Source organism: Diadema antillarum, unplaced genomic scaffold, assembly GCF_040938485.1.
Source record: "Diadema antillarum isolate AM-2024a unplaced genomic scaffold, OU_Dant_1.0 scf00000180, whole genome shotgun sequence".
NCBI lineage: Eukaryota > Metazoa > Echinodermata > Echinoidea > Diadematoida > Diadematidae > Diadema > Diadema antillarum.
Window position 1 is genome coordinate 1,645,428 of NW_027271069.1, and position 72,089 is coordinate 1,717,516.

General features: G+C 36.2%; 2 protein-coding genes and 1 long non-coding RNA gene across 4 annotated transcripts in view; all 3 read right to left on the reverse strand.

Moving 5' to 3' along the window:
• Positions 1–11,101: 11,101 nt before the first annotated feature.
• Positions 11,102–18,055, reverse strand: LOC139723080 (uncharacterized). 2 transcript variants are annotated; one of them, XM_071634350.1, is made up of 7 exons: positions 17,792–18,055; positions 16,501–16,716; positions 15,647–15,709; positions 15,143–15,208; positions 13,472–13,592; positions 12,613–12,778; positions 11,102–12,045 (listed from the first exon to the last, which is right to left on the reverse strand). In XM_071634350.1, the coding sequence occupies exons 2-7, from the start codon at positions 16,634–16,636 to the stop codon at positions 11,326–11,328; spliced, it is 1,272 nt and encodes a 423-aa protein (XP_071490451.1). In that variant the 5' UTR covers positions 16,637–16,716; positions 17,792–18,055; the 3' UTR covers positions 11,102–11,325. The 2 variants fall into 2 exon arrangements, with proteins under 2 accessions (XP_071490451.1, XP_071490452.1); XM_071634351.1 differs by lacking the exon at positions 15,647–15,709.
• A 29,058-nt stretch (positions 18,056–47,113) lies between these two features.
• On the reverse strand, positions 47,114–52,636 carry LOC139723081 (uncharacterized). Its single transcript, XR_011710320.1, has 4 exons — positions 52,416–52,636; positions 48,284–48,490; positions 47,809–47,892; positions 47,114–47,377 (listed from the first exon to the last, which is right to left on the reverse strand). It is a non-coding gene; the product is annotated as an uncharacterized lncRNA (long non-coding RNA).
• Positions 52,637–59,800: 7,164 nt separating this feature from the next.
• Positions 59,801–72,089, reverse strand: part of LOC139723009 (carboxypeptidase B-like) — a 15,803-nt gene continuing 3,514 nt past the window's right edge. Inside the window, exons 2-11 of the mRNA XM_071634288.1 lie at positions 71,762–71,837; positions 70,799–70,912; positions 68,512–68,613; positions 68,015–68,116; positions 66,643–66,768; positions 66,088–66,198; positions 65,359–65,449; positions 62,092–62,291; positions 61,137–61,221; positions 59,801–59,985 (exon numbers count right to left, since the gene is read on the reverse strand). Of these exons, the coding sequence (XP_071490389.1) occupies positions 59,801–59,985; positions 61,137–61,221; positions 62,092–62,291; positions 65,359–65,449; positions 66,088–66,198; positions 66,643–66,768; positions 68,015–68,116; positions 68,512–68,613; positions 70,799–70,912; positions 71,762–71,837 (1,192 nt within the window). The remainder of the gene's footprint in view (positions 59,986–61,136; positions 61,222–62,091; positions 62,292–65,358; positions 65,450–66,087; positions 66,199–66,642; positions 66,769–68,014; positions 68,117–68,511; positions 68,614–70,798; positions 70,913–71,761; positions 71,838–72,089) is intronic.

The window sequence follows — 72,089 nt, forward strand, 5'->3', positions numbered from 1 at the left end:
GTTTCATGATACCAAATTTTAGCATAATGTAAAAGAAGACCCGCTCTTTCAGAAAATTTGAAAAAGTCAAGTTCTGCTGGGTTGACACATTTCACTTATTTTCAGTCCTCACGCAAAATCAGTGTGTGCGACTTTATGTTCGTTTTGAGGTGCACTGTCACATTTGACCTAATTCCACTAAATTTCCGGAGGTGACCTGAAACTCGATCCTCATCTAAAAGAGTTGTAACCTAATGACAGTGTAGTTGTTTCTTGAATTGAAGATAAAAGAATATCAATTTCAATACGCAAGGGAGGGGGGGGGGGGCGAGCCAACCGGACAGATATTACCCACCATCCCTATTGACTTCTTTTTTTATTGGGGGAGGTGGTATTCACGAACGACGATGTTTCGTAAATAAAAAAATGTGACAATGCATTACAAAATCAACAATAAGTCGCACCCGGTGATTCTACGTGAGGACTCAAAATAAGTGAAACGGATCAACCCAGTCAATCTTGATTTTTAGATATTTTCTGACAAAGCATTCTTTTTCAAATTTATTCAACAGTTTTGGATCATATAACGAATGGGAAAATGTGTTTGTATCAGTTTTTACTGGAACACGGTAGAACAGTTACAGATATGTCTCGGGAGAACGTTTTCATTTCTTAGAAAACCTTTTGACTCTTCCCTTTCAAATCTAATGACTTTTGAAAGAATAATGCTACTACTTGAAAGTTGGTAGCAATCACGGATATAATGTATTAATAGAGCATGTTCAATTTCATCTTGATTTCATAATCTCTTCGTTATTGTTGTAGAGTTTTCCATCCCCTTTTCTGTCCCATTGTTTGCAAAGACCACGGCTTGGTAATATTAAGCACTTGAATAGGTCCTACACTTCAGAACCTCTTTTGTCAGTACACACTTTTCCAGAGTGTGTACTCCCTTTCCAATATTTTTTATTTTTTATTTAGGTTAGAAATATCAATTAATTGTATTGAGTAATACATTATTTCTAAAGCTTAGAGTCTGCTCTTTCAAAGCATGCCTTTAATTAAGATTCCATGTCTGGTGACTTCTTGTGGGTTTTTTGATGCAAGGTTGCATGATTATGACATATGTGTCGGTATGTAGTTTGTTTTTCACCGAAACCGTTCCACAAGCCATTCATGACTTTTTCCGTTTCGACAACTTGTCTCATATATGCATCTCACACAGTCGGTATCTTCCTTGACCTCTCCAAGGCATTCGAAATATTAATGATGATAATCACAATGCTGTCCTAAAATTGTCGCAATATGGAATCTCAGCGAAAATTTGGAGTGGGTGAAGAGCTATAAAGCAAGAGCTGTACGAAAGATTGACATTTTGGTCTTATTTTCACATTAACACGCCCTTTGCTAACCATCTCTGTATTCGTACCCGCTGTATGCTATAAGGATTAGAACCAACACTTGCTGTCGGGCGAAAGCTCGGTGGTCTAGTGGAGATGACACCTGTCCGGTGATCAGGAGGTCGTAGGTTCGAATCCTGCTCGAGTATGTACGCCCATGATTTTTTTATCATGGCTACGACTAAAACACTGATCAATTCAGTGCTGATTTACGTCGATGTAGGGCAATTTGTTAATCAGTTGCAAATCTCTGTATTCTCTTTCATAGTTAACACATATACACACCTATTTTCGGAAGGGAAATGTGTTAAAAAACAATCTTGTGCACTTTGTTCAGGGAAAAAAGAAGGAGAAAGTAAATCAACACTGAAATATATCATATTTGAAGGAATCAATACTTACCATCGTAGCATTTTACTTCTATCTTGAAATTCGCTGGATATGTATATATATTCCAATATACGCAGTTTCGTCTGATGTGTCAATGATAAAACGGGGTACGGCAAGTTGCGATTCATAATCACAGGCTGAAATGTTCTGTTAGATATTACATCCTGCAGAAAAAATCCCATCCATACATTGTTGATAAACTGAATTTCAATGGAAAGTCGCCGTCCTAAAGGTGCCTGTATAACCCAACTGCTGTTAGCGATGCATAGTGCATTATTACACCATACGTCGAGGTATAGTGGCTTCTCCGAGCAGTTGAGAGTAAAATCTGCAGGCGCAAAGAACGAGTGGAAACAGAGAATTGTAAGTACATATTCTAGATTTACATCATATTCATCGTCGCTGGGGTGAAAAGACCTAGTATCTACAAAATGTGAAATGTTCAAGAGAGCCAAAAAAAGAAAGAAAAAGAAATGGCGGCCAAAGCACTGTAGCGAATGGGATAGCGTTTCCTTTGGTATGCCGTTGTGGCTTCATTTTTGGAGTAAGACAGTTAGGATTTGGTCAGGACATCACTTAACCCATTGTTTGACCATTAAACAAAAAAGCCATTTTCACCAAAATTGTAGATACAAGGTCTTGTCACCCCAGCAACGTCATACTCTTATATGTTTTCCAATTTTCAATCATTGTAAAAAAAAGAAATGATTGCTACTACTTACACTTTTCTTCGTTTAATTTCTATACCAAATTCAAATGAATGAAAGAGGTACAAGCACACGTCCGAACAAATCATCTTTGTCAGTCAATTGATTAGAACGTTAAAGAGTAAGATAAAAAAGTGTCAAAGCAAAATCACAAACAACTAAGCAAACCGTGACGTGATTGTTATTTCGTTCCTCGCAAATACATTCGTTTCTAAGCAAGTAAAAACACGGTTATCAAGTATGAATGGTCTACGAGAACACCCTTTGACGAAGAGAACTTATAAAAAAGAATCAAAGATACGTACACGTAATGTTGCTTTCCGAGGTTGAGGAAGTGAGCAACGGCTGGTAGAGCAAGAAACAGGCAATCAACAAGACTACAGGAGACATTCTTGATCTTTGTTTGAGGAAAATGAAAAAGTAATATTTCATATATGCGTCCCTCTTCAGTCGTAATATTAAGCTGTGATTCTAACTCCACGAAGAACGATGCCTCCGCAAAAGAATTAGGAAACCTGGCTTAGCCTTCAGATGTAAAAATATGCCTGATATGCCCAGTCTTTTGGTGGTAGTGAAGGTCAATGATGACTTCTCCAATGCACTGTGGGAAAGTTAAGAACTATCAATGCTGATTAGTCTTCCTGTGATGTCAGTGGAGGAAAGGCCTCCAAGCTTGCGTGCAACTCTCTAGGCTGGAACTGTGTGTAGGTGTGTGAAACTGAGAGTCTGTATGTGATTAATATTGTGATGTTGTTTAATTTCAAACGAGTTCAAGTAGGTGCTAAGACCTGAAGACGAGACCGATAGAAAATATGTAAGAATACACTTAATTACTTTAACCCTGTGGCATTCGACAACAACGCTGTCTCTCAATCATTTGTTTGATTAATTGCTTTATACCCTCTTGTCTCCATTCATGCTTGGTTGAAGACTTTTTTATGCCTCCGCCACGAAGTGGTGCCGGAGGCATTATGTTTTCGGGTTGTCCGTCCGTCCGTCCGTCCTTCCGTCCGTCCTTCCGTCCGTCCTTCCGTCCGTAATGAATTTTGTAGACAGGGTAACTATCAAAACCTTTTGAGGTATCCTAATGAAACTTGGCATGTATGTGTATTAGGGAGTGAAGTTGTGCCTATCAGCTTTTGGGTGCACATGCTCAAGGTCAAAGGTAAAAAGGTCAAGGTAAAATACATAAAATTTCACTATTTTCACCATATCTATGCAATGCCTGAAGATATTTTCTTGAAACTTAGTGTATACATGTATTACCCAATTAAGATTCTCTGGTGAAAGTTTGGGTCATGAGGTCAAAGGTCAAAGGTCAAAAGGGCAAGTAAAAATATTAAAACTTCACCTTTTTTCTCTGTACCGTGGAATTGTTCAAGGTATCTTCATGGAACATATACATGTATTGACTGGCAGTGATTATCTAGAGAATTCAGGGTTCGTGGGGTCAAAGGTCAAGGGCAACACTTCAAAAATTGAAGGGGTCGGTGCAATATAGTGCTAACCCACACTTCTGTCAAAATTGAGTTACATGCATTTTCATAATCCTTATCCTTCACTCTAACCTCCGTGCTATTATTTGAATTCCACCAATAAGATGGTAAAAAAATGCATGCATTCGTGTTTTATAATGTACAATGCATAGACTTTCCAAACATTCAACAGCGATTATCTCAAAATGTCTATTATGTGGGTTAGCACTATATTGCCCCGACCCCTTCAATTTTACTATTTCCCTCATTATTTTTTTTTACAATTGGTGTATGCATGTATAACCTAAAAGAGATTCTCTGGAAAGTTTTTTTTTTTCTTTTGTTTTTGCCTCAAAGGTCAAAAGGTCAAAAATCAAGCGAAAGTCCTGACCTAATTTCTTCCTCCATATCTCGGAAGTGGCTCAAGTTATCTTCAAACATTCTACATATTTATGCATCTTCTGCCTGACAGTGATTATCTTATGAATTTTAGGGTCAAAGGCCAGATGAAAATGGTAACAATTTACTATTCAAGACAGAATTTGCACTTTTTCTCCATACCTTGAAAATTACTCATTCAATGCATCAACGTATGAGTGGGTCAAAGTCAAGTTAAAATCCTTAAATCCCAAATATACATGCTCTCCTATTCATCCAATTAAACCTAGGTCAAGGAAGGTGAACATTAACACCTTTGTGACAAACTTGTCATTTTCATATTTTGCCAATTTTGTGAAAATTTAATCACACATTGTCCACATGTACTATCTAGACCTATTGTAATAGGAGAATCATGCATTATGGCGGAGGCATACCGGTCGCCATAGCAACATTTCTAGTTTAAACATAATTTTGTATCACGATATCCAGCATAGGTGATTCACATCGACATCTCCTATATCCCCTAATTAAAGTACGATGTTTTGGTTTTGAATATCAAAATTAAATTGTTGTGATTGCCAATAACCCTACTACATGAATAAAAAGGCAAAATCAATACGTACAAGTCTTTATATGGATCACAGAATGGATTTACTACCGAATTTTCCAAGGTATTTTGGCATTTGCCACTGAAAGCAATGTTGAATCGGCCTGATGTTGTGTGTGTGTATGTATGTCTGTCTTAGTGTGTTTGTATAATTATCGTGGCTATATCTCTCACGGAGGCGTACTCTCCTCTAATCTGATTACGTGCGGACATAATAAAAAATCATCACATTCTAGTGTCTCAAATGATTTCAAGTAACAAGGTTATTAGTCACAGGGGAGATGAGGTGTTGGAGTAATCACCTTACAAATATTTTTAGAGAAATTGTATAGATTACTAAAACAGGGTTTTTACATAATAATCTATAAATGACTAAATACAACCCCACCACAATAAAAGTTACCTGGTGAGTTTTTACATCTTCACAATAGGTTGACCAGAAGCATTAAAGGGATCGTATAGTTTTGGTTGAGACCTAATTTCAGGTTTCTAACATTATTTGGTGAGATAATGAGAAACCTCTTATGAAATATGAAAGAGCATGTGATTCCAGGAGGAATTCAATGTTTATTTGATGAAAATTGGTTTTGAAATGGCTGAGATATCCAAAACAGAGCGATTCTAATAAAGTGAGGGACTCACACTTTATTACGATCGCTTTGTTTTACTTTGTTTTTGGATGTTTCAGTCATCCCAAACCCAATTTTCATGAAATAAACTTTGAATTCCTCTTAAAATGGTATGCTCTGTACTATTTCATAAGTGTTTTCTTGGTATCTTGCAAAAACTTAAAAGCCCAATTCTCATCTCCACCAATACTGAACTATCCCTTTAAGTTAATTCCTTTCCTTTTCATATATATATATATATATATATATATATATATATATAATATGATATATATATATATATATATATATATATATATGTATAACATTGAATAGATTTTAATAATTCATTTTAATGATTACCCTTTCCATTGTATCTTTTGTATGATATCCATTGATTCCATTTTAATATCTAAAACAAGTGTGATTTTTTTTCGTGTATCCATTCGTGGCCATTTCCAGATGGGTAACATTGTCAAGTACAATACCTCTGAAGCACCTCTTCTCTACATATTGCATAGTTTCGATCTATTCAATTTCAATTTAATCCTTGATCATCATTGGATGAGGACATCTTAATCGTTTATTTTCTTCTACTCGATCCTCAGACTGACTGACAGTAAATGGCGCTTCAGTGGTTTCAGTGTTGAAAATGGAGTCTAAACTGCCGTGATCGATTAAACCTGGAGAGGCTTTAGGAAGGATGGGGGGGGGGGGGGGGACTTTGTGGAAGGCTGATTCCGCCCGTGAAAAGACTTTGTATACTCACACAACCGATTTTATAAGACTTTAGATAGGAAGACAGCGATAGATACGCAGGGTTGATGTTGATGTTACATGTTTAACCTACTGACGCTTTCCATACTTGTCAAATTGTCATAGCATAATGGAGAATAAGAAACAATAGCATTCGTTTCTTTATTGCCTTACGTGACTCATGAAAACTATTTCGACTTTAAATGTGGAAATCATTTATCTTTCATACTATGCTAAGTTCTTGGAAAGTTTTGTATAAAAGTCTATTTCAGTATTTGAACAAATTTCCGGATACAAATGAAAACATATATCTACTCATTTACTTCCGCAATCATTTTCCTGTCATAGAGTTTACTAGACTGATTACAATGTATGTAGCAAGTTTTAGATGCCATCTTATCTTATGATTAAGAGGTCTTCCCTTTGTTTTTCGATTTATTTGATATTAGCATACAATATAACAAAGACATTACAATATAATAAGTATCACTCTCTTGTTCGACTTCATGAAACTCTTACATTGAGATGTTTTCATTGCAAGTGATTGACAAATTGCCCTACATCGACGTAAATAAGCACTGAATTGATCGACAGCGCTGTTGGGCAGAAGCTCCGTGGTGTAGTGGAGATGACGCCTGTCCGGAGATCAGGAGGTCGTAGGTACGAATCCTGCACGAGTACGTATGCCCATGATTTCTTTTATCATTTTTCTACTAAAACACTCCTCAGTTTAGTGCTTATTTACGTCGATAGAGAGCAACTTGTCAATCATTTGCAATGTCACTACCTTGTTCCTGTTTACGCTTGAGCAATTGTCATATTGTTGCTATCTGCAGAATGGCACCCAGTATCACTTATTGGAAAGAACCACATAGTGCCTGAAACTGGACAAGTTTTCTGCACTACCATTGCTTGCAACTTCTGTGAACAACCGGCAGAACGCATGCAGAAAATGCGAAAGGATTTTTTTTTACCTTTCTGGCATAACAAAATGTGAAAGAGAAATTGACTTACGTCTTTTCCAATCCGATCAAAAAGTTGTTTCTCGTGTTTGTTAATCTGTTTGTTAATGAGGTTCTTCACTACGCACCGTTTTTTTTTTAAATCATTGCTCTGTGGATGTGGCGAAAGAACAAGGGTGTTGGGAGGGAAATTCTTCTAATGCTTAATATACTTTCTCGTTTGGGTGTATCTGTTCTATTCACTACTATAAGATCGAGGTTCGAATGAACTGAAAATTATACTTATGTTCATGTTCATATACAAAAGGCTTGGCTGCACGGACTGGTAAAGAGAGAATCATTTTCCCGCTACTTGTAAGTACGTAAGTATATCATATGTAAAGCTTCATTATACCGTCCATTGAATTCTTCAAGTTTTCAGCAATCAGCAATCGAATTGCCTGGGTCCTTTATAGCAACTTGAGTATGTCAATCATTTCTTTTATTTGAATAAACGAAACAAATTATAAATGATTGCAAGCATATTGTCTCCACTACTTTTGTATCTCATTAATCACCATATTATCTTTCTTTATCCTATACATGTTTCTTCATGATTAAACAATAGCTCCTTAATCGTCACGATATAGTTCAAAAATGTATTGCATATTGCAGCAAGGTATGTTTAAAAATATATCAAAAGTTTTGGTTTCGAAGTCGGACTCGAACCTACATCACGGTCTCTTTAACACATTGCATTCTGCAGTTGGTTGGTTCTGCTCAATTCCACGTACATCGTAAAATGTCGTAGAAAACCTATAAAAACGAAATCAGCAATATCTTTAGAATAGGACTGTCACGTCCGAAAGGGGGATAAGGACACTTTACTTTTACCAATATGATCTATGATATCCACATACTCAACGATGCACATGTTCATCATATCGTTCATTGCCTATTTTCTTTTTAACTCAGGGACAGATAAACAAGTCGTAACTGCCTGTATAAATTCATTACTAACTTTTCAATCAACCATGTTGCTTTACGCTATATATTGACATAGGATTCTCACTTTTTCCAAAACCTATAATGAATGTAAAGATCATTAGTAAATACAGCACTATAGGGCCCACTTTATAACTTCCATCAAATCAGGTTTGTGGTTTACAGCAGTTCTGTTTGCGGGATTTAGTACTTTCAAAGCAACACCATTCAAAATGAAGGAAATCACACACAGAGTATTGTATCCCTTTTCCGTCCACAGCACGTCGCAGTCTTTTTCATTTTTTCTCTCTCTCTCTCTCTGTTTACATACATATGTTATATAATATGTATATGTATAAAATATATATATATATATATATATATATATATATATGGATTCTATCAATTAGATATATAGATAGATAGATAGATAGATAGATAGATAGATAGATATCCAGGTATAGAGTGCTTATTTTTCATTTATCTATCTATCTATTTTTTTCTGTGGGTATATCATACATTCATATAAAATGCAGTTTAACGCTGACATATTATTTACCGTTGGCTTTTGTCATTTTTGGAAATGAATAATCGTCCACTGTACCATATGTTGTGTTCTGTATTCATATGCCAACCTTCAAAATGTATTTGTCTGCTACATATATTTCATATGTTTTGTATTCGTCAGATGCTTCTAAAAAAAAATAATGTTTTGAAATAACGTCAGTTCAAACATTCTAATTCCAATTTTTCACCTTATGTTCCATAATATTTGGTTTCAGAAAATAAAAATGAAAACTTTAGATTAAACTTTCAGCTTCAGGAACAATTCATTCTTAGGTTATGTTTTTCCAAGAGAAGATGAGGATGGCCATTATCATAACCATCATTATAATGACAAAGAACAGGCATGACAGGTACGAGAAATTTTGTGATCAACATTTACTTTTGTCTGTAGCAACTTTTTTATATCTCCGTAAAATATACCTACCCATATTTCTACTTTTGCAATCTGTTTAGTGCAACATCTATCATGTCTATAACGGTAAATTAGTGCTCTTTCTAATGAAAGTAATAGCATGGCAAGTAGGATACATAACATAATTATCTCATTGTGTAAACTAATCTGCGAGACACCTTCATCACTCTGAGTAAGACTTATGATTGAGATTAGAACAATATGTTGAAATACAGTATACGTAATGCACAGGGTGCAACTATCATTCAATGGTAATTACCAGTATCTAACTTCACATAAACAGATTTTTTTTTTAATCCACCATTGGCAGCTGCAAATGCACAAATCCCAACAAAATTGTTCTTCATTTTGTTTAAGGATCAGAAAGAGATGTTGCATCTCCCCCTTCAAAACTATAATCAGGCAATAATGATTTACCAATTATGACATTACTTTACCTGCAACAATTCAGGGTTAACCATTGCTCTAAAAAATACAAGATAATTTGATGCGCAAATTAGTTGGACAGGTGTGAGACAATCGAATCATATTATCTGCAATACTATTGTGACCATCAACGCTTAATACGACGACTTCCTCTCCTTTACTTTGTTGTTCATGACACACTTCCCTTGTTCCGTTAGTCAGGATACTATTTTGTTCTCCTTGATGAAGTCAACTTAAACATAGGTTTAACTTCTCTTTAGGTAGTCTTCTTGTACTTATTTGCAAAAAAAAAAAGTGTTTTCATGGTATTACATGATTGCTTTTGATGCTGTCAAGGAATTTAGTTTGCTCTAAGCATCGGTGACTAATTTTTGTTGGATGATCTTGGTTGTGCTTGCACTTTTTAAGTTTTCTTTCTTACTCTAAATGTAATTGTTGAAGAGATTCCATTCATTTCTTTAAAGTGCGTTATACTGGATGTAGACAAAATGAAGAAAATTGTCTTTCTGAGATGATACAGATTACGTCAATACAAGTACAAAAATATACTTGAGGTAATTTACATGCTGTCTATGCTGAAGAATGCGCAAATTCTATTCCATAAATCTGAGGTCATCATTATTTCTGCAGCTATTGCAGCTGCTTCCAGTCTTCTTTGCTGCACTCTCAGATATATCTTTAGTCTCTTATAGCAGCGATTCACAGATTATTCTTCTCGAGGAATAAAAACCATAATTATCTCTATTCCGTCAATATTTTTACTTCTCTAAAATATCTTTACTTTTAGGACACATCGATTGCGCTAATCATGAGTTTCCACTGCCCTTTTACAGGGAGATGAGGCTATGCAGAGCTTGACGGCAGGCACCAAATGGCTTAATAGTTGTACATGTTACTTTTTGTGTCTTACTGATCATATCCTGGTGAAAGTTTTAATGCAACAATAGTTCATAGTATATATACCAAAGTAGGCTGTATAATAATGATGGCTCGGTCACAGTAAGTTCATATTAATGTATAGTTTGTTTGTTTTTCTTCTTCTTCTTTTTCTTCTTCTTTTTTATTACATAAAATTTGGCAACCTTACATCATCATTCTGGTCTTATCTTCTATCCGTTCTCCGTTTCTTTTTCACAAACACTGATTACTCGGGGCTTACAGCCAAACAAGCTAGCTTTCATGTAGGTCCCGTCATACTTCTCTTTGATCAACCCCATTTCGATTTCGATTTTGACCAGTTATCATTACATGTAATTACTGTGTTATCACCATGTATATTGTTTGTTTTCTGCACATTGTTCACAAGGTAAAAGAACTTGTCTGGTTTCTGTTGTAATGTTCATAAATGAGAAGTATGAAAATAAATGAATTGAAATTGAAATTGAAATTTGTCAGTGTGTTCCCCATTCGTGACGAGAACAGTAAACATCTTCTAAATGCTATGAAAACTACTTTTCATGGACCACGCTGGAAAAAAAAAGGTGCAGCAACGATAAATAGCTAGCCTTTAAAAATTGTCTTTTTCCCCACGAGTTAGGTGCATCAATTACGTATAAAACTTTCCTACGTTAGTCACCTTATTCCATATTGAGTCATAGTTAGGAATAAAAGCATCTCTAAATTTCTAGGTTACATCAATGCTCTCCTATATATTGCAATTTACATATATGTTGACCTTTAGGGTTATTTTGCCTATGGAGATTTGTTCTGGGGGAACAGAATATCTTCATATAAAGATGCTTTGGTGAGTACTTCTTTGTCCATCTCCACATACTGATCTCCGGCGATTTCACCAGAACGTGCTTCAAGAACAAGATACCCATTTTCGTCCAACTCGCGCTCTTCCCTTTGCTTGCTGGAGTATATTGTAACAGAATAAAGAGAATTGTTTAGGCCTATCGCAAGAGGGTCACGTTTCTCATTTCTCTCGACAGTAGCGTACTCGTGACCATGCTGTGGTTCTCTGATGGGTGCGGATTGGTTGGAAGTTGAAAGAATATCTTCGTAAACTGACCATTCAGAGAACTCACATTTAACAGCGTAATCTGCCGGTCTGAACTGGATGGACATATCTCTGTTGATCTCTTGTCCAAATGATGTGACATTATTAATGTAACTAGTCTTTTCCTGTTTAAATCTCGTAGGCCTGCGTGGACTTACATTGGAAATCATGTAACCGTTTTCATCAATCTCGTTTTCACTTGTAGAGGAGTTCCTAGATTGAACAAATTTGACATCTCCCTTTTTCTTCACATTTCCTGTCATGTCCATGTATAGCTCTTTCTTGACATTAGATGCGATGTCTTGATACTGCGCAATGTCTTCATCATCTCGATGTAGCATGACGTCACGGAGAGGCCGCGAAATCGTGTCCGGTAGATTGTTGACCACTTCCCCTTTAAGACTGTGAGCCTATAAAGGACAACAAAGAGTAGAGGGTAGCATGCTGATGCATGGTATCGTTTGCTGACATTAATTTTTAAGTTTATTTCTAGAGATGCGCAATGTGTTTGAAAAAAAAAAATGTGTATACATCATGGTAACTGACATGAGTATTGTCGTCCTGATCAACCGAATATATGGCATCACGAGGCTTCTACCTACAAAACTACATACTGTACGTAATAGATGTCAGCGCCATGCAGTGTATCAGAGAAAAGTAGAATTACGTGATATTGGAGTGAAAATTTACCTGGTAACCAAGCACGAAAAAAATACAAATTTCTGGTAGTTTTGTTACAAAGGAGTGATTGATTCAAAGTAGAGTTTCTAAAATGCATACGTTACTCTTTTGAATATGAGTTAAGAGTTAACTTTGCATATAGAAAAATGTTAATATAGAACTCGCTGCGAGCGAAATTCGTTATTTTAAAAGCCAACTATATTCCTCGATATGGAATTAGGGAGTTAAATACCACAGGGAGTTCCGTTAGAAAGTAACGACCTGCTTTATTCAGCAATATAATCTACGATGACTACCTCTGCAGTGTTCTGGTAGATGTGATGCACTTCCTCCTGATTTGCTGTGGCGTCGCTAGTTTTATTACCCGAATGTTCCGGCAAATGGCGATGCATCGCGTCGGTATTGATAGAGTGCAATGGGTGGGTACTCGATTTATTTGAATTTTCTGGGTGCCTACGTTTTCTGTTGAGTGAAAAGGAATGACGCGAGACGAAAGGTTTGGGGGAATGTACGTCGTGGGTAATAAAATCTAACCACAGATTCGTGAGGAAACAACTTTCGAAAATAAGCGACATTTTTTTTTTTTTTTTTGCAGATTTCTGGAACAATATTTCGATACTTGAAATGTCGTAAACACGAAGTACTTTAACTTTCAATGTTAACTTTAAAGCTTTAAAAGGTTTGTTGAATTGTTCCATTGCCCGTCCTTTCATTGAATAACTGTTGTGCTTGAGGAAGCACTTGGAACATTGCAAGATATTTGTCTAATAGTATGAGCGTCTATAATATGTGAATATTGTACTACATGATGTAGTACATGGTAAATAAGCATTATATATAGATACATATGTATATATATATATATATATATATATATAAAATGAGTATATATTTATCTATATATAATGCTTATTTACCATGTACTACATCATGTAGTACAATATTCACATATCATATATTACTTTATACAAACAAAAACAAAAACCATTCGGTTAACGTATATTAATATACTTTAAGTTTGTAAGTGAATAATTCACTTTATGACTAAAATTGCTTGTGCTTGCTAGCAAGAGCTCATTTCCTCGCCGCGATTCGCTCTATCCCCCTCCTTCCACATTATAAACATAAAAGACAATTCATTATGCAAAACCTCACCTTTTCTTGTGATGTTTGTACCAAGCCGCAGAGACGATGACAAGTAACGTGAAAACGACAAACAGAAAGGTCCCCAGGGTGTAGAGGCCTACCATCCTATCTATTTCATGGTGACCAGACACTGAAACATAGTGCAAGAAATCAAGCCTTTATAATAATTACGAAGAAGAACAAAGTGCTTTGGAAAAAAAGGAGAGAAATTAAAGCATTATTTTTTTATGATTATTATCTCAACCAGACACTTCCCATTCGATGATCAAGACACAGGGATTGAGATAAAACAGCATGTTACTTTTAACGTTTATGATACGATTAGAATTGTTACTTCTTTATGTTTTACTACGTCAGGACAGCGTAATTGTATTTAAATCAAAACAATCGATAATCAAATACATATAAAATACAAATAGACAAATAGTTTAGTTCCATGTTATAACCTAATGTATATACATACTTATATACACAGATAAAATATACATATTCATATATAATAAAACATACATACTAGTTTAGCTCAGCCTCTGTCATACTATGTATAAAAACACACACCCAAAAAATTTTGCAAATGATGCCGTTACTATCTCAGAAGTACATCAATTCGACGCTATCCCCAAGACACGTGATATCTCCACTCCATCACTTCAGGATACTAAATATCAACTGAAGCGTGAACAGCTACATGTATTTGCACGTGATTGACCTTTGCTTACAATTAAGTAGGTAAAGCAGGGGAGGAGAGAGATTGTTCTGGTCGTAAAAATAAAAGTAAATCTAATTCATGTCATGATCAGCGCAAAATACTTTCAAGCAACATTGAATTTACCTAGGGAAAACAAAAGAGGGAAAAGAGAGAATGACGTTCAAAGTGTAACGGCGACTTATATTTGTCGAAGATGGGCAGAATATAATTCCTATTCTGTAAAGGTCCCAAAATAAAGTCCCGCTATATATTGAAGAGCATTGCTTCCTCCAAGCAAGTGAGCTCTCAAGATAAGCATAAAGTTTGTCTTATATACCCCTTCCAAACAAGCTCCTCTAGTTCGAGAGAGATAGAGAGGACCAGCCATGAAGGTCATGAGAAAGACGTTTATCGCGCTGCGAAGTATACAGGAGAAGGATGTCTTTGAGCACATAGATAAGGAGCTCAAAGTCATAGGGAAGGAGAAGATATAACAAGGACAGGAGAAAGTCAAGATAAGAAGAAAGCACAAGGGGCTGAAAGTCAGTGAGAGTAAAGGGCAAAGGGAGCGGGCTGAAAATGCTGAAGGACATTGACAGCAAAGGGCGAAGGGTAAAGGCAAAGATTCTGAAAGTCAAGACAAAGTCGAACTTAGGAGAGCAAGCAAAGAGTTCTAAAAGACAAATCAAAGTCAAAGTGAGAAGGGACAAAGCGAAGGTACTGAAGCGAGAGCAAGGTCAAGCAAGGGGGCACAGAATGGACATGTGAAGGTCAGAAGAACAAAGGAAGATGAGCAAAGAGAAAACTCCGCTGAATGCAAAGTAATTTCAGATTGGGCTATTAGTAATTTGCAATAGCATTAGCTAGACATCCTTTACATACACTAGGACAATAACCATGAAAGCAATGAAAAACATGTAATGCTATGTACATAATGTTACATCAAATATCTCATCGAAAATGCATGACAATAGTAAAGATGCCATGCTTACCGGAAGAAGTCATGTTAACTGTCTTTTGTAATGTTGATGTTAGTTCTTCAGTTGGTTGCTTTTCGCCTATTCATATGAAGAAAATAACAAGTAAATTAGTTTTACATGTACAGTACATATACACACTAAAAATAATGTCAGTAAGACTGGTTTAACCATATTTTAATCTCTTCTTGGTCTACACTTTTCCTTACCCATAATTTACACCTAGAAAAACAAAGCGGATATTCACTCGTATACCCCTGATATATAGCAGCATTCGTGTCAGCAGGGTTTGCATTTCCTAATAGATTAATCATTCAGTGTTTTAGGCTAATGACAAGATTAAATGGCATCCTGAATTTAGGACTTTACAAAAATTACAGATGTATTCAAATAGATAAACTATTTCACGCGGTACGTGCGTGTTTTTTTTTTTTTATTATTATTAAGAAACCTAATCAGTCACACAAACTGAAAAACGTACTTCATGAGATAATCAAGAGTGTGCCCAGAAATACTCACTTGAAGTGAAAACTGCAATTTGTGATGATGTTATGAAGATTTCTGGATCGTGTCTCTCGTTATCTATAACAAAACTCACACAAGTACGTAAACGTGCACCACCAATGTCTCTCTGACTATCTTATTGTCATACAAGATTCGTTTTCTCAATTGAACTAAAGCATACCTCCCTCAGGAAGTTCAAGCACGGATAAAAGCTGGGCATTGCACATTCACTCTTGGTACTCCTTGGTTAAGAAAGTAATGTTACAAAATATTTATCATTCAGTGGACATAAAAACAGCTAATGTTTAACTTTTTTTCTATGAGTCATTGTGAAATAAAGGAATCGTCACTTGCGACATCGTACAATTATACAAGCTCGTTTAAGACGCGTATTTCCGTAATTCAATTATGATTTAATTATGACATAACAAAATGAAAGTCAAGTGTTGAAATTCTACTTAACCCTCTCCTCTGGCAGGCACTGAGCATGGTGAGAAAAATGATAATTTAAACCAGTTGGAATAGAAATAACGTGGGTTGTGTTATTACTTAACGAAGTAGACAGTCGATGGCCAATTGTAGAGCAAGTTGTTGCACTCTTACCTCTTTATCGTTTTCCCACACTATAAATTGAAAAGTATGTGCATCGATTGGATTTTATTTCTCTTTTTTTTTGTTGGGGGGGGGGAGATGGGTTAAGAGATATCTGCTTTAAAAAGACAAAATTATGATGCCAACCACTTATGCCTTCGGTCTTCTCTTAATCATTTATATGAAGACGAGCAATTGTCTTATTTTTCTACTCCAACAAATTAAAAAAAAAAATGCTTCTGCTATCACATAATGTAATTTTGATTAATACGACAGACCGTTTGTTGCATTTTTGCAAGACGGGACTGACGCGTTCCAAACCGGGAAGTAAGTCGACCATCCAGATAGTCCGACACACTCCAGTGTCGCGCTGCCATCTAGCACGAACCCGTCGTCACAAGTTGTAACAGTCATCTGAGATCCAAGGCTTGTAGTATTTGAGTCCCAATAACCATCACACACAGGGCCTGGGTGCTCACAAAACCCGACAGAAACTTGCGAAAAGGAGACGTTGTGATAAACAATACAACGTATGTATCAGACCAATGAAAAGTAAGAAAAACATATCGTACGGCCATCTTAAACACTTTACTTCTCCTGACACTCCCACTACTGACTTTTGCGAGACTTCCTATGAAACTAAATTACTTTACCGAAATCATAAATAATGATATCGCCCTCTTGATATAAACGGAAGAAGAAAATATCACTCTATTGAACTATAAATCAAAAGGGCATATTGCTCCAAACGAAAAAAAAACGCATGTAAAAAAATACAACTCTATCTAAGCCTTTTCATTTAGGGAGAAAGAATGTAAACTTTCGACATAGGGCCTACCTTATTAAGCGATAAAGTGATAACACGGGCGTGTAGAAATAATAATGAAGCAGTAATTAAAAAAAATGTAAGTTGAACTACTAGTAAACACGGTAGTGTGTCAATCCAAGAAGCAGTGATGAGATAAGAACAAAGTGTGAAAATCAGTATCAATCTTCAATTCAATTCAATTCAATTCAATTCAATTCAATTCAATTCAATAGTGTATTTATTTCCATCATCAAAAAGAAAAGAAAAAGTTGACATAATCCAAAGTGATGCAATATTTTCATTTTTCTTACACTCGTTTGATAATGGATTTTTTTTTTTCAAATACAATACACTCGTCTGATAAAGGATTTTTTTCAAATACAATATACAGTATATGCGCGAATTATATCATAAACAAGAAACAATGGACTTTGCCATGGCAACAAAAATACATGTAGTAAATAATCACAATGATGGAAAACAGTGTTCCACTAAGAAAGCCAAGCTTGTAAGACGTGGAACACTGGGACAAAACAACAACAGCACCAATTTGGTATACCAATAAAACATATTCATTATGAATTCTTCTACATATTATTGTACATTTACTCATTGATATACTCGCTGATACTATGAACAATACTTACTGGAATATTAGAATGCAAACATATAAACTATCTTCACTGACGTATTATCAATGTAATGGAAATATAACGAAATGGAAGCTTTAACTGTTATTGGCCAATGCATTAGATACTCACGGTTATACAAACAGTGGACTTGCTGGCCGGATTCTGCCTCGGTTTGACGTGTCCAATAATGAGTATAGCTCACGCTGGAAATGAAGTTGGCATACTCTTCTGATCGATAACATCCACAGTCCTTTTCAATTACAATAGCAATATCATGGTTTTCCGGTTTTCGTCTGCAGATGGACACACACTTTTCGTCAGAAGGAACGTTAAAGACGGAAATATGTAAAGCCTGAAAAGTGTGACGATCAACCAGGTAGCATCCAAGAAATCCAGGTTCTGCGTTAAATGCAGAATAAGAATTCTAAAAATCTGCAAACGATTTCTTTATCCTGAACAGTCTTTGATCCACAAGTGTAACATATTTTCGGCAATTTAAATCATAATAAATTACTTGATGAATTACTAGAATGCTATGAACCACCTATTAACTTCAGGCTACCTGTGTTTTTTTGTGTTTTTTTTACGCAGATTGTTTGTTTGTTTTTCAAAGCATAAGATTATGATATATATCAATGAAGACAAGACCTTTGAACGGAATAATCATTCAGTGTCAAAAGAAGAACCAGCTTTACAGCATTGTCAGGACATGGATCTAGGACGAGCATATCTTTTCACTAACAAAAGCCAAAGGGGAGCATTGGAGTCATTAAAAGAGAATCATCAGACGCCAATCTTGACTGGATGCAATCATGTTTTCATCGTTAAACCCCGTCTTAACAGCCACAAAACGCAGGGTAGGCTCAGGGTAGCCTCCGGTGAACATTGCTCTCCGGAGAACATAGTGGAAAGCCTCCGCAGAGCCTCCAGAGAGCCTACGGAGAGATTTTACCCTGCGATCAACCATGGTAGAGGAGAGGTAGCCTCCGTAGAACCGCCGAAGAAGGACGTGGTGTCTGTTAAGACGCTCACGGGGTGACCAGCGCCGCGCCACACAAATCATTTGTGTAGGTTCTGTTTAGTCCGACCACACGCCATGCGAAGAAGTGTTGTGTATATAGTAACTATGTAATTACAGCCGCCACGCTCATCGAGCTCTGTTGGTTGAACCAAGGAGGTTCTAGAGATGGAGTTCCAACTGGTCATAATTATTCAAACAGTTGTCAGATTTCTATGGATGCACAAAAGAATTCTACAGGTACATTTGTACCTTTGACGTTCGATGTTTGAAGCCGCCATCATTCTGGGCAATCAGAAGGAGGATTTTGAACTCCGAAATTATATCGGGTACATCTTGCTTGTTTATTCAAAAGTGACATGAAATTTTTCCTCATGACAAACATTTAGAACAAAGGTCAAACTCGTACAGAAATACCTGCAAAAGTGTAAATCGGTGCTGTATGTTTTAAAAGTATTTGAAAGAACACCCTTTTTGAATGTCGATCTTAACATGATTCCACTAAATTCTGACAAATAAAACTGATATAGAATAATCTTCGATAAATTTCTTTATAAATGTCCAGGAAACGTTGTGATTTCTATCGGCGCATCCCTTGTCTGTACTTTTTTGTAGTGTTTATGTTCCATAAGTAGGGATGTCGAAAAGTTATTACCATCATAAAGACATATCTTTTCTAGAAGGTAGCCATATTGTCATATTGCAATGACACATGAATCAAGTGTCTTCCTATCTGTGGGGAAGCTCCAGTTTGGTACATACTTCAAATATTTGAGAGTGGCGACTTCGAACATGGGTTCATGGGAATAAGAGTTGTGACTCCATTATCTTGAACCTCTTTGGTTGAACGGTATGTAATACAGTCGCGCTCTGATTGTATCAGGTGTTCAAAAACCACAAACATTTCCCACTTTTAATCCTTAATAGTTCAAAAACTATATACCAGATGAAACTGGCATTGATATGAGCAATAGCTGAATAATGTGCAATTTTGTTGGAGGTTATTTAACAATGACAGCATAAATCAGTTTCCTTAAATTGAAAATTGTTCTTAAGTTAGGTTTCAGATTTTGCTCTATTTTCAACCCCCTGTAAGTAATTTTGATTTTGCACAGGAGTTAATAGGCGTGTATGGCATGCAGTGTGTGGTTAAGACCCTGACAATGGTCCTGAACAATGGTCAGGATTAGAATGCTCTATTACACATTCATGAGAAATTTCATTATCACAGCTAGTCTTTATTCAACTTGAAATGTAGTGCATGCAAGCACATGAGAGCATGTGCTTTTTTTCATGTGCATGCATTTTACCCTTTACCACGAATTCAGGCAAGCACTGCCCAGGTAATAAAGCATTCATGTGCCTTCGAGCAAGAGTCCAGAAACCTGGTCAGCATAGCTCTGACAAGGTGGGGTTCGTGATATCGATGTCTATTGTTCAGGATCATTTTAAGCACAAACACATCATTGGTTCTTGTGTCACAAGTTTGATTTTGTACAGAGAGTTCAAATTTGACCAAAATCTGGAACCTAACTGTAAAATTAATCGTAAATTCATGGAAACTGAATTATGGTCTCATATGCAAATCACCTCTAACAAAATTGTACACTATTCAGCTATCACTTATATCAATGACAGGGTTATCTGATGTATAGATTTCGAAGTATTAAGGATCAAAAGTGGGAATTTTGTTGTTGTTGTTGTTGTTGGTGTTTTTTTTTTTTTTTTTTTTTTTTTTAGGTAACACCTAGCAATGCCTAGATTGATATGTTGGGGAATTTATGAGTTGTACTTTCTTTCTTACTTTCTTTCTTTCTGAAAGATCCTTAAGAAAAAAAAAAATAATAAAACGCGTTTGCACGGTATTATATTTTCAGGAAAACAATAGGCCTAATCCAAACGCCTCTGTAGATAACAGGGCCTACATTCCTCTATCAGTACGTACACACGTGCACATTAGTATACGCAATCATGTATGCTACTGCAATTTGAAATTTGTGAAATGCTTCTATTTCTAGCTTATTAATTGGCCAAGGACAACGTATTATCCACGGAGAAGTTTTTCGAGAAATGCCTGTTAAAACATAGAATATAGTTAAAACGGGGAACTCACGTTCAACCCGTGTTTATAGAAATCTGTGGAATATCAACACGGGGTGTAACTTGCGAAGCTAAGTTATTAGCGGTGACAATGAAGAGTGTGCAAAGGATTTTCAAGAAACGAAAAAGGGTGTGTTTATGCTGAATTTGGGAAGGCACAATCAGCGTTTGGAACGCTGATTCAAAACTCTAATTCAAAACGCCGTTCACGTGAGCACTGTTTATGTTCACTTTCTTCGAGCTTGGAAGGAGCGTTTGTAATATTGCTTCATTGACCTCAGCAGAGGCGGGTCAAATTGGAGCGCACGCTTTTTTGGAAGTTCTGGCCTGGGTGTGTGCATTGTTCAAGTTCAGTACCATGTCTAATGTCATTTAAATTATTTTATTAATGCACACGCATCGAATGTAGACAGTGATAGAAAATATGAGTATTTATTTTATAGACAAAATGTTGAAACAAAATCGGATTTTACTGTAGTAACCTCTTCATCCAATATCGTTTCTGTGTAAGTACAGTATACAGCCTATCGCTCTTTCCTACTTCTCACTATCATGACTATTATGAAGAACCAACACTACGTTTGCACTCGGTACATAATTTTCATCACACTTTGAATATGTATTTGACAAACACAATAAATCGCTTGAACTTAAACATCATGTTCGAACTCACGTCGACATCTGAGTCTCACAGCCTTGTTCCAGGGACACTCGGCTCCTTTTGATAGGCAATCATGTAGTCTTGCTTTCTGACAATCTGTGTGTTGATATTTCGGAAATCATTTACCCACTGTTAAAATATTCGATGAAGCTATTAGAACGGTTCATCTTCTTATCTTTGCATCTTTTGAATTAGGGCTTGCGGGGAGAAAATAAATATTTATTCTCAGGGATGAGAGTACATTGATTCGTCTCAAGAATATCATTTTTGAGTGTAGGTTATTTTGTTGTTGATATTTTGTTCTGCTGTAAATGACAATTCTTTTTATCTGTAAAATGTTAGCAGGGCCCCTTTGGAGAACAGTTAATCAACTGAAAGGGCTATCCTGCTAAAAGAATATTGGAATAAATAAATAAATTGACTCGAGCATTTCTAAATTTTCTAAGTGTGCAATTGTACTTTTACTTGTACTAGATGATAATCTTTGCCTAAAATTCATCGAATGCAGTAATGGAAGCATACAGAGGTTCTACAATTTCTATTTCCAACAGCATCACATCTGCACATACAGTATAGCATCAACACATAGTTATACGAATTCAATGAGACCATTTTCTATGTATAAAGTAAGGATAATTCCGAAAGGGAATACAACATACAACAATCTTTCACTCAATACACATAATATTGCAGTTACATGTACCTGTAGAATATGAAAACCCTTGAGTCCTGTTCGATGTTGCTGCACTTGAAATAGGGTCAGCTGAATAATCTTTTGCAGTTGGGAAACCGAGCTCTCTGCAGACCAAATCAGCAGTTCTGAGGTTGAAGTCATAGTAGCACATATGACTGTTTGACTCCATGATCACTAAGCCATCCATGGATGAGAGCCCGTCAACCAGCCTCACCGGTGGAATTTCTTGAAATTGAATGAATACAGTATAGGTTCCCTAAAGTTGCAGATGTGATTTTTCATTTGAATTCATTTCTCGTATTTCACGATATCAATGACACACAATGCATATTACCGGACAAAGCAATATCGAAATCAAGAACATGCAAATCGAAACATAGAAACTTGCTACAAAATTGTGCTATGATATATGGGCAAATAGATAACACAAGGGTATGTATAGATGAATAAAGGAACCAAAGCATAGGTCCATAACGATTAGGAGTATGAAATAATGACTGACACAACGTCAAGTAAGGCAATGCTTGTAAGTACTTAGTACAAAAATGGTTATGACTCCAAGCAGATAAATCATTACACTTCTAGCAAAATGATATCAGAAACACACTAAAAGCAGTTGGTATTGTATTTAATCTACTGTTGATACTGTGCAATGATTACCTCTGATGCAATGCTTACTTGTAATGTCCATTGGACCTAATTCCACTAAATTCCCGGTGACCTGAAACTCAATCCTCATCTAAAAGAGTTGTAACCTAATGACATTTTCTGTTGTTTCCTGAATTGAATATAAAGGAAGATCAATTTCTATATGCAAGAGGGGGGGGGGCAGCCAACCGGAAAACAGCCACCCAACATCCCATTTGACTTCTTTTTTTTTGGGGGGGGGGGGGATTATTCACAAATGACAATGTTTCGTAAATAAAAATGTGACCGTGCATTACAAAATCAACAATAAGTCGCATCCGGCGATTTTACGTGAGGACTCAAGATAGGTGAAACGGATCAACCAAGTCAATCTTGAGTTTTAGATATTTTCTAACAAAGCATTTCTTCTTCAAATTCATTAAACAGTTTTGGATCATATAACGAATGGGAAAATGTGTTTGTATCAGTATTCACTTGATTTTTTTTTGTGTAAAATAGTGTGTTTAGATATGTCTCGGGAAACATTTCTTAAAAACCTTTAACACACTCTTCCCTTCGAATCTAATGACTTTTGAAAGAATAATGTTACTGCTTGAAAGTTGGTAGCAATCACGGATACAATGTGTTAATAAAGCATGTTCAATTTCATCTTGATTTCGTAATCCCTTCATTGTTATAAAGTTTTCCATCCCCTTTTCTGCCGCACTCTTTGCAAAGACTACGGATTGGTAATATTAAGCACTTGAGTAGGTCCTACATTTCAGAGCCTCTTTTCTTAGTACACACTTTTCCAGAGTGTGTACTTTCTTTCCAATATTTAGACTTAGATTTAGGTTGGGAAAGTCCATTTGTATCGACTTATACATTATTTCAAAGCTTTGAGACTGCTCTTTCAAAACATATACATAATTAAAATTCCGTGCCTGGTGACTCTGTTGGTTTTTTGAAGCAGGTTCATATGATTATGGTACATTTCTCGGTATATAGTTTGGTTTTCACCAAAAACCGTTTCACAAGTAATTCATAACTTTTCCGTTTTTAAAATTTTTTTCATAAGATGCATCTCAAAACAGTAAGTTTCTTCCTTGACCTCTCCAAGGCCTTCGACATATTAATGATAATACGCTGTCCTAAAATTGTCGCAATATGGAATCTAAGGGAAGATTTGAATAGGGTCAGGTTCCATAACTCAGGAGCTGTACGAAGCATTGAAATATTTGTCATATTTTCACCTTAACACTCCCTTTGCTAACAGTCACTGTTTTCTCTCTTGTAGTCAACACATATATAGATCTATTTGCGAAATGAGTTAAAAAAATCTTGTGCACGTTGTCCAGGGAAAACGAAGGAGAGAGTAAATAAATAGTGAAATGTAATATATTGGTAGGAATCAATACTTACCATCGTAACATTTTACTTCTATCTTGAAATTCGCTGGATATGTATATATATTCTAACAAACGCAGTTTCGTCTGATGTGTAAGTGATAAAACGGGGTACGGGAAGCTGTGATTCATAATCACATGCTGAAATGTTCTGTTAGATATTACATCCCACAGATATAATCCCATCCATACATTGTTAATAAACTGAATTTCAATGGAAAGTCGCCGTCCTGAAGGTGCCTGTATAACCCAACTCCTGTTAGCGATGCATAGTGCATTATTACACCATATGTCGAGGTATAGTGGCTTCTCCGAGCACTTGAGAGTAAAATCTGCAGGCGCAAAGAACGAGTGGAAACAGAGAATTGTAAGTACATATTCTAGATTTACATCATATTCATCGTCACTGGGGCGAAAAGACGTAGTATCTACAAAATGTGAAATGTTCAAGAGAGCCCAAAAAAAAAAGAAGAGGAAATGGCGGCCAAAGCACTGTAGCGAATGGGATGGCGTTTCCTTTGGTATGCCGTTGTGGCTTCATTTTTGGAGTAAGACAGTTAGGATTTGGTGAGGACATCACTTAACCCATTGTTTGACCATTAATCAAAAAAGTCATTTTCACCAAAATTGCAGATACAAGGTCTTGTCACCCCAGCAACGTCATACTCTTATATGTTTTCCAATTTTCAATCATTGTAAAAGAAAGAAATGATTGCTACTACTTACACTTTTCTTCGTTTAATTTCTATACCAAATTCAAATGAATGAAAGAGGTACAAGCACACCGAACAAATCATCTTTGTCAGTCAATTGATTAGAACGTTAAAGTGTAAGATAAAACAGTGTCAAAGCAAAATCACAAACAACTAAGCAAACCGTGACGTGATTTTTATTTCGTTCCTTGCAAATACATTCGTTTCTAAGCAAGTAAAAACACGGTTATCAAGTATGAATGGTATACGAGAACATCCTTTGACGAAGAGAACTTATAAAAAAGAATCAAAGATACGTACATGTAGTGTTGCTTTCCGAGGTTGAGGAAGTAAGCAACGGCTGGTAGAGCAAGAAACAGACAATCAACAAGACTACAGGAGGCATTCTTGATCTTTGTTTGAGGAAAATGAAAAAGTAATATATCATATATCCGTCCCTCTTCAGTCGTAATATTAAGCTGTGATTCTAACTCCACGAAGAACGATGCCTCCGCAAAAGAATTAGGAAACCTGGCTTAGCCTTCAGATGTAAAAATATGCCTGATATGCCCAGTCTTTTGGTTGTAGTGAAGGTCAAAGATGACTTCTCCAATGCACTGTGGGAAAGTTAAGAACTATCAATGCTGATTAGTCTTCCTGTGATGTCAGTGGAGGAAAGGCCTCCAAGCTTGCGTGCAACTCTCTAGGCTGGAACTGTGTGTAGGTGTGTGAAACTGAGAGTCTGTATGTGATTAATATTGCGATGTTGTTTAATTTCAAACGAGTTCAAGTAGGTGCTAAGACCTGAAGACGAGACCGATAGAAAATATGTAAGAATACACTTAAATACTTTAACCCTGTGGCATTCGACAACAATGCTGTCTCTCAATCATTTGTTTGATTAATTGCTTTATACCCTCTTGTCTGCATTCAAGCTTGGTTGAAGACTTTTTATGCCTCCGCCACGAAGTGGTGCCGGAGGCATTATATTTTCGGGTTGTCCGTCCGTCCGTCCGTCCTTCCGTCCGTCCGACCGTCCTTCCGTCCGTCCTTCCGTCCGTCCGTAATGAATTTTGTGGACAGGGTAACTATCAAAACCTTTTGAGGTATCCTAATGAAACTTGTCATGTATGTGTATTAGGGTGTTAAGTTGTGCCTATCAACTTTTGGGTGCACATGCTCGAGGTCAAAGGTCAAAAGGTCAAGGTCAAATACATATAATTTCACTATTTTCACCATATCTATGCAATGCCTGAAGATATTTTCTTGAAACTTAGTGTATACATGTATTACCCAATTAAGACTCTCTGGTGAAAGTTTGGGTCATGACGGCAAAGGTCAAAGGTCAAAAGGTCAAGTAAAAATATTAAAACTTTACCTTTTTTCTCTGTACCGTGGAAATTGTTCAAGGTATCTTCATGGAACATATACATGTACTGACTGGCAGTGATTATCTAGAAAATTTAGGGTTCGTGGGGTCAAAGGTCAAGGGCAACACTTCAAAATTTTATTATTTCCCTCATTATTTTTTTTTTACAATTGGTGTATGCATGTATAACCTAAAAGAGATTCTCTGGAAAGTTTTTTTTCTTTTGTTTTTGCCTCAAAGGTCAAAAGGTCAAAAATCAAGTTAAAGTGCTGACGTAATTTTTTCCTCCATATCTCGGAAGTGGCTCAAGTTATCTTGAAACGTTCTACATATTTATGCATCTTCTGCCTGACAGTGATTATCTTATGAATTTTAGGGTCAAAGGCCAGATGAAAATGGTAACAATTTACTATTCAATACAGAAATTGCACTTTTTCTCCATACCTTGAAAATTACTCATTCAATGCATAAACGTATGAATGGGTCAAAGTCAAGTTAAAATCCTTAAATCCCAAATACATGCTCTTCTATTCATCCAATTAAACCTAAGTCAAGGAAGGTGAACATTCAACACCTTTGTGACAAACTTGTCATTTTCATGATTAGCCAATTTTGTGAAAATGTAATCACACATTGTCCACATGTACTATCTAGACCTATTAGGAGAATCATGCATTATGGCGGAGGAATAACAGTCGCCATAGCGACATTTCTAGTTTAAACATAATTTTGTATCACGATATCCAGCATAGGTGATTCACATCGACATCTCCAATATCCCCTAATTACAGTACAATGTTTTGGTTTTGAATATCAAAATTAGATTGCTGTGATTGCCAATAACCCTATAACATGAATAAAAAGGCAAAATCAATACGTACAAGTCTGTATATGGATCACAGAATGAATTTACTACCTAATTTTCCAAGGTATTTTGGCATTTGCCACTGAAAACAATATGGAATAGGCCTGATGTTGTGTGTGTGTATGTATGTCTGTCTTAGTGTTTGTATATCGTGGCTATGTCTCTCACGGAGGCGTTCTCTCCTCTAATCCGATTACGTGCGGACATAATCAAAAAATCATCACATTCTAGTGTCTCAAATGATTTCAAGTAACAAGGTTATCAGTCACAGGGGAGATGAGGTGTTGGAGTAATCACCTTACAAATATTTTAGAGAAATTGTATAGATTACTAAAACAGGGTTTTTTATATAATAATTTATAAATGACTAAATACAACCCCACCACAATAAAAGTTACCTGGTGAGTTTTTACATCTTCACAATAGGTTGACCAGAAGCATTAAGTTAATTCCTTTCCTTTTCATATAGATATATTATATATACTATTCTCTTTAATATTACTCTAATCATTCATCTTTTGATCACGGAGTAAGGTTTCACTTTATCGCGTTCCTTAATGCATGTTTTTTTTTTCTGTTTTGCCTTTTCTGTTTTCTTTTTTAATAATTCATTTTAGTGATTACCCTTTCCATTGTATCTTTCGTATGATATCCATTGATTCCATTTAAATATCTAAATCAAGTGTGATTTTTTTTTCGTGTATCCATTCGTGGCCATTTCAAGATGGGTAACATTGTCAAGTACAATACCTCTGAAGCACCTCTTCTCTACATGTTGCATAGTTTCGATCTATTCAATGGCAATGTAATCCGCGATCACCATTTGTTAAGGACATCTTAATCGTTTATTTTCTTCTACTCGATCCTCAGACTGACTGACAGTAAACGGCGCTTAAGTGGTTTCAGTGTTGAAAATGGAGTCTAGACTGCCGTGATCGATTAAACCTGGAGAGGCTTTAGGAAGGGTGGAGGGGGGGGGACTGCTTTTGTGGAAGGCTGATACGGCCGGTGAGAAGACTTTGTATACTCACACAACTGATTTTGTAACACTTTAGATATGAAGACAGCGATAGATACGCAGGGTTGATGTTGATGTTACATGTTTAACCTACTGACGCTTTCCATACTTGTCAAATTGTCATAGCATAATGGAGAATAAGAAACAATAGCATCCGTTTCTTTATTGCCTTACGTGACTCATGAAAACTATTTCGACTTTAAATGTTATCTTTCATACTATGCTAAGTTCTTGGAAAGTTTTGTATAAAAGTCTATTTCAGCATTTGAACAAAATTTCCGGATACAAATGAAAACATATAATGTAGTCATTTACTTCCGCAATCATTTTCCTGTCATAGAGTTTACTAAACTGATTATGTAGCAAGTCTTACATGCCATCTTATCTTATCATTAAGAGGTCTTCCTTTTGTTTTTCGATTTATTTGACATTTAGCATACAATATAACAAAGACAATACAATATAACAAGTATCACTCACTTGTTCCACTTCATGAAATTCTTCCATCGAGATGTTTTCATGCCAACTGATTGACAAATTGCTCTACGTCGACTTGAATAAGCACTGAATATTGATCGACAACGCTGTTGGCGGAAGCTCCGTGGTGTAGTGGAGATGACGCCTGTCTGGAGATCAGGAGGTCGTAGGTACGAATCCTGCTCGAGTAAGTATGCCCATGATTTCTTTTATCATGTCTACTACTAAAACACTCCTCAGTTTCGTGCTTATTTACGTCGATAGAGAGCAACTTGTCAATCATTTGCAATGTCACTCCCTTGTTCCTGTTTACGCTTGAGCAATTGTCATATTGTTGCTATCTGCGGAATGGCACCCAGTATCACTTATTTGAAAGAACCACATAGTGCCTGAAACTGAAAAAGTTTTCTGCACTACCATTGCTTGCAACTTCTGTGAACAACAGGCAGAACGCATGCAGAAAATGCGACAGGAAAATGTTTTTACCTTTCTGGCATAACAAAATGTGAAATAGAAATTGACTTACGTCTTTTCCAATCCGATCAAAAAGGTGTTTCTTGTGTTTGTTAATCTGTTTGTTAATGAGGTTCTTCACTACGCACCGTTTTTTAAAAATCATTGCTTTGTGGATGTGGCGAAAGAACAAGGGTGTTGGGAGGGACATTCTTATAATGCTTAATATACTTTCTCGTTTGGGTGTATCTGTTCTATTCAATACTATAAGATCGAGGTTCGAATGAACTGAATGAACTGTAAAGCTTCATTATACCGCCCATTGAATTCTTCAAGTTTTCAGCAATCAGCAATCGAATTGCCTTGGTCCTTTATAACAACTTGGTATGTCAATCATTTCTTTTATTTGAATAAACGAAACAAATTATACATAATTGCAACCATATTGTCCCCACTACATTTGTATCTCATTAATCACAATATTATCTTTCTTTCTTTCATACATGTTTCTCCATGATTAAACAATAGCTCCTTAATCGTCACGATATAGTTCAAAAATGTATTGCATATTGCAGCAATATAAGTTTAAAAATATATCAAAAGTTTTGGTTTCGAACTCGGACTCCAACCTACATCAAGGTCTCTTTAACACATTGCATTGTGCAGTTGGTTGGTTCTACTCAATTCCACGTACATTGTAAATGTCGTAGAAAACCTGTAAAACTAAATCAGCAATATCTTTAGAATAGGACAGTCACGCCGAAAAGGGGGATAAGGACACTTTAATTTTACCAATATGATCTATAATATCAACATACTCAACGATGTGCATGTTCATCATATCGTTCATTGCCTATCTTTTTTTTTAACTCAAGACCATTTTAGACCTTGATTTCGGTCTTATATCCCATCCCAGATTCAGTCATTATTGGGATATGACGATGCACTAATATCTCGCTGACATTGAAACATCGTTTGGTGTTATGAGCTGGATTATAGATGACCTGGAGGGTATTTTTATCAGGTCTTCGTCACAAGCAAATGCTAACTGAATGCTGTCTATTGGAGTCCCTCAGTCCCATACGCACCTTCCGGATCAATTGACTAGTGATATTGCCAAACGTGACGGCTCGGACTCTCTACCACGTATACGGTGAAACATTAAAACGGACAGTGACCAGTACAAAACCGAGATATCGAAAGGAATGTGATTCTTTCGCCATGATATGAATATAGGTCGACTCTTGCTCAGCCAGCGCATCAGTTTGAGAGTGTGAGTACAATCATCAATCGATATGATTTTGTGTTGATTATCCTCTATATGAACCATCGATATGCTTAATATGACAGCCAACTGTGAATCGTAGAATGTCATGATGTCTGCCTTCTTCCAACCTTAAATCGACAACATTAGCGATTGTGAGAATAACAATGCTTGCCGCAACCTAGATTTATGTGTATGAGTGCTTCATTCATCAAATTTTCAGAAGGTTGCATCATTCTAAAACTGCCAATACTGCAAACGAAACAACATGGCCGCCAACATCGAAAATGCCCTCAACGCCTTCATCAAAAGCGATAAATTCCTCGATGCAATTCGAAAAGCTGTACGTGAAGGCATTCAAAAGGAGCTAGCAGAGCTAATCGATCGCAATGAAAGAAGTGAGGCGAAAATAATGGAACTAGAAACCACAATAGCCCACAAGTCCAAAGAAATAGACCACCTGAAAAAGGAGGTCGACACTCAACACCATGCCTTAACAGCCCTACAGAGGACAATGAACGCACAAGAACAATACTCGAGGAGAAACTGTTTAAGAGTTTTTGGTGTTGAGGAATCTGCCAACGAGGACACCGATGAACTCATCTGCAGACTTGTAAATGACCGGCTTGATGTCCCACTCCAGAAGCTTGACGTAGAGCGCAGATCACACCGGATTGGAAGAAGGCAGACCGAGCCTAACGCCGGAAACAACCGCGTCACAAGGAGCTCAAAAGGAAAAGAACAGAAGCCACGCCCCATAATTGTTAAGTTCGCGTCGTATCGCATGAGGAAGCAGGTGATTGGTCAACGCCGTCGGCTGAAGGGATCTAGAATCGCAATCGAGGAAGATCTAACAAAAGTAAACGCGAAACTTCTGCAAGAAACAAAACAATGCTCCAAGGTTCTCGCAGCATGGCCGTCTGATGGCAGAATCATAGCATTAATACCAGCCTCAGGAAACAAGACGATCAAACGTGTTATCACGTGCGAAAATGACCTAAACTTGATATGACTACTGCCAGTTTCTTAGTTATATGAGTGCATCATTATACCACAGTCTTAAATTTGATGCAGCTAAATATTGCTGTACTTTTAGTCGTTTTCCACTGTTTATGACTTTTTGGTAACCCCTGTTCAGTATTGTACAACATAGTTATACCATACTTGCTGAGTGTGTGTGTGTGTGTGTGTGTTTTTCTCTCTTTTTTTTCTCTTATTATAATTTGTAGCTAATGGGCAAGAAATATCCATGTACCTTGTGCTCTAAATGTTTCAAAAGTAATCAAAAGGGTCTTTTATGTACACATTGTGAAAAATGGGTGCATATTTCATGTGCAAGCATCCCTTTAAATGTTTACAATGATTTATCAGAACGGTTTTTCGACTGGAAGTGTCCAAAATGCTTGATGAAGCAATTACCTTTTTATGATAAGAAATGCATTAATGATTCAAATAGTAATACAAAACGTAAACCTCCAAGAGTAACAGGTGGAAACGGTTTATATGGATGTGAATTTAAATTCAAGTCATTGTGTGAGAAAGGTTTGAAATGTATACAACTGAATGTTGTTAGTATAATGAAAAATTTTGATGAGTTGAAATCTATCATCCTGCAAAATGATGTTTATGTTTGCGCTCTCAATGAAACCAGGTTGGAGGAAGGAATTCGAGACAGTGAAATAGAAATCCCTGGTTACTCGATTATAAGAAAAGATCGAAACCGAAATGGTGGAGGTGTAGCCATTTATATTCGGAATAGTATTTGTTACAAAGTCTTGGAACACCGGTCTTTATTTGAGTTGGAAGCTATCTTAATTTCGATCGAATTGAGAAATTCTCAACCCATTCTTTTTTTGAATTGGTACAGACCGCCTAATTCTGGACGTGCAGTCTTAGATACGTACGAAGACTTACTAACATTCATGGGAAATTTCAACTGTCACTCAATTATCATGGGTGATACTAATTTTGATATTTATAAAGGACCCTTTTTTTCATATATAAGCAAATATAATCAGATAAATAGTATTTATGGATTTTATCAATTAAATAGTACGAAATGCACCAGAATTACTGTAGAGACAGCCACTCTAATTGATCATATGTTGACAAATAATACTGACTGTATAAAGACCTCAGGTGTTCTCGAGGTAAGCATGGGCGATCACTTCATGAATTATCTGATCTGGAAAACAAATAGTTTAACCACCCATGACCACAATTATGTAACCTTTAGAAAGTCAAAAAATATTGACTGGAATATATTTCGTAAAGATCTCATGCAACAAGACTGGAATGAAATTGAAACTTGTTATAATTTGGAGGATGCTGTTAAGAAATGGGAAGAAAAGGTATTACTGGTCACCAACAAGCACATGCCTATAAAGACAAAGCGTATGCGTAACAAATACTCTCCTTGGTTGAATGAATCGATTTTTGAATTGATGAGAGAAAGAGACAAGGTTAAGAAGAAAGCAATTACACAAAATAGTGAACAGTTGTGGAAGGAATATCGACGGCTGAGAAATAAAGTTACTAATGTTATAAGGAAAATGAAAAAACAGTATTACATCAATAAATTGTCTGAATGTTCCGGAAGAAATGAATCCTGGAATGTTTTAAAATCTTTTCTGCCAAATAACGGTACATCGTCTCATCATCTCTCTTGTGACGATGCATACAGTAAAGCCTCCGAATTTAATGAACACTTTGCCAGTGCTGCTATGAATTTGTTAAATGAACATCAGATGGAGAAAACGGACATCACCGAAGTAGATATCATTACAGGATCCGTATGTTATGATAATATGGACACATTTGCAGTTGTATCTGAAGCTCAGGTTATGAACGAAATCTACAAACTGAAAAATAAAAAATCGACTGGAATTGATGGTATATCGGTTGAGATTTTGAAAGTATGTGCTGATATATTGAATAAGTCTATAACGTATTTGATAAATAAATCAATTATTGAAGGAGTTGTCCCAGAGTCATGGAAAATAGCCAAGGTAATTCCGATATACAAAAAGGAGATAAGTCGAACCCTGATAATTACAGGCCAATTTCCCTGCTGCCTTGTATCTCGAAATTACTGGAGCGCATAGTCTCGTTACAATTATCACACTATCTTAATGAGAACAATGTCTTAACACCGGTTCAGTCTGGATTCAGGGCAAATCATTCCACTGTAACTGCCCTTGTAAAGGTTACTGATGAATGGCTTTTGGCCATGGATGAAGGTGAATATACTGGGGCGATATTCGTCGACCTACGGAAAGCGTTCGACACTGTCGACCACAATGTAATGTTAGACAAGTTGTCGAGAATTGGTATAAATGGAGGTACACTTGAGTGGTTTAAGAGTTATCTGACGGGCAGGAGGATAGTAACTAAGGTCAACAACGCATTGTCTGATGAAATGTACTTAACTCATGGTGTGCCCCAGGGCTCTCTTCTTGGCCCTCTACTGTTTTGTGTTTTCATTAATGACCTGCCTCGCATTTTTCAGTCATGTCGTGTTCATCTTTATGCGGATGATACAGTCATTTACTACTCAAACAAAGATATTAAAGTCTTGGAGTCCATTTTAAACAAAGAAATGCAAGTTTTTGATCAGTGGATGTCACAGAACAAACTCTTGGTGAATTATTCAAAGACCGTCAGTATGCTTTTTGGTACGAAATGTATGCTCTCAAGGTGTAATTCACTAGATGTAAAAATAAAAGACACCCAGATTCGAAATGTTGAAACGGTAAAATATCTTGGAATTCATATCGACGCTGAGTTGAAATGGAATATTCATGTAGATAAAATGTGCCAAAAAATCAGTAGATTGATTGGTTTTCTTGGAAGATTAAGACATGTTGTAAATGAATCAAATTTGAATTTGATATATAAATCTGTGATTCTTCCACATTTTGATTATGCAAACGTTATCTGGTATTCCGCTCCACAAGGTTCTCTGTCAGCCCTTCAAAAGCTACAGAATAGAGCGGGTCGTATGATTATGAGAGTAAATCCATATTCTTTTGTATCTACTCAACATATTCATGATGTTTTGGGCTGGGAATCTCTTGAATACCGATATAAAAAGAAAAGGAGTATGATGATTTATAAGATATTGCAGAACTTTCTCCCCAATTACATGTCTGATAATATTTCTAGAAGATTTCTTAATTATTCACTGCGTTCAAACCAGAATTTGAATCTTCCAAAGCCAAATTCGAATAACTGTAAAAGGACTTTCTTTTACAGGGGAGTATCAATGTACAATCAATTGCCCAATGAAATTCGTAACGCATCAACTTTAAGATCTTTTCAAATGTTATTATCTGATTATTTAGATAGAGTATTATGGTAAAAAAAAAGACTCAATGGAGTACCAAATGTAACAGCCATTTTTGTGTGTGTGTGTGTTTTTTTTTTTAGGGGGGAGGGGGGTATATGAGTCTTGCCTTTTCTTTTGTAAGTTTGTTCTCCTCCTCTTTTTCTTTTCCTTGCTCTGCTCTTCTCTACCTATCTCTGATTATTGCTGACTCTCACTGTACCAGTTCGGTAAATGATTTTCATTATTTTTTTCTTATGTTTTGTATATACAGTGTTTATCATCCTTGTATTGTACTGTAAATTAGGGACCCTGTGGAAGAACAGACATATTTTGATAATATGACTGAACAGGCAATCCCCCGTTTCTTCTGTAAGTATATGCAATGTATATGCAACTTGTAATGTGTGTATTTTTATATGAAGACGGAAATAAAAACAAACAACAAACAAACAAGACAGATAAACAAGTCGTAACTGCCTGTATAAAATCATTACTAACTTTTCAATTAACCATGTTGCTTTACGCTATATATTGATATAGGAGTCTCACTTTTTCTAAAACCTATAATGAATGCAAAGATCATTAGTAACTACAGCACTATAGGGCCCACTTTATAACTTCAATCAAATCAGGTTTGTGGTTTACAGCAGTTCTGTTTGCGGGATTTAGTACTTTCAAAGCAACACCATTCAAAATGAAGGAAATCACACACAGAGTATTGTATCCCTTTTCCGTCCACAGCACGTCGCAGTCTTTTTCATTTTTTTTCTCTCTCTCTGTTTACATACATATGTTATTTAATATGCATATGTATATAATATATATATATATATATATATATATATATATATATGGATTCTATCAATTAGATATATAGATAGATAGATAGATAGATAGATATCCAGGTATAGAGTACTTATTTTTCATTTATCTATTTATCTATTTTTTTCTGTGGGTACATCATACATTCATATAAAATGCAGTTTAACGCTGACATATTATTTACCGTTGGCTTTTGTCATTTTTGGAAATGAATAATCGTCCACTGTACCATGTTGTGTTCTGTATTCATATGCCAACCTTCAAAATGTATTTGTCTGCCACATATATTTCATATGTTTTGTATTCGTCAGATGCTTCTAAAAAAAAAATAATGTTTTGAAATAACGTCAGTTCAAACAATCTAATTCCAATTTTTCACCTTATGTTCCATAATTTTTGGTTTCAGAAAATAAAAATAAAAACTTTAGATTAAACTTTCAGCTTCAGAAACAATTCATTCTTAGGTTATGTTTTTCCAAGAGAAGATGAGGATGGCCATTATTATAAACATCATTATAATGACAAAGAACAGGCATGACAGGTACGAGAAAACTTGTGATCAACATTTACTTTTGTCTGTAGCAACTTTTTTATATCTCCGTAAAATATACCTACCTATAAATTCTACTTTTGCAATCTGTTTAGTGCAACATCTATCATGTCTATAACGGTAAATCATTGCTCTTTCTAATGAAAGTAATAGCATGGCAAGTAGGATACATAACATAATTATCTCATTGTGTAAACTAATCTTCGAGACACCTTTATCACTCTGAGTAAGACTTATGATTGAGATTAGAACAATATGTTGAAATACAGTATACGTAATGCACAGGGTGCAACTATCATTCAATGGTAATTACCAGTATCTAACTTCTCATAAACAGATTTTTAAAAAATCCACCATTGGCAGCTGCAAATGCACAAATCCCAACAAAATTGTTTTCCATTTTGTGTAAGGATCAGAATGAGATGTTGTATCTCCCCCTTCAAAACTATAATTAGGCAATAATGATTTACCAATTATGACATTACTTTACCTACAACCACTCAGGGTTAACCATTGCTCTAAAAAAATACGAGATAATTTGATGCGCAAATTAGTTGGACAGGTGTGAGACAATCGAATCATATTATCTGCAATACTATTGTGACCATCAACACTTAATACGACTTCCTCTCCTTTACTTTGTTGTTCATGACACACTTCCCCTGTTCCGTTAGTCAGGATACTATTTTTTTCTTCTTGATGAAGTCAACTTAAACATAGGTTTAACCTCTCTTTAGGTAGTCTTCTTGTATTTATTTGCAAAAAAAAAAAAAGGTGTTTACATGGTAATGATTGCTTTTGATGCTGTCAAGGAATTCAGTTTGCTCTAAGCATCGGTGACTAATTAATTGGATGATCTTGGTTGTGCTTGCACTTTTTAAGTTTTCTTTCTTACTCTAAATGTAATTGTTGAAGAGATTCCATTCATTTCTTTAAAGTGCGTTATACTGGATGTAGACAAAATGAAGAAAATTGTCTTTGTGAGATGATACAGATTACGTCAAATGCAAGTACAAAAAATATAATATACTTGAGGTAATTTACATGCTGTCTTTGCTGAAGAATGCGCAAATTCTATTCCATAAATCTGAGGTCATCGTTATTTCTACAGCTATTGCAGCTGCTTCCAGTCTTCTTTGCTGCTATATATCTTTAGTCTATTACAGCAGCGATTCATAGATAATTCTGCTCGAGGAATAAAAACCATAATTATCTCTATTCCGTCAAGATTTTTACTTCTCTGAAATATTTTAACTTTTAGGACACATCGATTGCGCTACTCATAAGTTTCCACTGCCCTTTTACAGGGAGATGAGGGCATTTGTCAGTGTATTCCACATTCGTGACGAGAACAGTAAACATCTTCTAAATGCTATGAAAACTACTCTTCATGGACCACAATGGAAAAAACAGCAGGTACAGCAACGATAAATAACTAATATTTTCAAAATTGTCTTTTTCCCCACGAATAAGGTGCTTCAATGGCGTATAAAACTTTCCTGCTTCAGTCATCTTATTCCATATTGAATAACAGCTAGGAATCGAAGCATCTCTAAATTTCTAGGTTACAAATGCTCTCCTATACATTGCAATTTATATACATGTATGTTAGCCTTTGGAATTATTTTGCCTATGGAGATTTGTTCTGGGGGAAAAGCATATCTTCATATAAAGATGCTGTGGTGAGTACCTCTTTGTCCATCTCCACATACTGATTGTCGTCGATTTCACCAGCACATGCTTCAAGAACAAGATATCCATTTTCGTCCAACTCGCGCTGTTCTCTTGGCTTGCTGGAGTATATTGAAACAGAATAAAGAGAATTATTCGGGCCTATCACGTGAAGGTCGCGTTCATTATTTTTCTCGATAGTAGCGTACTCGTGATCATACGGTGCATCTCTGATGGGTGAGGATTGGTCGGAAGTTGAAACAACATCTTCGCAAACTGACCGTTCAGAGACCTCGCATCTACCAACATATTCTTCCAGTCTGAACTGGATGGGCATATCTTTATTGATCTCTTGCCCCAAGGATCGGACACAGTTAATGTAACTAGTCTTTTCCTGTTCAAATCCTGTAGGCCTGTCTTGACTTGCGTTGGAAATCATGTAACTGTTTTCATCAATGTCGTTTTCAGTTGTAGAGAAGTTCCTATATTGAACAAATAATTTGACATCTTCCTTTTTATTCACATTTCCTGCCATGTCCATATACTGCTCTTTCTGGACATGAGATGTGATGTCCTGATACTGCGAAATGTCTTCACCATCTCCTAGTAGTATGACGTCACGGAGTGGCCGCGAAATGCTGTCCGGTAGATCGTTGACCACTTCCCCTTCAAGAGTGTGATTCTATCAAGGACAATAAAGAGTAGGGGCAGCATGTATTGTGTTGTTTGCTGACATTAACTTTTCAGTTTATTTCTAGAGATGCGCAATGTGTTTGAAAAAAAAAAAGCGTTTATCAATCATGGTAAGAGATATGAGTATTGTCATCCTGGTCAAACGAATATAGTCCTATGGCATCTCGAGTCTTCTGCCTACATTTCTACATATGCAATAAATATCAGCGCCGTGTAATGTATCGGAGAAAGGTAGAAGCACGTTATATCGGCGTGACAATTTACCTGGAAACCAAACACGAATAAAAATCAAATTGATGGTAGCTTTGTAACAAAAGTGTGATTGTTTCAAAGTAGAGTTTCCAAAATGTACACGTTACTCTTTCTGATGAGTTAAGAGTTCACTTTGCATATAGAAAAATTGTTAGTATAGAACTTGCTGCGAGCGAAATTCGTTATTTTATGTATTTCTCGATTTGTAACTAGGGAGTTAAATACTGCAGAGAGTTCCGTTCGAAAGTTACGACCTGTTCTATTTAACAATAGAATATACGGTGACTACCTCTGCAGAGTTCTGGTAGATGTGGTTCACTTCTTCCTGATTAGCTGTGGCGTCGCCAGTTTTTTTGCCCTGTCGTTCCGGCAAAGGGCGATGCATCGCGTCGGTATTGATAGGATGGGTACTCGATTCATTTGAATTTTCTGGGTGGCTACGTTTTCTGTTGGGTGAAAAGAAACGATATGAGAGGTTTGGGGAATATACGTCGTTGTAATAAAATATGAATACAGGTTTGTACGGAAACAGCTATGGCAAAAACTAAGTAATCAACATTTTTTTCGCAGATTTCTGAAACAAAATTTCCATCCTACAAATGTAGTAAATATGAACTACTTTTGCTTTCAATCTTAACTTTCAAGCATTGAAGGATTGTTTGAATTCTATTGCCCGTCCTTTCATCGAAAAACTGTCGTGCCTGAGGTGTCGCTGGGAACATTATGACTGTCTTTGTCGTTTTATGTCAATATTTGTAATACATAACGTATTGCATTATAAATAACCATTTTATGTAAATATATAATGATAACAGTACATTACATTTTATCAATTCATTTATTTATATGGGGTAAACACATAATGTAATAGAGAGAAAAGTATGTGCTTTCACTCACTTTTTCCAGCGATGTTTGCACCAAGCGATAGATAAAATGGCAAGTACTAAAGTAGCGAAACAGACAGGGGATCCAATAGTCAGTGCAGTATATTTTGTCTCCAGGTCTCCAGAAACTGACAAAATAATAGAATTCATCATATCGACAATTCGTCATCAAATAATGATGTAATGCTTGGAAACTTGTTGTGACTTTCTTAGCATTTCTCTCGGGTGGCAAACTTCTTATGTCCCTTTTATGTCGGTCACCACCGAGTCCTATAGTATAGAGAAACAAGTCGTCTGAAATGTCTGATCAACATTCAGGCATTTGTAATTTCTATAGATCTTAACATCTCCAAGGTTTGAAATTATTGTTTACATTATAGTCCCATTATTTCCATAATCATACTTGCGTAAACGGTAAAAGAACGGCCAAGGGGAACAATTTTGTTCTTCAGTTCATCTTCTCTAATTGGGTGAAAGAAATCTAGTAAATACACAATATTATTGTAACATTTGACTAACATTTGAAAATTATTGATTCTTTTGAAAAAGGGCAAAGGATTTGAAATGGAAGAATTTGTCGAAAGGACAACTTTATCGCATATAAAGCAAATCACCTCGCTCAGCACTTCACACGAATTCAGTTAATAATAACAATTCTAGTGGAAATGTTGATTCCATGATAACTAAGATACGAAAAGAAAAGTTTTTGCAATACCGTCCTCCAACAACCTTTAATCACACCGGCATTCGACACATTACACATTTTCTTCAGGGTTTCGGACATACCTATTTGATGACTATTGAGAAATTTTAGAAATAATGAACGTACTGATTTGATTAAGACACGAAGCTCACCTGGAAACCCTGGGTCCACTGTTTCTTGCAAAGCCGTCCATTCTTCGGTGTCCTGAATCTCGTCTATGATTCAAAAGCAGACAACAGGGGAGTTAAGGAAGTGCACACGCTCAAGATAACGCATTGTTGTGGGCATTCTACTCATGTAGTCTTTACTCTACACGTTTCCATAAGATCATACATAGAAAAGAAAAATGAGCCCCTATGCCCCTCTTCTTTTGCAAATCAAACCATAAAAAAGTTGGTCCTGTGTTCCAAGTGCTTCAGGCTGATGATGGCGGCAAACAACATAATATCGTTCGGTACCACATATTCATACGTCATTTATTACAGGGAAAGAGGTCGACATGATGTTGTGAGAGACAATGGTAACCTGCTAGCACACGCATCCACTGCAGACTTATTCTGTTTTAGAATACTACAAATTATGTCAGTCATAGCTGCGGGGGCTTTCAAAACAGTGCAAAATAAGAAGAAAAGATGGTTCAATGGATTATACAAGGAATCCGGTGCATGAAAGAGTACTACAGCGCATAAATCTACTACTGTTAGAGGCATAATGACGCCCCCTCAGAAAATTATGGCTGAAATTATAGACATTACCACAAAAACTCACCCAAACAGAAAACGTCTGTAACATTAAACTGTTCTTGAACTGATGTCCTTACAAGGCTACAGCGTATAAACACTTCATGAATACTCGTTCATACAATATGAATATTTCAGTTCATGTAACACACTGAATGTGCAATTACAATACACTCTTGAAGTGAAGTCTATATTTTCTGATGTCGTTGTGCTGATTTCGGCGTCATGTCGTTCATTATCTGTGACAAAACTCACGAAAATATTTAAACCTGTATCAACACGACTAACGGAAGAGCGAAAAGAAGCAGATACATATCTTTGACAAAGAATGGAATTTGAAACATAATTATCATATTCATTGTTCTTTCACTTGAAGCAAAGGAATACTTCCGTCGGGGAGTTTGGACAATAGTTACAAGACATGCAGACATTTTAAAAGCAGTCAAAGGCTCGGTTTTAATAGTAATGACTCAAAGCGTTATCAAAGATTCAACAATTAACACATAGAGAAGTGTTAACAGGAAATGCAGATAATAGGCATACATTACAGATTTTGTTTCTTTGTTTTTATTGTTCCATATTCCACATTTCAACAAATACATAAAACATAAACATCACAATACAAAAGCATAGATGAATTGTAGAGTACAGCTTATAAGACAGCTTATAAGACAGAAGACTGAACGAAATCACAATCAAGAATTACAAGCCTATTCAACCATTTCTTTTGGCAGCTACTGCATGTATATAATATATAAATATACTGAAATGAATAACACTGGTGCTCTTGAAAAGTCAGGAGCCAAATATGGAGGAAATCGTCTTCAATTTTCTATCGCTCTAGATGTTATCATAATCATGCTTTCGCAAAGTTTGAAGTGAAAATAATCAATTGATTTTGTGATTTTGTTTGTTTGTTTTTTCGTTTGTTTGTGGGGAGGAGAAAAGATATGTTAGATGGCATGATAGCAATCACCTCGACATTAATTGTGGCCTTCTCATCAAAATAAAGAACTGTGTGTTGCATTATCGACTGCCCGGCAAGAAGAACTATCATTTAATGCACACTAAACCCAATTGAAGACTTTACTTGTCAATGACTCATCCGGCTATTAAAGAATCGTCACTTGCTATAATAGTATAATGATACAAGGTCGTGTAAGATCCCCCCGCAATGCAGATACTACAATAAGGAAATCATGGTCACGATTGACAAGTTCACATACCCACCTTCTTTAGCAGGTGGGCCTGCTGTATATGGTAGAAAATATGATTAAGTTTGATCAATCTAAATACAGATAATACAATTCATCTCTATATTATTCACGAAAGTAATATCAGCCAGTAACTTTTTTTTCACCAGGTCGATATCATAAAAGCGTTAATAACGCAGATACAGGCTACAAAATGACGCATGAAAGTTTTGATATCCACTAACATAAAAATTCAAAAATATTCCTTTCAAATACCATCACCAAAATTACTTATAAATAAAACATAAAAATGTTCATCTAAAATGATATTGAATGATGTTGAATACAATTAAGATTAACTTATGAAAATCCTAAAAAGATAAGGAAAATTATGTAATGTAGGTTAACTTTGGGCAAGTTGTCTTCCTTGCAGAGATCTACTTCTGATGTAATGCTTTCCCAATTTTGATGTGAGATTTTGCAATTGACCATTATCTATGTATTTTTTAGGGGGGGTTGGGTATCTGCTGTCAAAAAAAAAGAGAATACTGTTGATAACCATATCAACATTTCTGTCTGTCTCACTTTCTACTCTAACTTAAAAAAAAATTAAAAAAAATAAGTTTGCTTCTGGTTGCAATATGACATACTGCATACTATAAGTTATTTATTGTACGACATACCGTTTGTTACATTATCGACTGCCCGGCAAGTCGGGACTGATGCGTTCCAAACGGGGAAGTAAGTCGACCATCCAGGTCGTCCACACTGCAGTGCCGCGCTGCCATTTAACAAGAAGCCTTCGACACAAGTAAGAGTCATCTTGGATCCAAAGCTCGTGACATTAGAGTCCCAATAACCATCAGATACAGGCCCGGGATGCTTACATAACCCCACAGAAACTTTCGATAAGCAAGAGAGAGAAGTCGTGATAAAAGAGAGAGAGAGAACACAGAGAAATATTCTAACGATACGAAAAAGAAAGAGTGTATAATTTTTGGTCATCTTATAATCACTTAATTCTGCTAGCGCCGCCATTGTCGATGTAAACTTATATTGTGATAATAATCGCTTCAGGGAACATTTTAATGAACCGATGATCCGTGTGATCACAAATCCCGACGGCATTAATGAAGAGGGTTTGGAATTCCCCAAATGAATCCCCTGTGGAATAAAGACTCTCTTTTGGGGGTTTTTAAGTATAAGGTGAAGATACGTAAGAATTAAAAGTAATGTAATATTTTATAATGTATGTTAAAGTACTAGTGCATTACGTGTTATAACCATCCCAGAAGCAGTGGTAAATCAATAGGGATAATACAAAGTCTGAAAACACGTGCCAATGGTACTGACATGATATCGACAGGATTACAAAAATAATGCTATATATATATATATATATATATATATATATATGGAAAGAATATTAAGAAAAAAAGTTTCTTACTGCCATTGGGACGCATTGTTTTGATACTCACGGTTAAACAAACAATGGACTTGCTGGTCGGATTGTGTCTTGGTTTGAGGTGTCCAGTGATGAGTGTGGTTTTCTGTCCGTTGTATTGTCTTCCTATTATGTCAGTCTTGTCTCGTTCTGTCTTGTATTTAAATCCCCCTTCATAAGTTTTGTCGTCCCAGTCTCGTTTAATGTTCATTCGCCTGTGTATGTGTGTTTGTCTGATACTCTGTCTTCTTATTGGGCTTCCAGACTTTTTTTTTAAATCTGACTTTATTCCCATTTTTCCCCTTTTTGCATCAGTTCATTTTCTAATGACATTCTGTACCTGAGGGGCCCACATTCTACAAGCATTGCCTTCTTTGTGGGTCCCTCCATTTTTCGATATTTTGTGTAATGTTATATCGTCTATATCAATTCAGTCAATTTTCATTACAACATTATTTGTTACCCCAAGGTTCCAATATTATGTTTTCTCAATTTACTTTGTTTTGATTATATGTTACCTTATTCTCTGTTACCAAAGAAAGTGAAATATTTATGTTCTTTTCGAAAAATGAAATAAAGTTTGAATTGAATTGAATTGAATTGACATGTTATCGACAGGATTAAAAAATGATGCTATGATTATAGAGAGAATAATTATTGGGAATAGGAAAAGCTTACTGCCATTGGGTCATATTGCGTTGATACTCACGGTTAAACAAACAGTAGACTTGCTGGTTGGAATGTACCTTGGTTTGAGAAATAGCAATGTTTTTAATGCTTGTAAGTTACTCTCGGTTCGTTCTGTTGAGTATGTTCTTTATAGAATATTTAGTAGAGAACAAAATTCTTGAGACATGGATTATCTATGACCATTAAGATATAAAAATCAAACAAAAAATAAGTGGAAAAGAAAGATGGTAAAAGGTATGAGTACATTCAAGACAGCTTCATTTCTGTTGACTAATCATTTCTTTGTGAATGCTATGACACAAACGGAATATTTTGTTTGTTTTGTTTTTTCTGTATATTAGACACTTTATGCCATGTACATAGGTACTATCCACCCAAAAATAATCCGAGAAGTAGTGAGACTTCAGGATGTTCTTTTTTTTCGTTGAAGACACGAGAGAACAATATCCTAAACTAACACACATATTTGATTTATCGCTTATATAAATTATTATTTTCCCACTTCAAAAATGAAGATTGTATAAGAAAGAAATATCCCACATTCGCAAAAGACAACCTAAGCCAAGTGGGCAACTATCTCTCCTTATCTCTGTTAACGTCATTCTCTTTGAAGTTCTTTTTGAAGAATTTTGATTACCAATAATATACTGTCACATATTTTCTCGTCCCTGTTGCCCTGAGACACTTACAGAGTAGATTCGATTCTACTTGTATTACTTCCGCATCTATTTCTCTCTATTTTTCCATATTTCCGTATCTTTTCCACGCATCCCATTATTTTCTCGATATAGCTCTGTCGAGGATCGCTGGATCTGTTTTGCCTTTCTGTCCGTTGTATTGTCTTCCTATTATGTCAGTCTTGTCTCGTTCTGTCTTGTATTTAAGTCCCCCTTCATAAGTTTTGTCGTCCCAGTCTCGTTTAATGTTCATTCGCCTGTGTATGCGTGTTTGTCTGATACTCTGTCTTCTTATTGGGCTTCCATACTTTTTTTTATCTGACTTTATTCCCAATTTTTCCCCTTTTTGCATCAGTTCATTTTCTAATGACATTCTGTACCTGAGGGGCCCACATTCTACAAGCATTGCCTTCTTTGTGGGTCCATCCATTTTTCGATATTTTGTGTAATGTTATATCGTCTATATCAATTCAGTCAATTTTCATTACAACATTATTTGTTACCCCAAGGTTCCAATATTATGTTTTCTCAATTTACTTTGTTTTGATTATATGTTACCTTATTCTCTGTTACCAAAGAAAGTGAAATATTTATGTTCTTTTCGAAAAATGAAATAAAGTTTGAATTGAATTGAATTGAATTGACATGTTATCGACAGGATTAAAAAATGATGCTATGATTATAGAGAGAATAATTATTGGGAATAGGAAAAGCTTACTGCCATTGGGTCATATTGCGTTGATACTCACGGTTAAACAAACAGTAGACTTGCTGGTTGGAATGTACCTTGGTTTGAGAAATAGCAATGTTTTTAATGCTTGTAAGTTACTCTCGGTTCGTTCTGTTGAGTATGTTCTTTATAGAATATTTAGTAGAGAACAAAATTCTTGAGACATGGATTATCTATGACCATTAAGATATAAAAATCAAACAAAAAATAAGTGGAAAAGAAAGATGGTAAAAGGTATGAGTACATTCAAGACAGCTTCATTTCTGTTGACTAATCATTTCTTTGTGAATGCTATGACACAAACGGAATATTTTGTTTGTTTTGTTTTTTCTGTATATTAGACACTTTATGCCATGTACATAGGTACTATCCACCCAAAAATAATCCGAGAAGTAGTGAGACTTCAGGATGTTCTTTTTTTTCGTTGAAGACACGAGAGAACAATATCCTAAACTAACACACATATTTGATTTATCGCTTATATAAATTATTATTTTCCCACTTCAAAAATGAAGATTGTATAAGAAAGAAATATCCCACATTCGCAAAAGACAACCTAAGCCAAGTGGGCAACTATCTCTCCTTATCTCTGTTAACGTCATTCTCTTTGAAGTTCTTTTTGAAGAATTTTGATTACCAATAATATACTGTCACATATTTTCTCGTCCCTGTTGCCCTGAGACACTTACAGAGTAGATTCGATTCTACTTGTATTACTTCCGCATCTATTTCTCTCTATTTTTCCATATTTCCGTATCTTTTCCACGCATCCCATTATTTTCTCGATATAGCTCTGTCGAGGATCGCTGGATCTGTTTTGCCTTTCTGTCCGTTGTATTGTCTTCCTATTATGTCAGTCTTGTCTCGTTCTGTCTTGTATTTAAGTCCCCCTTCATAAGTTTTGTCGTCCCAGTCTCGTTTAATGTTCATTCGCCTGTGTATGCGTGTTTGTCTGATACTCTGTCTTCTTATTGGGCTTCCATACTTTTTTTTATCTGACTTTATTCCCAATTTTTCCCCTTTTTGCATCAGTTCATTTTCTAATGACATTCTGTACCTGAGGGGCCCACATTCTACAAGCATTGCCTTCTTTGTGGGTCCATCCATTTTTCGATATTTTGTGTAATGTTATATCGTCTATATCAATTCAGTCAATTTTCATTACAACATTATTTGTTACCCCAAGGTTCCAATATTATGTTTTCTCAATTTACTTTGTTTTGATTATATGTTACCTTATTCTCTGTTACCAAAGAAAGTGAAATGTTTATGTTCTTTTCGAAAATGAAATAAAGTTTGAATTGAATTGAATTGAATTGACATGTTATCAACAGGATTAAAAAATGATGCTATGATTATAGAGAGAATAATTATTGGAAATAGGAAAAGCTTACTGCGATTGGGTCATATTGCGTTGATACTCACGGTTAAACAAACAGTAGACTTGCTGATTGGAATGTGCCTTGGTTTGAGGTGTCCAGTGATGAGTATGGTTTACTGTTCCAATGAAATTGGCATATTCTTCTGATTGATAACACATGCAGTTCCATTCATTGACAATAGCAATGTCATGATTTCCAAGTTTCACGCTACAGGTAGACACACACTCTTCGTCCGAATTAACATCAAATCCGGAAAAAGTTAAAGCCTGGAAATCGTGACGGTTGCCCCGGTAGCACCCAAGAAATCCAGGTTCTGCGCGCTCACAGTATAAAGAGTGAGGGAGAGTGAAATAGTTATTGACCAAACCTTCGACATTTACGTATGGTGACAAAAGTGCAATTTACAGATATTCAAACGACATAAGATGATAGGCACAAACGCACATTGTTTGTCATTTCAAAACAACCCATGATATGGTTTATAATCTCTACAAAAGTCTTCGTATTTCTGATGTGATGCAATTTGGTATTTTTACAGGTATCAATTTCTTATTTTCAGTCAACTCACCTTACCTTTTCTTTTTTTCCTCGTCTTCGAATTTCGCATGTTCAAATATATATATGTATATATATATATATATATATATATATATATATATATATACAACCCCCCCCCCCCATTAAAAAAAAAAATCACATCATAAACAAATCGCTTGCACTTACATGTATCACGCTAACTCTCACCTTGGCATCTGAGTCTCACAGCCTTGTTCCAGAGACACTCAGTTACTTCTGATAAGCAATCATTTGCTCTTGTCTTCTGACAACCTGTGAATAAAGATATTTCAGAAATCATTCAGGGACTGTTTAAACGATTGATAAAACTATTGAACATTAGTTTCGATGTGTATGCAAGTTACGTCGTATCTCTAAATCTAGCACATTGCCAGGCAAATCAGGGATTTGTTTAAAAAGTAGAAAACAAATTCATATAAATGACATTGCAACGTTCTGTCTGGAGAATTCGACTGTAGTATTTTAATTCTTAGGAATGCAAACGTATTGATGAACGTATAACATGCCGTTTATAGAGTTTCGTATCTGTTTTTGTTTTGTTTTGTTTTGTTTTTTATTCAAATTTATAAAACTGAGTGAAACATCATTGCATGAATATTCTCCCAATGCATACACCTAATTATATCTACAATATGGCAGTTACCTATAGAATATGAAAGCTTGTTCGATGTTGCTGCACTTGGAATAGATTGAGCCGAATAGTCTTTTACCGCGGGGAAGCCGAGCTCTCTGCATGCTAAATCACCAGCTTTCACGTTAAAGCCATCATGGCACACATATCGGTCTGACTCCACGATCATTAAACCTTCTAGTGGAGAGGATCCAACAACCAGGTTAACCGATGGTGTTTCTTGAAAATGAATATAAATATGGGTCTGTAAGAGTGCATTTGTGATCATATTTGATTGTATTGGTTTTAACTGAATTTATTTCCCAACCAAATGTGATACATGTCACTGGAACAAAACAGTGCCGAACTCATCAAAATGTTACTCAAAATATGGAAAGCAGCAACAAAAGTAGATAACACACGGCTATATAAATGCCAGTGAAATGACGTAGCCAAAGCTTAGCATTAGGTCTGTGAAGAAAAGAACTTAGAAGTTTGACATATATGGCGGAACTAACTAATAGCAATTCTTGTAAGTTACTCTCGGTTCGTAGAACATCTACCAGAGAACAAAATTCCTGAGAAATGGCTCATCCATGGCAATTAAGATATTGAAATATAATAAAAATGGAAAAAGAGGGTAAAAAGTACCCTGTTCAATTCATTTTTTCAACACCTCTCAAAACCTAGGATTAAGGAAGATGAATAGATAAGAAAAATCAGTCTGAACCTCAATCTGCCTGAACATCAAGGAATGGAGAATCAATCCTGTTGTTGGTATGTACCAGCAAGAAATGATTTCACTGGTCTGTTACAGTTTTAGTTTCAGCAAGTGTTATTTTTTCCCTTGCTTGAAAGAAACCAGTGTTACAAATTAGAAAAAAAAAGTTATGGGAAAACATATTCAAAAGAAATATATAATTATGTGAATCATACGTACATAAGGGTACATATTCAATAGTACATCATAAAGTGTACAGGACTGTGGTGCAGGAACAATTTGCTTGACTTGGATAACGGCCTCTGGACATTATGATTTATTACAGTCCTCTTCTACTTTTAACCGAAGAAACAAAAATCGAACAAAAATCATGCACACAGAATAACGTGAACTCTAGAATGTTTTCAAGGTCATTTGACCGAGGAGGGCAACACAAGGAAATTAAGGAACAGGAATTTGGGAACACCTGAATGGGAAAAGTTGAGACGAGAGAAGAGAAGAGAAGAAAACGATATAGGCCTGTACAGTGTTGAGGAGTTGAGTTTTGACAGTAGAGATTTGAATCTGCTTTTGCTTTAACACACAAGGTGGCATAATTATGGTTATCAAGACTGATCATTGTCTCGTGTATCTAGTCGCAAGGAATCGTGATGCAGAAAAGGAACTCAAAAACATGTGTATACGGAAAGTAGGCTGACAAAAGCTTTCAGAAGCCTTTATGAATAGATTCAAGACATCTGCAGTTCTGTTAACTGATTATTTCTTTGTGAAGGCAGAAATGGAACATTCTTTTTTTTTTCTTTCATTTCTGGATATTTTGGTTACACTTTATGCCAATTACATAGGTATTATCAACCCAAAAATAAGCTGAGAAATAGTGAGAGTTCAGGGTGGTTGTTTTTTTTTCATTAAAGACATGAGAGAAATAATATTTTGTACTGACACACATATTTGATTGATCTCTTATAAATCATTTTCCCTCTTCAAAAAATGAAGATCGTACAGCAAAGATAAATCCACATTCGCAAAATACGGTCAAAGCCAACAGAGCAACTATATCCCCTTACCCCTGTAAACGTCTCGAGGATGAATGGGAGGATGGGATATTGTTCACTATATTGTTTCCTGATTCATATGATTCACTTTCCTGTATACAGTTTGGCTATTGCTAAACATCAATCTTTTCCTTGCCTGATAGGAAATACCACACAAACTCGAGTAAGATTCGAAAATTAAGAAGACCACCGAGCTCCAGTGCGATGGCCAGTGCTGCGTGGTTCTAATCCTTATAGAATGGCGAAATCTCGGTGGCCAGGTGGATAAGACGCCTGTCCAGTGATGAGGGAGTCGTAGGTTCAAATCCCTCTCGAGAACAGGATTGTGTGACCGTGCATCACAAAGCGAACAAAAAGTCGCACCCCTTGATTTTACGCGATGACTTTTAAAAAAAAGGTGAAAGGAGTCAACTGAGTCAATCTTGAGTTTTTCATATCTTCTGAAAGAGCTATCCTTACTCTGCATTATTCTTTAGTTTGGCATCAGAGCATGTATAGGAAAGTGTGTTTTCAGCAGTTTTCCTACAACCTTTTTTTTTGGGGGGGGGGGAGTAGAATGATCAGGTGTGTCTCCGAGTTCCTTTTTCATTTCTTGAAATCCTTTACACACTCTTCACTTTCAAGTCTAATAACTTTTGAAAAGATAAGTCTACTGCTTTGAAAGTTAGCATTAATCATGGACAGAATATGCTAATGGAACATGCTCAATTTCAGCGTAATTTGATAATCCCTTCATTTTTGTTGCCCCGGTAGTTTACATCCTGTGTTTGGTCCCTTTCATTGCACAGCTAACACGGCTTGATTAAGATTAAGCGCTTGAATGGACCCTGTGCTTCAGAGCCTCTTTTCTCAGTTCACTCTTTTCCAGAGGGTGTGCTATCTTTCTAGTATTTTGATATGTAAGGGGAGTCCTTTTGATTTGCGTTATACATCACTTTAAAGGGACTGTACAGTACTGGTTGAGGTTAGGGATTCATGTTTTGAACATTTCTAAGTGAGATAATGAGAAACCTCTTATGAAATATGAAAGAGTATGTAATTTTAAGAAGGATTCAACGTTTATTTGATGAAAATTGGTTTTGAAATGGTTGAGATATCCAAAAAAGTGATAATAATAATGGCGACATGCCACAACTTTATTAGGATCTCTTTGTTTCACCTTGTTTTTGGACATCTCAGCCATTTCAAAACCGATTTTCATCAAATAAACTTTTGATACATTTTAGAATTCCATGCTCTTTGACATCTCAAAGAGTGGTTTCTGAATATCTCACAAAATGTTAAAAGCTAAATCGTCATCTCGACCAGAACTGTACACACCCTTTAAAGCTTAGAGTCTGCTCTCTAAGAATCTGCCCTCAACTCTTTGTTTGGTTTTGTGGTGCAGGATCCCATATGCCCATGATTTATTTCGTCATGGTCAATAGGCCTGCAAAAACACTGATCAATTCATTACATATCTACTTCAATGTAGGACATTTTGTAGATCAGTTGCAGTAAAAACAACTCGATCAAAGTATTAAATTCATCCATTTGAATAATTATGCAGTACCCGCGCTGCATCTTATCAGGATTAGAACCAGCACTCATCCGGCTGTAGTGGTCTAATGGGTAAGACGCAGGTCCGGTAATCAGGAGGACATAGGTTCGAATCCTGTTCGATTATGCGTGCTTGTGGCTACGACTAGAACACTGATCAATTCAGTGCTTATTTCCGTTGATGAAGGCCAATTTGTCAATCTCTTGCATTGAACTTTAGCCTTATTTCAACATCATATTATTTATTTGCTTTTCTGGGGGGGGGGGGCTTTGCTGTAAGACACCTTTATATATACTACTTATGTGCTAACAATGAATGAAAAACATTACTTCGTGGACATGTTCAGAGTCATTATCAGAGAAAATTATACCTGTCATCTCATTAACTTATATTGAGCATATATACGTTTTTGAATCCACGAAGTGATTACTCCTGTTTGTGAAATTAACACAACGGAAATCCAATACTGAGCCATAATTACGGATTAATTTCATCCGTCAATGGCTACACAACACTGTAAAAAATAACAATATCAATAGCAATAGTAAGTCAGTTCGTATTGCTATTGAGAGAAATAGAAAAAAAGTATGAACAATAATATAACGCTGCCAGAGAAACGTTGTAAACGTCGTGATGTGTTGAAGTTGGTAACTTTTTTCAATTTATTAAACAGACGCTCTATTCTGCTATATAGTTAGTGTAATCTGCGTCAACAAATGCATAAGCCATTTCGTGAAATAAGATGAAATTTAAAAAAAAAAAACATTGTGCGTTTTGTTAAGTAAAAAGTGATTTATAAAGTCCACAAATACTAACAATTGTTATCTGCAGACAATAAGTAATACTTACCCTCATAGCACTTTACGTTCATCTTAAAATTCGGTGAATATGTATATATGTTTCCACAAACGTAGTTTCATCTGATGAGACAGGGATAAAACCGAGGACGACATCATGCGATTCAAAATCACAGTCCGAAATGTTCTGTAAGATATCATATCTTGTATATCAAATCCCATCAATACATTGTTGATAGGCTGGATTTCAATGATAAATCTCCGCCCTATAGGTGCCTGTATAACCCAACTACTGTTGGCAATGTATGCTTCATCACACCGTATGTCGAGGTCAAGTGGCCACCCCGTGCAGTTGAGAGTAAAATCTGTAGGGGGCGTTTAAGGAGTGGAACGGAGGAATTGCGAGTAATGATTAGACATATCAAATCTCTTATCAGGGAAAAAACAAACACACCAAACAAAACATACGAAAACACTTATTTACATTTTTGCGCATCCATTCATAGTCGTGTGTGTTTTGCAATTATTAATTGTTATGTATAAAGAAAGAAATAATTGCTATTACTTTCACCACTTTTTGGTGTATTTTCTGTACCGATTTCCAAGGTATGAAAGGTGCAAAATCACATCCAACAATTCATCATCGTTACCTGGTACGCAATTAGTTAGAACGTCAGTGTATCATAATCACCACAAAATTAGCGCCAAATTAAGGTTAAGCCTTTATATATGATTTGTCTTTTTCTGTCCTTGCAAATAAATGCATTTAACTGAACAAGAAAAAAAAAAGTTGAGAATCATCAAGAATCAACGAGAAAGTTCTATATCGAAAAGAGTAGCGAAAAAAAAAAAACACACACACACTTACATATCGTCTTGCTTTCCGAGGTTGAGGAAGCGAGCAACGGCTTGTGGAAGAAGAAACAAGCAATCAACAAAAATACAGGAGACATCTTTGTTCTTAGTTTAATGAAAGGAAATAAATTCGTTCCAATTTTCTCCGAGTTAATTAGAAAATAATTACCCCTGCCCAAATAAATATTCAAGGTTCACGGTGAAGTATACGGCCAGTCGTTAAATACGGTATTCTGAGTGCAGTTAGATCACAGTATTACACTTTTGCAAACTGTGACTCTCAAATGATCTCTGGAGAAGTTAACAGTGATCAACGCTGCTAACGTCATTGTCGGTGTCATTGGAGAAATGGCATCCGAGCTTGCGTGCGCATCTACTTTGCAACCCCCGAGCTGTGTGTGAATGTCTGAAACTGTGAGTCTGTCAAAGATTGCTATTGTAATGTTTTGTTTTGTATTGTTTTGCTCCACGCGGCTTCATGAAAGCGGGAAAAAAGACCTATAGAAACCATGGAGGAATGGTGTTCATTGTCTGGTCCAACAATAAGAATACGATGTCAATGGAGTCTCGCTGCCACAGTTACTTTGATTGATAGCTTTACAATTACCCTCTTGTCTCTGTTTATGATTAGTCATTTAGACATTAGTTAATTTTCATAATATCGTCTTACGGTAATTCACTTTTTAAATAGTGATTCACATCAACACCTCGTTAGTCCCCTACAGAATTGTCATTCGATGTTATACAGTTTTGAACATAGTGACAAAATTGATGTGATCGTCAATAACCTAGAGAAGGAAAACAAAAAGAAAAACAGTACGTATTTGGCATTATTATAGCTAACAAAGTATTTGTCGGAACAGGCAATGATTGAATTATTCCATTTCCCATGAGTGTTTAGGAAATTGAAACTGAAATGAAACATTTAAAATGAATTCTCGCGTGGAGTTGTTATCACTGCAAATGACTTGAAATTTCCCTTCATCGACTTGAACCGATTGTATTTTAATGTTTAAGTAGTGGCCTTGTTAAGAAAAAAATCATGGGGCATACTATACATGTACATTCACTTGGGTTGGACACATACTAACTATCTCCAGATCACGAGACCGGCGATTAAATCACAGAATTATTGATGCTTATTCGCGTCGATGAAGGGCAATTTGTCAAACAGTTGCCAAGAAAATAACATTGATTCCCACTCATACTTTGTGCCAGTCTGCCTGTCTGTCTGTCTGTCTGTCTGTCTGTTTGTTTGTCTGTCTGTCTGTCTTTGGACATTTGTGTGTCAATGTCTATGTCTCTCACGTTTAGGCCCCATGCTCTCTGCACGTAGACTTACATTTCATTGTCATTTTTTTAAGATTCTGAAAAGATGTAGGCTTGTTACCAGAGCCCTTACACTATCTGGCGTGTGAATAGCAGAAATTTTTCCCTGTTGTTTTACTTCCTTGCTGGTACTGCATTGTTCTAAATGAAACTTACAAAGGCTCTGCAGTTAATCTTCATAAGGCGACCAAGTTGCAGTAGCGGTTGTTTCAGGATAACAGTTGCAAGTACGCGTATTCAAGGTTTTTTTCCCTAGCAAACCGGGTTCCATCGTCCCATGACTTGTATGAGCAGCTAAAGTTGAATGTAGATAATCATAGGTCTATTTCCACAACTCTATGGCGTGTAGCCAGTAATGTCGTGACAAGACTGCCCTCCAACCCTCATGCGCTTTGTCATCCAGTTCCATTGTTAATTCTGGCAAAACCAATCAAGCAAAAGAATAAACACCACATCATCTTCCACTTGATTGCATAGTAGTAACCTTTTTTTAAATATAATAGAATTCAGACATAATTTTGAAAGTCATTCAATGGAATGTCAACGTCTCACATGGCTTCAAGTAAAAGTAATTATAGTCGCAACACATTCAAGGAGGACGATGTAGTGATGCGAATTTCTGTTCTATATTTTATCAATTGTTGAAAATGGGAAGAGTTTTTTTAATATACTTGTCAATAAATGAATATAGCCTCTCTTCTAAGTTCATCAGATCATTTTTTCACAATTCCCAATAATTCCATGGTGGGTAGATGATAAACATGCACTTCACTCCTTTGCGTTTCCTTTAGTTCTTCAAGGGAAAAAAAAAGTTTCGCAGAGCAGGTAACTAGCAAAAAGCGATGCAAACATGATTTGGAGGCAGCATCACTGTTTCGGGAAAAAAATGTGATATATTGGAATTTCATTATCACGTGTCACGTCAGATTTCAAAGGCACGTTTAATACTAATGAATACTCATCATTCGTCGACTTGTGTACATGTAGTTATGTTTCTCTTTGTAACAGTGCGAGAACTGAGTAACACGATGTATTTCTCTTTTTGTATGTTTTCCCCCTTTACAACGATTCAGGGGCGGATCCAGGAATTCTGTAAAGGGGGGAGGGGGCGTGACTGATATTTCTGGTGCCACTTCCGGGTTTTATTTCATTGTTTTTCTTTTTATTTCTTTTGTTTTTTACGAAAAATTAACACTGCAAAGTGTCCGGTGTTAAATAGTGAACACCGAGCTGGTGTTAAATTTTCGGTGCTCATTTATGGTGTTAAATTAACACCTCCGGGTGTCATTTCCAAATATAAAACTGTTTTTGAAGAGTTTCTCATAACTGCACTTCTTGTTGATTTTTAATTTAAACAAGACGATCAAGAATTTCACATTAAAATACTAGATTTTTGAAAAAATGTGAAAATAAATTTACACCGCAGTAACACCAGCTGGTGTGGTCTCTTATTGAAGCTGGACGGGTGTTAAACCATTGATGTTAACATCAACAAATATCAAATCAACACCATGTGGTGTCATTTTTTAATTAACACCAGTATAGTGTCAAAATAACACCTGGTTTACAGTGTCAAATTAACACCACGAAGTGTCAGGTGAACACTTTTCAACACCATCACAGTGCATTTTCTACACCTGTGGGTGTGGTCCTCTATTGAAGTTTGATCGGTGTTAGATTTAACACCCATAGTGTTAAATCTAACACCGATGTTTTTGCAGTGAAGGAGGGGGGCGTGCGCCGGTTGCGCACCCCTCTGGATCCGCCACTGCGATTACCTCTTCTATTTCTATATGCAGTGATACCTTGTAATTTCAAACTAATATCTAAACCAAAATTGACAACTATGCTTGTATACATTCCTTAGGCAAGACAGTTTTCAAGAACATTGCCACTTACCACTGCTTATAACAATACCTCTAAAGCACTTCTGTTGTATAACAATGTATAGTTTCGATCTATTCAATTACACTCTTGCGTGTAATCTTCGTTGATCGCGGACTCATTAATTGTGCAAGTTTTTGACTAATGGCAATCTTCATGAATAAAAGATATTCGTTGGTTTCAGTTTTGAAAATAAAATCTAAATTGCTGTCATCGATTTAACAATTGAGAAGCTTTAACGAGGGTGTTGTCTGGTTGCGGATGGCTGATTCCAGCCACTTGAGCAGACTTTAGTACATCTAAACAATAGAACTGATTTTTATGAGATATTCGCGTATTGAAAAAAGACTCTGTTAGATAGGCAAGTGTGATTTAGATCTTGACAGACCTATACTACCTCCTTTCACTTATAGAATACGTTGTAACGATGCAAACCTCAAGAAATATTTGGCAAATTGGGAAAGTATCAGTACGAGCAAGGGACGATTGTGCTTCCTTTCTTAAGTAAATCAGTAACCATGTACAAAAGATTCAAGAAAGAAGACAACCCCCCCCCCCCACATCAAGCATTACTAATTTGTCTGAAATTCATATACTGTACTTACATAGCGTCATTTAATCATACAAAAGAGACCCACTGGTCTCACCTGTTTTGTAGGTCAGGGATTATCGTTAATATAGCAGGACACATAATTAAGGCAAAATTGAAACCTTTGTTTCAAATTGTGAACTTTATAGAAATCGAATCAATATAAATTCACATAAACTCTGACAACGAGTAAGGAACTTATTCAAGGAAGTAAGCACTCGAGGACGTTAGATAATATTTGCAACATTTGGGAACAGCCGGCCATACATACTGAAAACAATCACTGTGCTTCATGCACTTAAACAATTCTCTGGAATCGATAGCTTCCCCTTGACATGAGATTTAAATCACTCACACTCACGAATTGGAGTGGAATAGGAACAAAGCAAGATACATAGAGAATTGTCTGCTATTTGTTCCACATCTGACTATAGCTCTGTGATATTAATCACTGTAGTAAATTCAAACTGCACATTCATGTTTTGTCCGAATTTGTTCGAATCGGTACTAGATCCAGTGATCTTGTTATGCTTAAACATGAAAGTAAGTTTGGAGAGAGAGATTCAAGTGTCTATACAAACAATTTATTGTTTATGAATGAGCAGAGAAAATACCATCCATAACGAGATATATAGTGTCTCATAAAATCTATTCATTCTTGAAATACTACTAATATGTTTACTAATGTATGCATGTAAACCAAAGACATAATGTGGATTATTGCACAACAACAACAAAGCAAAAATAGCTGACTTGACTGTAGAGTGACGAAAAAGGCGACTCAAAGAAAAATAGTTGGACAATATCTCAGTGAGAAAGTCACATAGAGAGAGAAACAGAAAGAGAGAGATAGAGAGAAAGAGGGTAGAGGGAGAGAGAGGACAATGACACACAGGAAAAGCGATTTCTATGACTTCACTGATGTCACAACAAATCATTGATTTCAACAGGTCAGGTGCTCAAAAGTGGCCTCATTTTTTTTCTTCTGTTATGATTTGCCTTTGCTGCAATCTCATTTCGTATTAATTCGGTATAATTTTCTTCCGTGTGTGTAAAGCTCTGTATTGCTTGGATTGTTTTGCATTGCTTTTATCACAAATTTTAAACATGGCAGCCCAATCTAACTTTGGTATCTGCACGAGCTCAGATGCAGTACAACGTAACCACATTGTCGAGCTGCAGTTGATTTGGAGGTAACATTTCATAATTGCATGATGTGACTTTATTATAATAGAGGGCTTGAATGCAATAGAATCTGAACAAGTTACGTTGGAGGATGGCTGATTAAACCTTCCAGTCAGATTTGATACTTTGTGATAACATAAAAACTAAAATCTTTAGCTTTATATATATATAATACTATACTAAATACACATATCATTTTATTCTATTTCATTTTATTTCATTTCACTTTCAACGACACAAAATTTACATACGCATTGTAATACAAAAGCAATACAACGTTGTAAAAAAAGTAAAAACACTGTGAACTGACAATCTATACTGTTACCTTCCTGATTAAACCGAATTAAAATTAAAGTTGTTGAAAATGCAGGAGACTGTTCAAAGTTGCTTGTACATAGAAAAAAAAGCACCTAAAATGTTCATTCTTTCAAATACAGAATCAATGCCACTAGGTGGATCACTGCATGGCTCAAAATGGTACTGTTGAGTTCACCAACAGCCTGTGGTGGATAACAGTTTTCCGCTGTCAAAGGGAAGGTACAGTATCGGCTGATATGGTGCTTCATATTTCCAATGTCTTTTGATGATCATTTTTCTTTTAAGATAATGAGAAATCTTTTATGAAATATGAAAGAGCATATTATTCTCAGAGAAATGCAATGTTTATTTGATGAAAATTGGTTTTGAAATGGCTGAGATATCAAAAACACAGCGATGCCTATTAAAGGTGGGACCCAACTATGATCAGGATTGCTTTGTTTTACTTTGTTCAGTTGTTTTTGGATATCCCAGCCATTACAAAACCGATTTTCATCAACTAAACTTTGAATTCCTGCCCTTTAACATTACATAGAGTGTTTTTTTTTTTATTATCTCACAAAAGTTAGAAGCTGAGTTCTCACCTCAACCAATACTATACCTTCCCTTTAACGTGTGAGGCATGACCTCTGGTACAGTATTGATTGAGGTGAGGATTCAGCTTTCAACTTTTTGCGTTACATAGAGTGGTTTCTAATTATCTCAAAAGAAGTCAGAAGCTGCATTCTCACCTCAACAATACTACATTGTATACAATCCCTTTAACGTGTAAAGGCGTGACCTCTGGAAGACATATTAATAGCATGGAATGTATCGGTTCAGGGGAGGATTCAGCTTTCAACTTTTTGCGAGATACTTAGAAACCACTTATGAAATGGTAAAACCATATACAATTCTAAGAGGAATCCAAAGTTTAATTGATGAAAATCGGCCTTAAAATGGCTGAGATATCCAAAAACAAGGTAGGCCTACAGGTAAAACAAAGTGATCCTAATAAAAGATGGGTCACGCCTTCTATAAGGATCGCTTTGTTTTGGATATCTCGGCCATTTTAAAACCAATTTTCATCAATTTTTTTTAGATTCCTCTTAGAAATATATGTTCTTTCATACATCATAATAGGTTTCTCATTATCTCCACACACACAAAAAAAAAGTCGTTACCAAAAAAAAAAAAAAAAAGCATTGGAAGCATTTTAAACTTTGGCACATAAAGAAGATCTATAGGCCTACGAGGTAACAATTCCTGCAAATCGGCACACGCCGGTCACTTTTAAATCAGTTATTCAGCATAAAGAGGGCGTACTGCTTGAGTCCCTCGAAGGTCTCTTGACCCGATGGAATGATCTCAGAGTCGGGAAGGATGAACCCCCTTTGGCCCTGGTCTCGCAGCTCCACGGTGGTGGAGTAAACCACGCCCAGATTGTCATAGACATAGTCTATCGAAGACCCCGAAGCTACATCTGTTTGATAGAAATAGATACGGAGGATGGAATGAGAATTAGAAGAGGAAGAAGCCGTAGAAGTAGTGGACGAAGACAACAATAAATCAAACTCCTGGAAATTCCAGGTCCGAAAGAGGAAGGGACGGGGGAGGGATGATTTAGGATGGAGCGAGATTTTAGGGTATGCCATTTTAGAGGACGATTAAGTTAAACCAACGCACCTTTAGAAATGATTGAAATTGATTTGAAATGAGTACAAATAGGTGATATGAGGTCAAAAAAAGAAAAGAAAAGAAGAGAGATTATGCTTGACGTGGGAAAAAACCCAGGATAAAATAAGACGCAGATTAACTGCCCCTGCTCCTACCCCCCCCCCAAAAAAAAAAAAAACCTATAGGCAATAATCTGTTAGAACTTGAAATGTGCCACTAGAATCCAAGATATGCGTTCAGAATGAAGTATTGTATATTGGTGGATGAATTTTTGTGATTCTTTTTGTTTCTAATAAAAGATAGGTGTAATTGAATTTTATGGTTCTGTTTATTGTCGCTAAATCTGGAATGGACCCCTCTGGCAAAAGAGCTTTTAGCCAAAAAGAATATCCTACTCACCTAGGTGGAAGTAAATACAATTGTACTTGAAAAACGACGTGAACATGGTGTGCAAAATTATTGTCTTTTGCTGTGCAAGAATCAAAAAGATAATTGCTCATTCCCTTCATACACCTATGTGACTACGTGTGCTATTCATTTGTAGTGTCTTTAATGATAACGATAATGAATAACATTTATATAGCGCTTAATACTGATGTTTCTAAGCGCACCAGAATTACAAATATGGCAGTGTAAAAATGCGATAACAGAAAACATGCAGATAAACAAAGACCACAAACATAGGTGACAGATTTTGATCCATGTCTTTTGAGAAATAAAAGAAAATGATTTCCAACTACACGTAATCTTTTCGTCTTCTATTTTTCTGTGCTGTCCGAAACGCAACCGATTCACAACAAACATGCAACTTTGAGCTTAGATCCACTTTGCCCTTTTATTCAGCAAATTTCGTTCACTTAATCACACCCAGATTTTCTGTTTGTTTCTTTGTTTATTTGTTTGTTTGTTGTTTTTTTCTTTTTTTGTTAGGTTTTCATAGTTTAATTGACAACTTACAGAGAGTATTTGCAATTGTCCCATAGACGTAAGACGTTCCGAACACAGCTGTCAGCGCCTTAACACTTTGTTCGGCTTGGGCGATCTGAAATACAAAAACAGGCCGTGCGACGCATTGTTTTAATCAGAGCACACATTATGCCTTATTTATATCAAACATTATTGCAATCCCATTACGTTATCCATTCTTGTCGATACTAATATCGATTATCATGATTGTACTTCAGTATTCGTTCAATTTATCCCTATGGAAATTGATTATCAACATCGGTTTGTCGTTACAAACTGTACTATCATTTGTTCACATTTTGTGTAAAGTGAATTTTATAGTTCACTGTCAAAATCACTTTCAAAAAAATAATTTCTATAGAGACTAAAGGACAGGGTAAGGTCATCGTCAGTAACTGTCATATGAAAATTAAAGAAGGCAGAGTTAAGGAATTAAACAAGACCAGTGACTGTGTGCAACTACGGCCAAGACTCCAAAATCAGTGGGGAGAAAACGAAGAAAATTGAAGACAAGACCAATATAGAAACGAATACATACACAGTTGAAGCTTATTGATGAAACAGAACGATTTAATACAACACAGTTAAAAAGAAAAGCCATGTCATGCCTACTTCACCAAGTGGATAGGCCTATAGGCAGTGGAGTAGCGGGAAATGAAACGTCGTGTACGGCCTTTACTCAGTCGCAGTATATAAACCAGCAAGAAATTTAAAACAGACAAACAGAAAGAGGACAAAAAACAAACAAACAAAAGAAACACGTACATAGATTCAACACACAATCATACACTAAAAACGGGAAGTTTGGTGTTCTATAGTTCGTGGCACTTTCATAATTTCCTGCATGTCTTCGCGATTTTCTGTGACAGGGAATTTGCACAGTGATAAAGTGTACGACGCTTTGGGGCATTCTATGCGTTATGCCTCTGTAACTTGACTACTGTACCTGTTTTGGATAGTCTTTTGGGAGGTCAGTGGTCCAGCCGTAAGGGGTCATCCAAAGCTGCGAGTAGCTGTGGAAATCGATGAAGCCCCGGAAGTTAATCCCAGACTGCAGGAAGTTGGCCACTGCTTCAACCTCGACCTCTGAGAAGGGCTTTGGACCACAGTAGAGCTCACTACACGGATTCCTGCTCGAACCAGCTCCTGTAAAGCATTCACATTCATTTCATCTTTATTCTATTTTTGATAGCATTATACCAGACGAGAGTATAGGCTTACTGAAATAGATGTTTTTGTTTGTTTTGTTGCTGTTGTTGTTTTTGTTGTTGTTGTTGTGTTTTGCATTGCAATCGTCTGTCTCCTGTTCATTCATCTATTTCCACACAAACCTCATATTATTGTATTTTGTCAGTGGGAGACTGGAAATAGAGTGATAATCATCTGCATACGAATTCCAATATACTATGAATATCCACGCTTCAACGGAATATTGTACTTGTGTTTTCAATATTTGAGCAAAACTAGTTTCACTCATAATTCTAACCAAGGAGGTACTTTAGGGCCTATAGTACAACAACCTTGTTCAAAGTATGTATAATTTTGCGGACGCATGCTGCCTAAAATATCACAAAATAATATGACCATGTTGTATGAATCCCCAAAAATACAGCAAGAGTATAGCGTGGCCAAAACAAAACAATCAAACAAACATAGTCAAGACGCTAATTCCTGTAGGAGGCTTAATTAAGGAGTTCGTTCAACCCACCCCGCAGAAAAGGTTTGACCAGACAGGGTGGTAGATGGGACCTCCATGAACATCCCCAGGTAGTTTGTGGTTCCAAATTTTGGTGTCAGTAGAATTTTACTAGCCATTTTTCATCATTAGTTGTTGGAACAAACGCAAAGGGGTCTGCGCACGCCAAGACTATTACACTCACCACCAGCACTGCTACATGCACCAGTGCAGTGGTGCGTGTAGTAGTCTTAGCGCACGCATACTTTTTTTTTGACAAACAAGGGTTTTGCCTGCAAATTAACTTTTCAGACCAAGCTGGGGGTCGGTATAGTGTAGTTTCTAGACGTTTTTATTTCGTGTTTATTTCTCCGAGTTGAAGTAAGCAGAGTGAGAGCGCATACCCAGTGATTGCGACGCCCGAATCGCAATCACTGGGTATGTGCTCTCACCCGGCTTAGCGCAATACAGCGGGCTTCTGCCTAATACACAAGTTGCAACTCAGAGAAATAAAGACGAAATAAAAACGACTAGAAATAAAGACTAGGGTCGGTAACGCTTGTCGCTATTGGGGCACTGAAAATACCAAACTTATCACAGTTTTTGCATTTATTTCATGAAGAATTAATCAAACCTGCATAAAACTTTATATGTACACGTTGCTAGAGATGTCGGCAATACAGTAGGATTCAATGTAAGTTATAATATTGTACATGGTTACCATGGTAACCGGATGCCTACTGGTGATTGGTAACCCCCAAAATGCCTCCTACTGCTGCAAACTTTGATTTTTTTTTATTTTATAGATGCAATTTTTAAAAAAAAACTTTTATTGACTATTGTAAAAAAAAAAAAAAATCTTCTGCTGCCAAGCAACTATTATCCAATCATGATTCAGCTGTCAATAACTCAAAAACTAAAGCCCATAATTTCAAAAAGCTCAATGAGCATGTCCTTCCTTTTGCATATTTTGTGTACAACTTAAATGTAATTGTAAATGACCGTGTATTTATGTTATTATTATTATTATCATTTAAGTGATTAATTATTTGTGTGAATTATAGTATTTTGTGACTATGCAGTAGTTTATGTTTAGGTATATACTATGTAAAGCGCTTAGAGGATTCTATTGATAAGCGCTATATAAATACTGAGTTATTATTATTATATATATTTTTTTTTGGGGGGGTACCAATCACCTGTAGGCATCCCGTTACCATGGTTAACATGCACAATATCATAACTTACAATGAATCCCACTGTTTTGCTGACATCTCTAGGAACGTGTACATATATAGTTTTATGCAGTTTTGATGAATTTTTCATGAAATAAGTGCAAGAACTGTGATAAGTTTGTCATTTTCAGTGCCCCAAGAGCGACAAGCATTACTGACCCTAGTCTTAATTTCTAGCCGCTTTTTATTTCGTCTTTATTTCTCTGAGTTGCACCTTCTGTATTGTGCAGAAGCCCGCTGTATTGCGCTGAGCCAAGTGAGGGTGCATACCCAGTGATTGCGACAAAAACGGTTGTGGCGTCGCAATCACTGGGTATGCGCTCTCACTCTGCTTACTTTAACTCGGAGAAATAAACACGAAATAAAAACGTCTAGAAACTACAGTACACCGACCCCAGCTTGGCTTGAAATGTTAGTTTGCAGGTAAAAACCCTCGTTTGAGACCTAAAAAGTCTGTATACGCTAAGACTACTACACGCACCACTGGCATTGGCGCCTGTAGCAGAGCTAGTGGTACGTGTAGTAGTCTTAGCGTGCGCAGACTCTTTCTCGAAGAATAAGGTCTTGTCGAAACTTAAGTGGCCTGTAAAATTTTAATGATACCACAATTTGGAGTCACATACTACCTAGGGGTGTTCCAGAGGGTCCAACCGACCACCCCATGCAGTCAAACCTTTTCTGCGAGGTAGGTTTAACGAAGTCATTTTTTCTGGGTCCCTGCGCCTTGACTAACAAAGCCAGTGGGTTCCGACGAAGTGATGTATCAATCATGAAGAGACCATGAATTGTATGTAAGATGTTCTAAAGTATATATAGATTCCTCTCATCTGATTGGTTAAAAGTGGAGTCATGAAAATAGCTGCGCCCCATTTTTGATCAAAATGACGTCATGATTTACCGTGCAAGGGGCATAGAATCAACTGTGCCCTGTAAATAGGTTTTGGAGACAGTCGCAACCCCGCACACATAGATCGCTCATAATATGTACGCACCAATGATACGACCGCCGTGCTGTCGATCAGCGTTGATTATACGAGTGCTGCTTTTAGTCCTTGTTTGATTCATGTAACCTTTTAACCAATCAGATAAGAAGAATCTATATTTTCCGTGTACAAAACAAATAATGACAGCTTGATATTCGGGGCACAGTTAAAATTATGTAGGCCCTCGTTGATGTGAAAACCATAACTATGCCCTCAGCTTCGCTCCGGGCATAGTTATGGTTTTGACATCGCCTTGGGCCCTTAATTTTAGCTGTGCCCCTCATAGCAGTCATTATTTGTATACTAGAACAGGAACTTACCACACCAATTGTTGTCCCAGTTCCTGTTCGGATCTACCCCGGGGCACAGCGGATTTCTGGTACGTGATCGTGTTTTACGCCACATACGATTCTACCAGTGGAACAAAAATAAGTCTAAAATGTGACGCGATTTTGATAACATCAATTTTTCTCACCATAAACCTGATAAATTTATTGAGCATGAATGTAATCAGAGTCAAAACATGTTAGTTTGGGATGAGAAAGAGAGAAAAGATGAGAAATGAAACACGATCACAATATGTAATGAATATAACATATCTGCAGGTTTGATATGATTTGCAGAAATCGTAATTATGATATTCTTAGAAAAGTTTTTTGTGTAATTTCATTTTCTTTGGGGATTTTACAGTTGCTACGTAGAATAAAGTTGGCTAAAGTACTTTTGCGCACCCATGCTCACTGCATACACATAAACTTTCATTATTTTTAAAACGCGGGAAATTTGAATTAGAGGCTTAATGCGTTACATTTCGGCAGTAAAGAATGCGCTCTTGTGCCAGAAAATTTTCAAATAATTTATATCAGATAAAGAATAAGTTTTTAACCCTAAAGAATGAGCCTGTGTGGCAAAAAAAAAAAAAAAAAACTTTTTCAACCTTACAAATGATACTGGATTATTTTTCACCATAACCTTATAGAATTGGTTTTTGTGCAGTACTCTTAACAGATGAAGAAAATTACATCATATTTTATATCCACTGTTCTCACCGTTGTCCAAGTATATTCGTAACCGTCCACGTTAAAGACAGGCAGGATATACCAATCCAATCCGTCTAGGATCTGCTTCACCTCGCTGCTCGAATCATACTGCTTCAGGAGCTGTAGCAAAGGGATGGCAATGTAGAAAAAAAAAGGGGAAGGGATCATTCTTATAGTCTTTGTACAACTTAAATGAGTTGACTATTGGAAACTATGACGTCACGAATCTCAGACTGATTGATCGTTCCTGCTTCTCTAAGCTTCTTGTGGGGTTTGAAGATTCGGATTTAGTCTTTAATGCCTCAATAATCATGTCAACTGATTTCAGGAGATACGTAAGTCATTTCTGAACTAACCATAAAAAAACGATTTTAATTCTTAAACAGCAATCCTCAGTACTTTGCAACGTTACAGTTCATGCATTGCAGCATCTATGCTTATTATTGATATTTTATTGTAAAATAGGAACTTTTTTTTCTGTAGTCGCAGCTGTCATTTGGTGTGCAAAACAAAATTTGGGAATTGGTCGCTATTTGCGAACTAAGCGTCTTGACGGGATGTTACCTGATTTGTCATGTACACAACCGTAGCGGGCGATATCCATTCCCTGGCGTGGATGCCACCTTCGATGAAAATTGCCTGTTTCCCGCTTGCAGAACCGTTGTGGTATTTATCTGCTCCTGTGGTAATCTGACGAAAAAGAGTATTAGCAATCAGAGCTGTCCCGTTACATGTTTACGGGGAATTAGTTATATAAGATACACGGTGGCCATACAACAACTTGCAATACAAAGGATATCTCTTTCTATTTTTATCACTCTCTTTTAATGTACATCTTAACAATCTTTTCTTATTCATAACTAATATAATAACGACAACAAAATCGTTAACATAACTTTTTTTTTCTTTCTGTGTGCATTTATGTGTAACCTTTCAATGATCTTTTGGTTTCGATAAGTTTATAAATTTGAGCGCACTTTGCACGTCGCTTGATCATTTTCGCCACATGTGTAATGTGTAGTCCAACCATGTTTTGAATAGCTTTGACCACTTATGAAAACTTTTTTTTTTAAATCTTGATTTACCCTTCCCTATTCCTTTCGCGTCGCTTATGCCCCTTCTACAGCCAGTGCACGGTGTTCTTGACTTTTCTAATAACATCCCCAATTATATTTGTCATTGTTATTTAAAAACTATAATGATAATGTTAATAATAATAATAATAATAATAATAATAATAATAATAGTGGCTACTTGTATAGCATACACGTAAACCTTCCTTGCAGTGCTCGTTGCGCTTCAAAATGAACAAATAGATACAGCTGTACCCTATACATGTTCAAACATGACAACATGGAAGAAAATGGCAAACAGCAAACAAACACATACCAGATAAAGAATGAAATTGCTCCGAACACTATAGACAGCAATTATAGTCATCAGTGTGAGAGGAACAGATACGTTTTGAGTTCGGATTTGAATGTATTCTGTAGATGACAGGCTGATTTTGCTACAACACACATTTCCCATAGACACCTGCCCGAGTATACTCGGGACTCGTCCTCAATGGGCTGAATAGGATTGGATTGATTGGATTAACAATATATCTGACAATGAACGTAGAATGCTGCCTTGAAAGTCAAAACTTCTTCTGCAGACTTACAGACGTTGTCTTCTGACTCATCGAGAAGAATTCATTCGAATATAAATAGATAAGAGAAAACGAAAAGGGGATAGTATCTCTCGATTAAATCATAAACATATGAAATGTCAATAAGGGACTGTAATGACACACATGGATTGTAAGAGGTCGAGGAAGGAAAATAAAAGACGTTAAAGTACAATGAAAGCTCAACGGAGGTCTCTTGGAAGGAAAAAATGACACAAAGTAAAATGAAAGCTAAAAAGGGTCTGCGGCATGTAGTTCCCTATTTACCTTCAAAATGTATATCGTGCGTCCTTCGTACGACTTGCCAATCTCTTGTTTTGAGACGAGATCTCCGTGAGTTTTCACCATCAGATCCATCCATTCATTGATCTGAAACCAGAACAAAGACGAAAAATGGGTGCAAATCATTTTCACTAGGACCGTCTCTGATACTGAGAGCAGATTGTAGATGTGTAGGCCAATATTATGTAAGAATCGGATGATTACTTGGGAGTGGGAACCGCGGATATACACTGACAAGCAAACATTCATGGAATATAATGATTTTCGCCCTGCTTCTCAAATGGGAAATGACCAAGTCCCTATAGACACGTTTTCAAATCACAGTAATCCATGACCATTTCGTATAGGACTATCATTCATAACATTAGCATATTTTGCACATGTGCACACTTTCAGCGAAAGTTCATGGATTGTCTTACTGGTCATTAAGCTTTTCAAAATCCACTTCACAACAATCATAACAATGCAATCAGCCGTTCTACCTCTGCGAGGGTGTGGTACTTCTCGTAGGCGAACTCAGCCCCAGGATCGGGTCGATCTGCATACTGTTCATCGATGAGCCTTTGGATATCAGTCTGCAAGATCTGGTGGTTAAAGAAAAAACCCGCAACATTTCAATTAACCACTTCAATCCTGTGCTGCCAGCGACGAGAAACCATGGAGTGAAAATGTCAAGGTCCTCCGGAAGAAGAGTGGGAGCAGAAATAACAATGTGACTACCGATTGGTGACTACGACAATATCCTCTTCCCTTCTCCTCCCCTCCTCCTCCTCCTTTCTCCTATTCCTACTCTTTTTCTTATTACCATCATAATCGTCAGTTTTTTATTATTATTGTTATTATTATAATTATCATTATTATTATAATTGTTGTTATTACTATTGTTATTGTTATTATTACAATCATTATTATTATTATTACGAATTAGTATATCATTATCATTATTATTATCACTACTATTATTGATATTTTAGGTTTTCCCGGCCAATTTCGCACTTTTGTCAGTCCATTTGATAAAAGGTTCATTCAATTTATCGAAAATCCTCGTCAATGCACATTCTGTCATTCAAAATTGCAACTTGTTCCTTCAATTTAGCATTTCGATCAATGAAATTAGCACATGTGCCTTTCGAATTCGTAGAACGGGCATTCAAATTGGAACGTGCTCTTCAGTCATTCAAATTCGCCAGCACTGTCGGAAAATGGTATTTCAGTCATTCAATTTCGCATATGGGCAGTCAAATTCCGAACATGTTCATTCAAATTGGCGTAATGTTATTTCCATTTTGAAAAGTTGAGAACCTTAATTCATACGTATTTAGATGTGAATTTTTGTTTCATCCACACACTGTCAAGTATATAGTAAAGGTATCTTTGACCCTAAATAACTCAAATTTCAAAATCAAAATCTTTAACGTCCCTCTTCTTTCATACATGTTATCAGAACTATACATGCACCAGTACCACAGATTCACTTCGCTTCCTTATTTCTAGTCATGGCAGCACGAGTTAGATACAGGTGTATCTCTCATGAAGACAGGGAAAGAATCATAGAAGCATTTGAGGGTAATAGTAGTAACCTTGACAAATTGATGGCTAGAGCTGATCCAAGAACTTTATTCCTAATGATGATTAACGCAATATTGCACCCACCAAATGAAAATAATGAAACATGCAGATGAAAGCAATAATCACGATGTAAATTGAAACCCCATTCTCCCAACTAAAGTCAAAACAAATATAAAATTAATGTATCTGTGAATGCAATAATAGTATGGAACATTATAAAGACATACACATATTTTGAAAGTACTGTTGCAAAGATGATATCAGAATAAAGAATGAATACGAAAATATGAAATGTTATGATTCTTGCAAACAATACTTATGATGAATGAAAATGAAAAAAAAAAGAATTAAAACATAAACGTGTGTGCTAAATTGCGAAATGCGAAAGTGGATGCCCAAGAATGAGTTCGAATGAACGAGCGCAGCGTACACGTAATCACATGACTATATCATGCTAAATTGAATGAAAGATTTGCGAAATGGTGCTTGTCTTACGAATTTGAACTGAAAAAGTGCTGATTCGAATGATGTTAAAGGTAATTCGAACGCTCCAAAATGAATTTGAATGAAAAGATTATAAAATTGAAATACCGAACATGCCATCTAGGCTAAATTGGGCTAAATTGAATGCAGCAATTAGGAATTGGACTGGAAAAAAAGTGCGAAATTGGCCGGGAAAACCTATATTATTATTATTATTAGTAGTAGTAGTAGTAGTAGTAGTAGTAGTAGTAGTAGTATTATTAGTAGTAGTAGTAGTAGTAGTAGTAGTATCATTATTATTATTATTATTATTATTATTATTATTATTATTATTATTATTATTATTATTATTATTGTATCATAATAGCAGTGGTAGTAATACCATCATTATCCACTTGTACTTTAGAGGTCGTCAACCTTATGGCATTGTATGGCAGGCACGATCCCCTACCTGAATATCACATTATACAGTCGACTTCAGTGGGATTTCCTTAAAGCTTAAACCTACCGCATGTCCACTTGGTAGCAACAACCACATGTAATGTACTCAGTAAATTGACGAATATATGACGAAACATCGATTACATGTCTAGCATCAGGTAAACATACAATTATAATTCTTTTCGGGAAGAAAGGAAATACCTATAATGGCATTCCGAAAACAATTGAGGTGATAACGGCTAAGGACGTGTAGTGTATGGCATATGACTCGATTACCTCAAATTTAAGGAAGGACCGCTTGAAAAATGAAATGAGTTCATTGACTGAGTTGGGCGAAACTAGGACGTCCACGGGCCGGTCGATCGTCGACGGGTACCGCCAAAAGGACAACTGCAGGATGAAATTAAACACAAGAAAATAAACATCACCTCTGGGTATTCCGTCTTTTACCCCAAAATATTGCTTTGGTTTATATCTGTATTGGACGATTCCTCTGTTTGTATCAAAACATTACCTGCAAGTCAGTATTTCCATGAAAATCATGCAAAAAATGTACCATACGCATGAAAATAAGTTTCCTGACATGCCTGAGGCACCTGAAAGTCGCACGCCCTTAACCTACGAAACAAGACACAACAACAACAACAAACACTGACATGTGTACTTCCTGAAACATGCGGCCTCAAAGCGCCATGTAGAGGCTCAACTACACGGTTTTCAGGGGCCAGCGTTAGTTTAGTGAGAAACAATAACAACAGTAACAAAATCGACATTGCTCTTCCTATATTCCCGAACAGGTCAATAAGTCAAGTTTCCTAATGTTACCTTCTTCCTTTTAGGTTTAAACGTGCCGAAGCAAATTCGATAATCAAAAGCAAAAAACGATCCTTTTGCTTTTCAAGAAATGGCCGCTTTTCCTTTTCATCCTGGACAAGACTCATTTAAAGCAGGTTTTAGCAGGTCATCTTCCATCCCGTTCATTCTGATAAAGCGCCTGGCCGATTTTTTTTTTTTTCGAGCAGTCACCCTCTATATACTTATTCCCTCATAGTAAACATGGTAAAGGCGCAGGAGTGAGCTTCAACAAGTCGCCCCCCCCCCCTTTACTGAACGTGTAACCTTTTGTGTGCCAGAGACGTTGCACAGTGTTCATACGGTCATGTTTCTTTTTTTCTGTGCAAATTGACATTCAAGGTATATAATGGGTAAAGCTTTAGTGAATACTATGGGTAAACTTACGTTGTGTTTGTTGGCCAAAAATTCCACTGCTTCTAACTCTACTTGAGATTGAGGATTTATCCGCCATAACTGATATCTAAAGGAGAGAAGAAGCGCGAGAGATAGATTATAGAAAAAAAAAAGAGAAGAGGATCGATGATGTTAATGATAAACATTGCACTAAAATATTGTGAGTGTACACATCACTTCGAAATAATACTTCTTTCAGGCCGTTTATCCTGTTTATATACTGATATACTGTGCTGCGATTAAAGGTATTTACTGCAAGTTCATCTTGCGGTTTTGACACTGATGCTGCTGGTGTTGTAGATATTAAAGGGGGAACATT

Excerpts from the sequence above, each read along its gene's own strand:
- LOC139723080 (XM_071634350.1), bottom strand. The coding sequence starts at position 16,636 with ATGACTGTTACAACTTGTGACGACGGGTTCGTGCTAGATGGCAGCGCG. Across the intron at positions 15,710-16,500 it reads TTGCAAAAATGCAACAAACG|ATAACGAGAGACACGATCCA; the intron begins GTCTGTCGTATT and ends GTTTTGTTATAG. Across the intron at positions 12,046-12,612 it reads TCTACCAGAACACTGCAGAG|GCTCACAGTCTTAAAGGGGA; the intron begins GTAGTCATCGTA and ends TGTCCTTTATAG.